Raw genomic sequence first — 72,089 nt, forward strand, 5'->3', positions numbered from 1 at the left:
AAAAAATTATATTTATTTAAACTAATAAAGCTTATATATTAACGTACAAATGATAATGTAATCAATTAAAATTTACATGGGAGGCAACACAAGTTCACGAAAAAAGCATGTCAACCTTTCATGGCCAGTATAAAGTCTATATATGTTGCAAAACAACTCCAATGCACGGTTCACCTTGTCTTTCACAAGAAGTGACTCTTTGAGAAAGCCAAGGCGAAACTTTGGTTGGAGTTTTTGAGGACTCCTTGTAAGTATAATTATTTCTACGATATGTTTACATTGACACCTGTTTATGTGGCACCCCAGGGGTCTGGTTACCACAGTAATAGAGATATTATGTCTGAGAGCAAGTGGGAGGTTTCTCTGGTCAGGAGCCCTAAACATGCAACACGGCCCGCCCAGACCTGGGAGGGGAGGAATCTGCCCTTATAAACTGGGTCTGGGGCGGGATTAGGGAGTGAAGTTCCAGACACAGGGAAAGATTCATCAGGAGCTCTGTAGGAGCAGCAGCTGAAGACCAGGGGCTGTGGGCAGAGATATAGCTCGCCCTGGCTGAAGTTACTAAAACCGGACACAGGAGTCCGAGGCTGTGGGGACTGATATATACCCAGCAGCAGAAACCAGCCGGCAGGGGATTCCAGGTCCTCTGGCCATAGAAGCCCGGAGGCTCAGTCACAAAGAAGGGACCAGCGCCGCCGTCCAGGAGCGGAGGCTAACAGAAGGCCCCAAGTCACCAGCCATACGGGTGAGCACCACACGGTATACTCAGGGACGTGGGCTACTTGTAACCGCTGACAGCAAGGTAGCCAGGAAGAGTGCAGATAAACGGGGAGGCCTACAACTCCACCTGGCCAGGGGAACTCCTGCTTGCTCGCAGACTGACCAGGCCCCTTATACTAGCCAGTACTCCCGGGAGGGTCTGCTTATACCATCAGTAAAGACCCTGAACTGCACCACACGTCTCTGTGATTCCTTGTCGCACCAGCACCATTAGCACTGGGACCCTCACACCATCACTCCCATCATCTTCCACATTAGCTGCCCTGAGGCAATACTTCTCCCGTGGGGAGTTATCCCATACTCGGCTGCGCAAACAACATCAGCCTCAGCGGTCTGCAGCGCAGCGGCGATCCCCACTGACCGCAATCCACAGGTGGCGTAGTCGGACATTGTTATTATCTAAGACTGCCACTGGTTTGACCACCCTGAGCCACGGACCGGGTCGCCGCCACACTGAGACTACAACCCCCAGCATCCCACCAGCGATCCGGTTCCGGGTATCCCCTGCACAGCACAGGCCCAGGGGGCGCGTCATTTATATTATATATTCAATAAAATTAAGTATTTTATATTTATTTTTGAGTGGTTATTCAATTTTTGGAGGTTATTAAAAGCCCATTAATATTCATTTTAAAGAGTAATATATAAAATAAAATTAACCCTGTAGAACACTGCATTACTAGGTCTGTCTTCCAGTTCAGGCTTGGGCACAATGCAAATACCACTACCAGATCGAGCAGGTGTCTGAAGTTATAGGATCTGGGCTTCCTATTGCTAACCTGGAGTGAGGTGACTATTATTCCCAGATCTATATCGGGGCTTGTGAGCAGGTTATTAATGAGTCACTGTGAGGCCCCTTTCTGAAATCCTGTTTATAAAGCACTGTCGAGAAACTTTTCCAAAAACCTTTTGTACCCGGCCAGGAATAACTTCCTGTGAAAGGTGTTGTACTCACTTAAAAAGCAGATAAACAGCACTTCTTGCACAAAGTGGATAATGTTTCCTGTGTAACTCTGGTCACTACTTAGGAAGAAGCTAAATGTTTTTCTTTTTCACAATGTCCACTCCTAATTATATTGCTTGATAGCTCTGAAATTGTTTCCCAATTTAGATAACTTAATTTCCACCAAAAATAGGGTTTGAGGAATCCCACAACTTTTTGCACACTTGGATACCTGCCGATCAGAACTTGATTCACTTGCCCATGTGTAGACTACTCAATACATCGCTCACATAGTCCCTTAAGTGTGGAAAAGTGAAACATATTGGCCCCATTTGTTCAATTATCCTTTATTACAAATGACCTGATAGAACAAGCCCCAAAACGTATGTATATTTGGGCATCTGCTACTAAGAAGGTGATGTTCATGTATGGACAACTGAAGGTCCTCACCTAGTGTAGGTTACCTCAAATGCGGACTTGCTACGAAGAAAGAGATGTCCATGTATGAACAATTAAAGGTTCCCACCTGTTGTAGAATACCTCAAATGGGGACCTGCTGTTGAGAAGGTGAATTCCATGTATGGACAACTGAAGTTCTCCTCATCAGTAGCAAGCCCCCATTTAAGAGAATTTCAGCTGTCCATACATGGACATCACCTAATTAGTGGCAAGTCCCCATCTGAGGGACGTACATGTATGGACAACTGAAGTTCCCTAAAGTAAGGACTTGTTAAGTAGGAGATGGGTACTAAACTCTGTGATGGGACGTTGATCCAGGGAACTAGTCTAATTGCCATATTTGAACTTGGGAAATAATTTTTTCCCTAATATGGGGCAACTCGCATCTGTCTCATGTGGATTTTTGCCTTTCTCCGGATCATCATGTTAGGGTATAGGTTGAATTTGATTTATTTCAACCTTAAAAACTAAGAAACTGATGTTCCCTCAAATTTAGACATGCTACTGAGAAGGTGCTGTCCATGTATGTTGCAACTTAAGGTGACTGTTGGTGTAAGTTCCCTCAAATATGAATTTGCTGCTAAGAATGTGATGTCCTTGTATGGAGAATAGTATGTCCCCACCTTGTGTAAGGTCCTTCAAATGGGGACACGCTGCAGAGAAAGAGATGTCCATGCATCTACTCATGTATTGACAAATTGTGGTTGGTCCCTCTTATGTCATTGATGTCACTAAGTAGAAAAGGCATTGACAAAGTCTGTTCCTCTGATGCCCAGGTTAAACTTTTAGCACAGAGAAAAGTAAAATTGGGCCACCAGGGTATAGAAAAGCCTCCACTATTATAAGAAGTTTCTCAATAACTTGCTTAGAAAATTGCAAGAAACCTCCTTAAATAATTTTTAATCTTGTAAAAAAAAAGAGAGATTATTATATATTGTATCTACCTCCCACCCTCGTAGATTTCACTAATATATTATTTTTGCAATGCTAGACTCGGCACTCATATTTTAGTCACATGCGTAAAGAAAAATAGTCTTGTATTTCAAGTTCAGAATTTGGAATTTTAAAACGAGTTTCAGAACTGGAATGTCCTCAAAGGAAATACTGGAGAGAATATTCTGTACTCTGACAGCTCTAACTTCTCGGGTTGCAGTCTGCCGGTGGAGTTGGGTATAAAGAGTAGGGGAGTTGTCCTGTCTGGGGCTTGAACTCACAGTTGGTTTCTGTTCTGCTGGCCTTGAGTGGGGGGAATGAGGGCCTAGCTGAGGTCAACCACTAAACCACCACAAAACCACACCAGTCGGATGTGTGCTGGCAGCTGGCACGTTAGTATTAACACTGCTGTCCTTCCTTATTCATACCATTGACGAATTTCCCAACCACGAAGTCCCATGCCAGGTCGATGTATTTATCCAAAATTAGCTCCGGATCCTTCTGTGAATGTGTGCTTGTGGAAACAGGGAGAGCTCGAAGTCTGACTTTACAGACTTGAGGATTTATAACCTATGCATACATATGTACATTTACACACACGCTCAATGTCAGGAAGCTGCCGGAGAGGAAAATGCATGTAACTTCAACAGTGTCGGAATACTGTCTGATCCAGAATTTTATATCTACATATATTCTTCTTTTAAATGTAGCTGTCCTGGATGTTCTTCTCAGAATTTCCAATCTTGCCGTAAACATACAGGGGGACCTCAAATTTGTTATCCAAGTTGCAAGAGTTGACTAAGTTTTTCTTGATGATCCCATGGAGAACCAATGGAGTCTTTCTCCTAGGCTCTTCCACTCGTGGCAAAAGTTAATTTTGCTGCCACAGCCTAATATCTAATCACTTTGGCTAAGGCAATAATGCTTATTGGCGCCATTTCCAACCCAGCAATCTGCACTCAGCACACAAACCCCGACTGCCTTCCACTTGCTAAGATAATAGTGCTGTTCTCCCACTATCCTGATCTGATTCACAGGATTCATTGATTTCCTCTAGAGCTGGCCTTTTAGTGTAACTGAGACCAAAACTTTCCAGATTTCAAGACATTATGTCCACCAAAAAAATCAGGAATTTTATGCCGACTGTTTTTTTTTTTGTGCTTTGGGCAGATGGGCCAAGCCATGTGTGTCCTGACTTTGCAGCTAGTTGTTACGATAAGTCAGAATTCCCAAATTTATAATGTAAAGTAGTTGAGATTGCAATCTTTTTGCTATGGTGGTCTTTTTTATATTCTTTTTGGGCATCTAAGGTGTGTTTGACGCGCCCCTGGGCCTGTGTCGCGCAGCGTTGCGCACGCGGGAGCTTACCCGGAGCCGGATCTGTTGAGGGTTGTAGTCTCGTGGCGGTGATCCGGTCCGTGCCCAGGGAGTCAGACTAAGTGGCGCTATATCAGCGGTAGATGTTGGACGACTACGCCACCCGTTGAGTACAGCTAAGGAGCTGCTGCTGCAGGGCAGACCGCTGAGGCCGGTGGTAGGATTGTGCAGCGTGATAGTATAACCCCCAACGGGAGGGGTATGGCCTCAGGGCAGCCGACGTGGATGATGGGGGTAGCAGGAACCACTCGGAGACGGTACGGTGTAGTTCAGGGTCTTTACTGGTGACAAAGATAGACCCTCCCGGAGTACTGGCTAGCGATTGGGGCCTGGTCAGTCCTTGAGCAGATGGGATCTCCCCTGGCCAGGCGGAGTTGTAGGCCTCCCAAACTAACGATACTCTTCTGGCTACCTTGCTAGAGGCGGGTATAAGTAGCCCACGTCCCTGAGTGTACCGTGTGGTGCTCACCCGTATGGCCGGTGACTCAGGGCCTTCTTAGTAGCTTCCGCTCCACGACGGCGGTGCTGGTCCCACGCGTGGGACCGTGCCTTCGGGTTTCTGGGCCAGAGGACCTGCAATCCCCTGCTGGTCGGTTTCTGCTGCTGGATAGGAGTTAGTCCCCACAGCCTCGGACTCCGGGTCCGGTGATAACTTCTCAGTCAGGGCGAGCTCTGCAGCTGCCAGCCCCTGACTCCTTGTAGCACTGCTCCCACAGAGCTCCTGTTGTTTCTTCCTATGCTGCTTCTCTTCTCTACTTCTTCTCTACTCACTAACCCTGCCTCAGCCCTAGGTTTATATAGGAGAAGTTCTTCCCCTCCCAGGACTGGGCAGGAGGTGTGGCATGCCTAGGATCCCTGACCAAGAGACCTCCCACCTGCTCTCAGACGTAATATCTCTATCACTGTGGCAACCAGACCCTTGGGGTGTCACATTCCCCCCTAGTGAAATTTAGTACTCCGGGACTAAACATATTTTTGGAAAAACATAACAAGGTATAAACCATAATAATATAATAAGAAAAACACATAAAGATGGTCACGGCGTGTCCGCAACCGGGTGCAGTTTTTGAAGAAAACAAGGTGTCCATTTCACCAAAACAGGGAGACGTAACCAGGTAGGGGTCTGTCCTGCCCCGAGTCCTTAACAGTCTTTAGTCCGTCCTGGGTTACGCTCCAACTATGTACACAGGATTCCCGGTAAATCCACCAAAGACTCCTATAAACAACTAGAAACACATAATTATACACAAGCAACAAGAAAAACAGGTAACCACAAATAAAACAATTTATACACTTCAAATCCTCCAACGTGCGGGTAACTGGCCTCTAGTGGCCCTAGTGGACCTACGGAGCTGACTGTCTAGCCCTGAACTACAGGGTGTAGGAGCTGTCAAGGGTAAACTGGGCAGCTGTCTACCGGCTCCTTGGCTCACTAGGGGTACGGCAGGCTCACTATAAGCAGAGGGTTGATCCTCCTGTTCTGCTTGTGTGGAGTCTTCTGCCTCCTGGACCGGCTGTTCTTCCAGCTCTACCTGTCGCTCCGTAGGTGCTTGGGATGCTGGTTGGAGGAAGGTGAGTACGGGTACCACAACTGCGCCATTGACTTGAGTCCAAGACCGAGGGAAGTCTCCGAGCACAGTACTAACCATGTCTTCCCTTTCCTCTACGGGTCGAGGGTCTTCTTGTTCCTCTTCAGGGTTCCGTAGCTGTTCGGGACACTTCTTCAGGTGATCCCGGGATACAATGGTCGTGGTTTCCCCTCCGTCTTTACTGATGGTACAGACCTTTGGGTTGTCGTGGCTTGAGGGCAGTACGGTGTACGGGTCCTTCTCCCACTGGTCGTCCAACTTGTGGAGCCGTCTTTTTCTCTTCAAGACCTGCTCTCCGGGTACCAGGGGAACAGCGGGAGCATACTGGTTGTAAGTTTTCTCTTGTCTTTCCCTAGCCTGACAGAGACTTCGCTCCACACTCTCCTGTACTCTCCGGTACTGCTGCTGCCTCTCTGTGTCCCAGTCTGCTTCTGGTGACGTGTCCTCGGGTGTCAGGACTCCCATTTCCAGGTCAACAGGTAACTTACCAGGTCTCGCCCTCATTAGGTAAGCCGGGGTACAGTTGGTGGAACCTACCGGGATGTGGTTGCATAGGTCCACCAGATCGGGCAGCTTCTCAGGCCACAGACTGCGTTCTTCCAGGGGCAACGTTTTCAGAAGATCCATTACCACCTGGTTCATTTTCTCACAAAGTCCATTAGTTTGCGGATGATAGGGTGTTGTCCTTATCTTCCGGCAGCCATACAGAGTGCAGAATTCTTGGAAGACCTCCGCTTCAAAGGCAGGTCCCTGGTCTGTCAACACTTGGTCCGGGTACCCGTGTGGACGGTAGAAATGCTGCTGGAAGGCTCTAGCTGCTGTTCGAGCTGTTAAGTCCTTGACGGGGACGACAACCAAGAACCGGGAGTAGTGATCCACGATGGTTAGTGCGTAGACGTAGCCACTTCTGCTTGGGGTCAGTTTTACATGATCCAAGGCTACCAGTTCCAACGGCTGCCGGGTGACGATGGACTGCAGGGGAGTCTTCTGGCTGGCACGGTCCTTCCTTCTTAGGTTGCACGGGCCACAGTCTCTGCACCACCTCTCGATGGTTCCCCTCATGCCTACCCAGTGGAACCGCTCGCGCAGCAGGAACTCCAGCTTCTTCCATCCGAAGTGTCCAGCCCCGTCGTGGTATGCCTCCATCACCATGGCTGCGTCTCTTCGTGGCACCACTACTTGCCAGATTAGTTCATGCGTCCGGGAGTTAACCATTCTGCGGCACAACTTCCCCTTGTAAAGGAACAGTCGACTCTTCTCAGCCCATAGTTGCTTGGCTTCCTCCGGAGCGTCTGGGTTAAGGCGAGCCTCTGGCCGAGTCAGCATCTCCTTCACCAGTCGGACGGCAGGGTCACTGTCTTGCGTTTCCTCCCAGTTGTAGTGAGGCAAGGGGTTAAACGTAGCGGCTTGCTTACTCCTTACCCGATGGGAATACTGGATAGTCCCATGACGGTGGAACGCGGGGAGTTCAACTTCTTCCAGTCCCTCTGGATCTTCTCCTACGTCCGGTAGGTTTGGCATCCTGGACAGGGCGTCCGCGTTGGTATTGGAGCGTCCTGCCCGGTATTTGATTGTGAACTCGTAGTTGGACAGACGGGCCATCCATCTCTGCTCTAGGGCACCGAGTCTTGCCGTGTCCAGGTGTGTCAACGGGTTGTTATCCGTGTACACGATGAACCGGGAAGAAGCGAGGTAGTGCTTAAAGCGTTCGGTGACTGCCCACACCACTGCCAGGAACTCTAGCTTAAATGAGCTGTAATTCTCAGGGTTTCTCTCGGTGGGTCGCAGTTTTCGGCTGGCGTAAGCGATTACTCGTTCTTTCCCTTGCTGGATCTGGGACAGCACGGCTCCTAGCCCGATGTTACTTGCGTCGGTGTAGAGGATAAAGGGCTGGCTGTAATCAGGGTACGCCAGGATTTCATCCCCCGTGAGGGCCATCTTCAGCTGGCGGAAGGACTCTTCTTCTAACTTCTCCCATCTGAAGGGTGGCTTCTGGTTCTTGGCCTTCCGGGACTGGCCTATCAGGAGGTCCTGCATAGGAGCTGCCTTTTTGGTGAAACCGGGGATGAATCTGCGGTAATAGCCTACCAACCCGAGGAACTGCCGCACTTCTTTTACACTGTAGGGACTTGGCCATTCCTTAATTGCGGTGATCTTATCAGGGTCGGGAGCCACTCCGTCAGCGCTCACCACGTGTCCCAGGTACTGCACCTTTGGTTTCAGGAGGTGACACTTGGAGGGTTTCACCTTTAGGCCGTAGCTTGCCAGAGCTTCGAACACTTCCGCCAGGTGTTTCAGGTGGTCCTCATACGTCTTGGAATATACGATGACATCGTCCAGGTACAACAAGACCGTCTCGAAGTTTCTGTGGCCCAGACAGCACTCCATTAATCGTTGGAAGGTTCCTGGTGCGTTGCAGAGTCCGAACGGCATGCAGGTAAACTCGCTAAGTCCCATCGGGGTGGTGAATGCGGTCTTCTCCCGGTCCGCCTCTGCTACAGGAACCTGCCAGTACCCACTAGTGAGATCCAAGGTAGAGAAGAAGTTAGCAGATCTTAAAGCAGCCAAAGACTCCTCTATCCTTGGTAAGGGGTACGCATCCTTGTGTGTGATACGGTTGATTTTCCGGTAATCTACACACATCCTCATGGTGTTGTCTTTCTTTTTGACTAAGACTAGTGGAGCTGCCCAGGGGCTACAGCTATCCCTGATCACCCCAGCCTCCTTCATGTCTCTAAGCATCCCCTTGGCGTGTTGGTAGTGTGCAGGGGGTACGGGTCGATACCTCTCTTTTATGGGAGGATGGTCTCCCGTGGGGATGTGGTGTTCTACCCCCTTGACTCGCCCGAAGTCTAACGGGTGTTTACTAAACACTCTCTCGTACTCTTGAACCACCCGATAGACTCCCTGTTTCTGGTGTGAGGGAGTGGAGTCAGTACCCAAATGTAGTTGCTGACACCTGTCCTCCATCGTTTTCTTAGAGCCATTACCTTCCTCCGGGGAAGATGGAGGCAAGGGTTCTACGGACTGTATGGAATCTTGATTGATGGTATACAATTTGGCTATCGTGGCATACCGGGGCAGGTACACTTCCCTCTTCCCGATATTTATTATGCGAACGGGCACCCTCCCATGGCGTACATTGACCACCCCCCGTGCTGTCAAAATGGTGGGCCTACTGTCTGAGTAAACTGGTTCTACCATTGCCTGGTAATCTCTACCTCTCAGACCAATAGCTGCCCGGCACCAAATCATCATTTCACTTTTCGGGGGCATGGCAATAGGGAAAGGGTCACACATTCGCACGCTACCAATCTCACCACCGGAGAGTTCTAGCTGTTGCCGTCGCATCAGTGCCCGGATCTCTTTCTGGAGCACTCGCTGCTGGCCGGAGCTGGCGTTCTTGGCAACCTGCTGTAAAAGGAAAATCACCTCTGCAAGACAATTTTCAATTACATTAGTTCCTAGAGTTATCTTTGGGTGACTCTCGTGTTTGTCAATGTCTACAATGATCAGTCCCTGTGCTGCCAATTCGACTCTACCGATTTTAATGGTCACCTCTTTAAATCCGATCTGTGGCACGGGCTGACCATTGCTGGCGATGATACTCAAGTCGTCGTCAGGGTAGCGGGTGATATCCGAGTCATTCCAGTACTGCTTGAAGAGCACGTACGGGATGGTGGTGACCTGTGACCCGGTGTCCAGCAGGGCACTCATAGGAATGCCATCCAGTACCACGGGTAAGACTGGACGTCCTCCCACATATTTGTCGCGCCAGTTCGATGGGCCTGGTGATCTTTTTCCTGGGGGTTGGCCCTCTACCCCAGGTTGTGCCAGTTTAAAGGACAGTACCTTGCCATATGTCCGGGTTGATTGCAGCGGCGGCAGATGGGTCGTCCGTCCTCGTTGTATCAGTCGCTGGGTCTTCCTCTGGCCGGTGGGGTCCTCCTTGGTCGACGCCACGGGATGTCCTCCGGTCCGGATGCCAGCTGGATCTTCCCTGGAGTGGAAACCTGTAAAGACTGCACAGTTCGGGTTAGCGCAGCAACGCTTTTAGCTAGCTCTTGGACCTGATGGTGCAGGTCTGGAGCCGGGTCATTGTTCAAAGCCTGCGCATCAGCTCCCACAGGCCCTGCCGACAAGGGCGCCGCCTCCTGGTGGTAAGTTGTAGTGGGGCGTCTGTGGGTCACAACGCCACCTGGTGCCGGTTCTCGAAGCACCCGGATGGCTCTGTCCTTGAACTGTGCAAATCCCAGATGAGGGTCCTGTAAGGCCATTGCCCGCAACTGGGTTCGGTGGGCATTGCAATATAAACCCTCTATAAATTGTTCAGTCAACAGCCTGTCCTCGTCTCCCACGCCGTCAGGGTCGGTCTGCTTAATGGCTCTCAGGGCCTCTTGTAGGTTTAGGGCATAGTCCCTTATACTCTCATGTGCCCGCTGTTTGCACCCGTAGAATCTAAGCTTGATCTCGGCTGAGGTGCGGGTATCAAAGGTGTCCCTCAGCCGGGTTAGTATCCCTGCGACAGTCCTCCCCCCAGGTGGCCAGGACTTTACCTCCCTTTGGGCTGCCCCGGTTAATTGGGCCACCAGGATGCTCACTTTTTGCTCCTCTGTGAGGGGGTACACCTGGAAGAGGCTATCCAGCTTTTCCCTAAAGTCATGCAGGGTATGTGACTCCCCCGAGTACTGGGGTAGCCAGGCTGCCCCCGGGATATAGGGCATGGTGAAAGGCATGACCGCCACAGCGGTGGCGCTGGCGGGGGTTGAAGCGGTGAAGCTCTCCTCCGTATCCGACATCCTTCTCCCCCCTAGTGGACCGTGGCCTACCTTGCGATGATCCTCTTCCGTAGGCCGCGGCTCCGCAGTGGATCGTCAGGGTTGAGGACCTTCCGTCGCGCTCCTGTGACGTCGGCGTCTGCTGGGCTCCTTCCAGGACCTTACGCAACGTCCGGACGTGAGGCGGGGCTTCAGTTCTCGCGCGCTTTCGGAGTCCACGCCCCTCTTCTTCCCGCGCGGCGTCCTCAAGATGGCGTCCAATGGCGGGAAAACTCCACGTATGGCGGGAAGAAGGCTGAAGATGGCGCCGGATGGCGGGAAAACTCCACCGATGGCGGGAAGGAAGCGGAAGATGGCGCCGGATGGCGGGAATCTTCACCACAGGTAAGTTTGAACAGTCTTTTTCCAGGCACGCAGTACCCGGTGGTTGCGGGCACGAGATCCTGCCGACTACGCCAAAAGTTGACGCGCCCCTGGGCCTGTGTCGCGCAGCGTTGCGCACGCGGGAGCTTACCCGGAGCCGGATCTGTTGAGGGTTGTAGTCTCGTGGCGGTGATCCGGTCCGTGCCCAGGGAGTCAGACTAAGTGGCGCTATATCAGCGGTAGATGTTGGACGACTACGCCACCCGTTGAGTACAGCTAAGGAGCTGCTGCTGCAGGGCAGACCGCTGAGGCCGGTGGTAGGATTGTGCAGCGTGATAGTATAACCCCCAACGGGAGGGGTATGGCCTCAGGGCAGCCGACGTGGATGATGGGGGTAGCAGGAACCACTCGGAGACGGTACGGTGTAGTTCAGGGTCTTTACTGGTGACAAAGATAGACCCTCCCGGAGTACTGGCTAGCGATTGGGGCCTGGTCAGTCCTTGAGCAGATGGGATCTCCCCTGGCCAGGCGGAGTTGTAGGCCTCCCAAACTAACGATACTCTTCTGGCTACCTTGCTAGAGGCGGGTATAAGTAGCCCACGTCCCTGAGTGTACCGTGTGGTGCTCACCCGTATGGCCGGTGACTCAGGGCCTTCTTAGTAGCTTCCGCTCCACGACGGCGGTGCTGGTCCCACGCGTGTGACCGTGCCTTCGGGTTTCTGGGCCAGAGGACCTGCAATCCCCTGCCAGTCGGTTTCTGCTGCTGGATAGGAGTTAGTCCCCACAGCCTCGGACTCCGGGTCCGGTGATAACTTCTCAGTCAGGGCGAGCTCTGCAGCTGCCAGCCCCTGACTCCTTGTAGCACTGCTCCCACAGAGCTCCTGTTGTTTCTTCCTATGCTGCTTCTCTTCTCTACTTCTTCTCTACTCACTAACCCTGCCTCAGCCCTAGGTTTATATAGGGGAAGTTCTTCCCCTCCCAGGACTGGGCAGGAGGTGTGGCATGCCTAGGATCCCTGACCAAGAGACCTCCCACCTGCTCTCAGACGTAATATCTCTATCACTGTGGCAACCAGACCCCTGGGGTGTCACATGTTCACACTGAGTTTTTTTGCTGAGTTTTCGGAGCAGAAACTCTCCAAATCTCCAATCAAAATTCATACTTCTGTGAACTTCTCATGGTTTGTGGAGAGCTTCTGCTACAAAAACTCAGCAAAAAAAAAACCACCATGCGAGTGCTGTCCGATTGCAATACGAGTTTAACATGAGCTGTTACACACAGGAATTCTCTATGTCATTTACACATAGTTTTCCAAGGAAATATTCTTCATTGTATATAGATAGATCAGATATATAATCAGTGCTTTGCGTGTGTAGCTTGCTGTACATGAAATTTAGTATTAAATAATTAGATTTGTAAAAAAAAATGGGATCCCCCTAAATTTTATTAACCAGCAGAGGGAAAGCAGACAGCTGGGGCTGATGTTTATAGCCTGTGAAGGGGTAAAACCCATGTTGCTTCCCACGCTATTAATATCAGCCCACAGCTGTATACTTAGCCTTTACCGGTTATTAAAATGTGGCACCCACCAAAAAAATGACGTGGCCCCCCCTATAATTAATAACTTGCAAAGGCTAGGCAGACAGCTGTGGGCTTATATTAATAGGCTAGGAAGGGGCTATGGATATTGGCCCCCTCCCAGACTAAAAACATCAGCTCTCAGCCGCCGCAGAAAAGGCGCATTCATAAGATGCGCCAATTCTGGCGCTTTGCCTCCACTCTTCCCACTTGCGTTGGTGCGGTGGCAAGTGGAGTAATAGGGTGGGGGTTTACGTCAGCTTTGTATTGGCAGCTGACATCAAGCCCAGGGGTTAATAATGGAGGGGCATCTATAAGACGCCCCCATTGCTAACCCCATAGTCAAATTGTTAAAGTACTTTAGTCTGTTTTTTTTTTATTTGAAAAAATGATACAGACTCCTTTATTGAATCTAAATTTACCAAAAACCCTTATACTCCACTTTACGCCCATTCCATTGAAGCCCATGTCACCTGTAAAAAAAAATAAAGCAACATAATCCTCACCTGTCCCCGATGTGAAGATAATAATCCATTTGTCCATAGACGACTTTAGCTCTGCTACATCTACTTGGCACGCTGAACATTGGCATGATGTGAGCGTTCAGCATGTCAGTCAGCCAAGACACTGAGCTGCGTGTGCTTGCGCAGCTCAGTGCCTCATGGTGACGAGGTGTGTGTGGGGGGGAGGGTGAGCAGAGTTCATACCCAATGAACTCCGCTCACTTCACTGACATCACGTGCACTCAACCTTGAGCTATTTAGAGGGCACACCAAATTTACACTGTTATATAAGCCGTACACTGACTACTTTACATTGTATCAAAGTGTTATATCCTCAGTGTTGTCTCATGAAAAGATTTATTAAAATGTTTACAAAGATGTGAGGGGTGTACTCGCTTTTGTGATATACTGTATCTATAAACTGGAAAACTATATGTAAATGACATAGAGAATTCCTCTATGTAACGGCCCATGTTAAAATCACATTGCAGTCAGATGGCATTCGCATGTCATACGGCTGCGAGGTGAGAAAAATCGCATTGTACTCGCAGGAAAATCGCATGACACTTGTGCCACTTTTCAGGAACGATATTGGACCTTTTTTTGATACGGTGATGGGTGTGTGCCCTTAAAAGGGGAGTTTCCTGAAGCCTTTTCTTCTTGAAACTTCTGTTTTTTGTACTCTTGAGAAAAAAAGCTCAATGTGATTCTTGCCATACACATGCCCGTCATATTCACTGTTTTCCTGTATCTGCCGTGCCTCAGGAAAAGTATCAAAACAGTCTGCATTTGCCTTTGTCATTCGTGCTTATAAATGTAGGGTCACTGCAGGTCAGTAGCTGCACTTTTCAGGTCAGTGGTCATCAGCTGTCGATTAGCCAGCGACTGCCGGCCTCCAGGTCACCTACAGACTAGCTGAGGATTGGGGTGCACAGCCATGCTCCCTTTCCCTCCACATACACAATTAGTTTGTATCAGGTCTTAAAACCAGTTATTTCCTGTGTCCTAATCCCACTGCCACTACAATGGGCTCACGTGTCACACCAAATAATACTCAGCACATGTACGGGCTTAGAGGGATGAGGCCGGAGGTCAGGCCTTGTTGATCCAGCCACAAAAGGAGCTGATTTAGAAGAAAAGGCAAAAAAATAACCCAGGCTGAACAACCGAAAAATAAAAAAAAGTTACAGCAATTTCTACAATGCATTTTGATTTCTAGAGAAGAAAACCCAGTCTGGTTTGGCTCCACTAGACATCCTAAAACCTTGGCGATCGGCTGATCTTGCTGAGGGAGTTACAGCCAACCACACGTTTTCCTTGCATCAGCCACTACTGGGGACATGTAGTATTAGGCCATGAACCCATGTAGTGTTTTTACGGCCGCGAAAATGCTTGTAAAACCGTCTGCCATACAAAGCAATGTGAATTCGGATGTGCTGTGCACATGATGTGCTAATTAGCGCGCCGAATTCGCATTGCGTTGCAAGACGCAGCATGACCATTTCTACCGCGATTATGCTGCAAATTCGCGGCCATTGAGGAACATTGAAACGCAGCAAACCCACAGGTATATGTGGATTTGCTGCGTTTCAATTAAATTCAATGGCTGTGAATTTGCAGCGTAATTGCCGTGCGTGTGGTACCCGGGATGCAGAGGAGACTACAACTCCTCTTCATCCCGGCTACCACGCGGTGAAAAAAAGAAATGAAAAAGTTAAAAATAAAAAAAACCTGTATATTCACCTATCCGGTCTTTTCCCGGCCGCGTCCTCTCTCCTCGGCGTTCCACGGTGTACTGGCAGGACCTTCGGTGACACCATTTAGTCAGCTGATGGTCAATGCTGACCGTGACATCTAAGAAGTTAAGCTGCTATGATTAAAGCTAGTTAGACTTGGGTGCAGCTGTATAGCACAGCCGGCACCCAGGCTGTATGGACTGTGCGCAGTTCTGAGCCCTTTCCATGCATGTGACGCGCCCCTGGGCCTGTGTCGGGCTGCGTTGCGCACGCGGGAGCTTACCCGGAGCCGGATCTCTTGAGGGTTGTAGTCTCGTGGCGGTGATCCGGTCCGTGCCCAGGGAGTCAGACTAAGTGGCGCTGTATCAGCGGTAGATGATGGACGACTACGCCACCCGTTGAATGCAGCTATGGAGCTGCCGCTGCAGGGCAGACCGCTGAGGCCGGTGGAAGGATGGTGCAGCGTGGATGGTATAACCCCCAACGGGAGGGGTATGGCCTCAGGGCAGCCGACGTGGATGATGGGGGTAGCAGGAACCACTCAGAGACGATGCGGTGTAGTTCAGGGTCTTTACTGGTGACAAAGATAGACCCTCCCGGAGTACTGGCTAGCGGTTGGGGCCTGGTCAGTCCTTGAGCAGATGGGATCTCCCCTGGCCAGGCGGAGTTGTAGGCCTCCCAAACTAACGATACTCTTCTGGCTACCTTGCTAGAAGCGAGTATAAGTAGCCCACGTCCCTGAGTGTACCGTGTGGTGCTCACCCGTATGGCCGGTGACTCGGGGCCTTCTAGTAGCTTCCGCTCCACGACGGCGGTGCTGGTCCCATGCGTGTGACCGTGCCTTCGGGTTTCTTGGCCAGAGGACCTGAAATCCCCTGCCTGACGGATTCTGCTGCTGGGTAGGAGTTAGTCCCCACAGCCTCGGACTCCGGGTCCGGTAAGAAATCTTCTCAGTCAGGGCGAGCTCTGCAGCTGCCAGCCCCTGACTCTTTGTAACACTGCTCCCACAGAGCTCCTGTTGTTTCTTCCTATGCTGCTTCTCTTCTCTGTCTCTACTTCTTCTCTACTCCTGGCATGGCCCAGGAGCTGGGCCCAGCCGGAGCCACAGCTCCCTGTCAGCCCTCCTGGCTGAACTCTCCCTCTCAACTCCCTAACCCTGCCTCAGCCCCAGGTTTATCTAGGGGAAGTTCTTCCCCTCCCAGGACTGGGCAGGAGGTGTGGCATGCATAGGATTCCTGACCAAGAGACCTCCCACCTGCTCTCAGACATAACATTGCCGTTACTGAGGAAACCAGACCCCTGGGGTGCCACATTCCCCCCTAGTGAAATTTAGTACTCCGGGACTAAACATATTTTTAGAAAAACATAACAAGGTATAAACAATAATAATACAATAAGAAAAACACATAAAGATGGTTACGGCGTGTCCGCAACCGGGTGCAGTCTTTGAAGAAAAGTAAGGTGTCCATTTCACCAAAACAGGGAGACGTAACCAGGTAGGGGTCTGTCCTGCCCCGAGTCCTTAACAGTCTTTAGTCCATTCCTAGGTTACGCTCCAACCATGTACAAGGATTCCCGGTAAATCCACCAAGGACTCCTATAAATAACTAGAAACACATAATTATTTACAGGATATGGCCGCTCTCAGTCCTCGGCCAGGTAGAGGCAAAGAACGACCGCTCTCAGTCCTCGGTCAGTGGGGATAAGGAATGGCTGCTCACAGTCCTCAGCCTGGTTTAAGATAGGGGCACATGGGGAACAATTCACTAATCCCAACGGGGACCATATTTTAATTAGCAGCAGTCCTTGTACCCTTACGGGTAACTATTTACAGCTCTTTATTCACGCTACTTCCCTTCAGTAGCTATGTTCTCTTTATGCTCCCTCCTGAGGGTAGTCCTCAGACCCGTCCGGGTCCTCTTGGCTTTCCTCGTATTGGTAGTACTGCAGCTCTTCCTCGGTTAGCTGGGTTAGTATCTCTGCGACAGTCCTCCTCCCAGGTGGCCAGGACTTTACCTCCCTTTGGGCTGCTCCGGTTAATTGGGCCACCAGGATGCTCACTTTTTGCTCCTCTGTGAGGGGGTACACCTGGAAGAGGCTATCCAGCTTTTCTCTAAAGTCATGCAGGGTATGTGACTCCCCTGAGTACTGGGGTAGCCAGGCTGCCCCCGGGATATAGGGCATGGTGAAAGGCATGACCGCAACAGCGGTGGCGCTGGCGGGGGTTGAAGCGGTGAAGCTCTCCTCCGTATCCGACATCCTTCTCCCCCCTAGTGGACCGTGGCCTACCTTGCGATGATCCTCTTCCGTAGGCCGCGGCTCCGCAGTGGATCGTCAGGGTTGAGGACCTTCCGTCGCGCTCCTGTGACGTCGGCGTCTGCTGGGCTCCTTCCAGGACCTTACGCAACGTCCGGACGTGAGGCGGGGCTTCAGTTCTCGCGCGCCTTCGGAGTCCACGCCCCTCTTCTTCCCGCGCGGCGTCCTCAAGATGGCGTCCAATGGCGGGAAACCTCCACGGATGGCGGGAAGAAGGCCGAAGATGGCGCCGGATGGCGGGAAAACTTCGCGGATGGCGGGAAGAATGTAGAAGATGGCGCCGGATGGCGGGAATCTTCACCACTGGTAAGTTTTAACAGTCTTTTTCAGGCACGCAGTACCCGGTGGTTGCGGGCACGAAATCCTGCCGACTACGCCAAAAGTTGACGCGCCCCTGGGCCTGTGTCGCGCTGCGTTGCGCACGCGGGAGCTTACCCGGAGCCGGATCTCTTGAGGGTTGTAGTCTCGTGGCGGTGATCCGGTCCGTGCCCAGGGAGTCAGACTAAGTGGCGCTGTATCAGCGGTAGATGATGGACGACTACGCCACCCGTTGAATGAAGCTATGGAGCTGCCGCTGCAGGGCAGACCGCTGAGGCCGGTGGAAGGATGGTGCAGCGTGGATGGTATAACCCCCAACGGGAGGGGTATGGCCTCAGGGCAGCCGACGTGGATGATGGGGGTAGCAGGAACCACTCAGAGACGATGCGGTGTAGTTCAGGGTCTTTACTGGTGACAAAGATAGACCCTCCCGGAGTACTGGCTAGCGGTTGGGGCCTGGTCAGTCCTTGAGCAGATGGGATCTCCCCTGGCCAGGCGGAGTTGTAGGCCTCCCAAACTAACGATACTCTTCTGGCTACCTTGCTAGAAGCGAGTATAAGTAGCCCACGTCCCTGAGTGTACCGTGTGGTGCTCACCCGTATGGCCGGTGACTCGGGGCCTTCTAGTAGCTTCCGCTCCACGACGGCGGTGCTGGTCCCATGCGTGTGACCGTGCCTTCGGGTTTCTTGGCCAGAGGACCTGAAATCCCCTGCCTGACAGATTCTGCTGCTGGGTAGGAGTTAGTCCCCACAGCCTCGGACTCCGGGTCCGGTAAGAAATCTTCTCAGTCAGGGCGAGCTCTGCAGCTGCCAGCCCCTGACTCTTTGTAACACTGCTCCCACAGAGCTCCTGTTGTTTCTTCCTATGGTGCTTCTCTTCTCTGTCTCTACTTCTTCTCTACTCCTGGCATGGCCCAGGAGCTGGGCCCAGCCGGAGCCACAGCTCCCTGTCAGCCCTCCTGGCTGAACTCTCCCTCTCAACTCCCTAACCCTGCCTCAGCCCCAGGTTTATCTAGGGGAAGTTCTTCCCCTCCCAGGACTGGGCAGGAGGTGTGGCATGCATAGCATTCCTGACCAAGAGACCTCCCACCTGCTCTCAGACATAACATTGCCGTTACTGAGGAAACCAGACCCCTGGGGTGCCACACATGCATTATGCACATCAGCCTCACACATATGACAGATGTTGCACATAGAAACCCGGCACAGAGTTGACCTCCCCAGGTGGTCGCAGTTGTACCAAAAATATTGATAAATATGGAGGGATGTTCAGATCACTCTGGGAGAACATACAACCACCAAGCATGTCCTGGTTATATTTAGGACAGAGTAGCCACCATCTAAGCCAATGACCCTTGCCATGGTAGAACCCTAGGTGACCAAGTTCTCGTGTAAACTTGTTTATCATTTTGCAGCGTCTTGGAAAAGTGAGCCACCAAAAACACTTAATAAGAGCAGATCATCCAGGCACACAAGGGTAAAAAAGAGACAAAAATGATATCTCTCTTAAACTCGGCAAACTCCCAGATCTGGAAGATCTCACTGCAAGTCATTGAAATGAAAAGTGGATATTTCCCTACAAATTTACTGTCCTCTAACCCTAACAATACCTGGTGTGCCTATCGTAGGTGTTACATCCAGACAGTCCCGGGAAGCAGATAATGGGCAGCAGATGTCCATTAATGTGTCGCATCTGTAGACACCCCCTGAGACCCTCGCTTTTTAAAATAAATTAAATTATATATAAGAATATTCCCCCTACCTTTTTTTGGGTGAATGAATGAAGAGCAAGTAGAAACTATTATTCCATTTTACAGAGGGGGAAGGGCGCATGAGGAATTTCACATAGATGAAGGTTTTCTCTATTACTTTTATACTCTCCGTATATATCTGGACTGCCGTCTTTAATATTCCAGGCAATACAGCGTACATATTACACAGCTGTGGATAAAGAGTGCAATCATATCCATCCCGGTCCCATGAGTGTACATAAAATAATTCCCAATCTCTATGTACAGCCCAGCGGTGATTTCATAAGAATCCCATCGACTTATTTATGCCATATCACCAAGCCAACCACTACTCATCTGCAGGCAGTTGTTTCAGGAGCTCCCAAAACAGATGCCTGCAGATGGGTGGTTTATTCTAGACTCTGGTTTGGACCTAGACAGCCCATGTTCTTTCTTCTGGAAGAGGGTCAATTTGTTCCCTTTTTCAGGAAGCATTGCCTGGCCTTTAAGACTTCCCATGCCAATTGGTGGTCTCCACAAGGAGTAGCAGTGTCCCCTAGACATACAGCTATGCCTAGTGCACTAAAGTTTAGGTGTCAAAAAAGGTGTGCTGCTCGGTTTTTCCATCATATTTCAATTTGCTGATATGTTAGAAGCCCCATGTAAACCTTATCTGTAGCCCCTGCCATTCGACAGTCTTGTGAATTATTTCATTCCTTTGAGGGTAAGACCTACCAGGTGGAAACTCACAAAATAAATTGACGCCTTCTAGATGAATAGACACAGTGCTGTCGCTGTTGGATGAAGACATTTTGGGAGTGAACTCTATTAAGAGTGAGGACATAAGTTATTTATACAAAGGAACCCAAATTTTTGTTATTTGATGACTCTTGGGTAGATCGGTGAGAGCCTAACTAGGATTACACATCAGACTGGTCATGAATGGGCACCAGCACAGGTCTTGAAAAAATGGTAGCTAATACATGTAGAAATATAGAACTGACGCCTTTTGTGGGTTCTTACAGATGGAGCAAATTTTTAACTTTCCATCTTGATAATTTGTCCCAGGAGATGAAGATTTCTGAACATTGGCTGATGTCAGGTTAGGTTTTGATATTACACAATTTTTGTGCAGTGATCTCCCAGTGTTGTGTTATGAGTCAGTTTTTACCCCTGATAGATCTGTAGCTTTGGATATTTTAGTTGGTCTTGCTGACCCACTGAATAAGTCAAATAGCCTTTAGGTAAAGTCTAAAGACCCCCACATTATGGTGGGTTCGGCCAATGGTCTGTTGTTTATTGGGTCTCCTGACTCTTCCAACGAAAGATGATGTAGGGGAAGAGAAGGGTCCTGTGTGTTTAATTTCAATTGCCGATAAATTTGTTTTCCCAAAAGATAAGCTGAGGGCGCAGGAGTCTTAGAGAACCCAGGAGCGCAATGCCGAGCCAAGCCTTTTTGTGTATGGGATAGTCAGCCGACAGCTATCTAAAGTGTGTTAACTGATCTCCGACCCAAAGTCTACAGAATGTTATCCACCCCTGGCCTGGAGATCCACTATCGAATCTGTGTTCAATATTTTTTTGTGAGTGTATAACATCAATAATGCTTAGCTCTTTACTTGACACCACCATGAGACTAGTGCAACCAGGGACTCAGGGGTCTTCTTCCAGTCTATGTGATGTCACTTTCTTCATCTAATTTCTAACTACCTCATGTAATATGGGTGGATATGTTTAGCCCTACTGACATCCTTTGGACTATCCACTTGTCCTTGCCCTCCTCCTCATATGCCGTCTTAAGCCCCCGTCTCACATAGCGAGATCGCTGTGTCACGGTTTTAGCGACGCAACAGCGACCTCACCAGCGATGTCGCTATGTGTGACGCTTTGCAACGATCAGGCCCCTGCTGTGAGGTCGCTGATCGCTGCAAAATGTCCTGGACCATTTTTTGGTCTTTGCCCTCCCGCTGGTCAGCACACATCGCTGTGTGTGACCAGCGATCAGGCTGGTAACCATGATAAACAGCGTGTTACTAGGGGCACACGCGCACCTAGTAACCCGCTGTTTATCATGGTTACCACTCTGCTACGGTGAGCGGTAACCTCCCGCTCACCGTAGCAGGCTCGTAGCCATGATAAACAACGGGTTACTAGGTGCGCGTGTGCCCCTAGTAACCTGCTGTTTATCATGGTTACCAGCCTGCTCCTGCTTCAGCAGGCTGGTAACCAGGAGCAGGACATCGTGGAAAGATTCTTTCCACGATGTCGCTGCTCCCCTGATCGTTGGTGAGCCTGCCTCTTTGACAGCTCACCAGCGACCACATAGCGACGCAGCAACGATCCCTGACAGGTCGTATCGTTGTCGGGATCGCTGTAGCGTCGCTAAGTGTGACGGGGCCTTAAGGCATGGATTATTTTGCTTTAAGATTTCTATTGGATAAATATATGGAAGTAAATGCTGAAAACCTGATGCTAGTGTCTCTTTAAAACTAAATAGTTAATTTGGAGATTTGAGACTTCTGTGCTTGTTAGGTTGCGTGGTTCATATATATATATATAATGGTCTCAGAATAGATGCCCAGCCTGGTGGCCACAGTAGTTGTAGCCATCACATCATCCGAAGCAACAAAGCATTGTTTCCACCTATCGTCATGATTTTCCTTCCTGATTTCTATTAATATACACTACGGCTCCGCATCGTGTCCTTATCTGCCAGGATCATGTGTACTTGGGCACCGTCACATTCTTGTGCACCTCAGCTCGGGACACTTTTAGCAATCAAAGAGCTAGTAAAAAGCCAGGGAATGGAAAGGAACATGCATACTTGGCCTGACGTTCATGTTCATCCAAGAGGTGTAACTAGGGTTTCAATATAGGGGGTGGAAAACAGCCGAGCTAGTGCCAACCTGGGTAATGTATGTTTACACTGTGCCCAAGACATCCATAGTGCTAATTCAATTGATACCTGTTTCTCTATAATATCTTCCATTAGAAGACCTAATCTGCTTCCTCTAAGCCTACACATCCTAGGTATGTTTTTTACATCATCAACGTTACTACCTTCACAATCATTTCTCTCTGTGATCCTATCCCCGGTGTATTATAGTACTGCTCCTATCGTCAAGTATTATTTCCCCTACCCCCTTATATTACAATACAGCTTTTATCCCCTGTGTTGTATAGTATTTATTATAGCACAGTCTATTCCACCTGTTTGTTCCTGAGGAAGCATTTGCGAAACATGCTTTGGAAAGTGAGGTGGAGGCTACATCTTTGTTGCATTATCTTTGATTGTCCAGCTGTATTTATGAATGAATAATACTACATTTTGTTACTTTATACATTTTTGGGTCTTTTTTAATGGACACCGGGCCTTTGAAAGCTTTGGTGTGGGGCCTGTCACAAGACTGGAGAAAAATGATTTGCAAGTATTCTGGTGTAGCAGTTACTTTGGTAGTCTATGGACACCAGACCAGAGCCTTGCGAACCTCCTCTTCTGATTAGAAGGTCCAATGCCATCACTGTTGTGGCACGACCGAAGCATGACATAATGCTGGACTGAATAATCAAAAGAGGAGTTTGGGATGCCAACAGGTGGATGGAGGTTCGCATGGCTCTAGTCCAGCAGCCGAGGAATTACTGATGGACCAGGCTTCTGCAAGTCTTTTTGCAAAACTCTTGTTCCTATGTCAGAGGGTTTAGGAACAGGAACCTTTCTAAGTGGGTCAACGATAGGTATCTTTTAGTAACAATTTTTGGGACCTTTTCAGGTTTTCCAAAGCTAACAAAACCTGTTCTCTCCATACCAACTACATGATTTCGCTCTATGGCATCGCATAAGGCCCCTAAGTACCCAAGTAGAGATTTTGCTTTTGTTGGGTGGGACCCGAATCTCAGCTTTGCATTAAAATAGCAGCAGATAAATATCCTCTACTTGGTTTCTGGTATTATTTTAGTCTCTGAACATGTCACGGGCCCAGGGTGATGGACATGAATGATGCATGCAGCTGGGTTATAGTTGGACACAACTTATCTGGCTTGTTCAAACCTTCCCATGGGGATGTTTTCATGTCGTGGAAAGTTTATAGAAGATATTTTGGGATCTTCCAGAAGAGAATGAGTTGGGGAAACAAAAGTGAAGAGTTTGCGTAGTAATAAAAGGGTTGTTGTGACAGCCAAACACATCAATAACCGTCTGGTTCCAAGCCACATGACGGGAAAGCGAGGCCCAGAAGATGACAATTATCCAAACACGATACACAGGACTTGTTTATTTATGGGGGGTGATAAGTACTATCCTCACGATTTCATGTGACCCTGTGTGTGCTAACTGGGATATTCTAAATCAGACACCGCCTTTAATCATCTCACGCACATCTCCTGTGAAGACCCATAACATCATATTGGGGAGATGTGGGAAGCCTCCATAAACATGAGGTGGTTGACTGGTCCAGCCAAAATTGGCATGTTCAGCACTGGACATAAATTTTAGATCATCCCTCCCCATTCACGTGAACGCTCAATTAGGCCAAACGTGCATGTATTCTGTATAGGGAATGAGGATAAAGGCTGCCGGACATGTAGGGATAACCTTTAAATATGTATTTTTAATACCATGTCCCCCTACATGTAACTCCAGAACTGTTGCTGAACTACAACAACCAGGGTCGAGACACATTGGACTAAGAAGTGAATGAAGCTTCTGATTGATCGGGTTATGTCTGCTGCAGTATCAATGAGGGAGAGCCTTCAGGACGTGGCGGTAACGTCTTCTGGGCTCCTCGGGGGCGGAGTCTTCAGTCACTGTATACACAATACATGGCTACAGACAAGGGTTTTCTTACATTTCTTTATTACAACTGTGTGTACAAAATATCAGCTTTGTGTTACTACAACATCTTTTAATTTTACATCAATCTTCACTGGAAAAACGTGAAGCCTTAAGTGCTGGATATAAGAGGTTATCAAAACAAAGAACCTTCTTGGTATCTGATACTTTTCCACCCTTTAAATCCAGTTGAGCATCAGTCCAAGACTTGCAAAGCATTATGGGATGTTACCGGCGCAGGTTACATCAATCCTTTCACACATTGCAGCTAGAATAAGCTTACAAAGGCCACGCCCATTGCGCCACTAATCGCCTAACCCCGCCCACTCATTCTCAGCTCCGCCCAGTAACTGCACTACAGCTGTAATCACACATCACCCTACAGTGTCTTAGAGAGAATATCAAAACTGAAGAGAAAAAGGCAAAAAAAAAAAAAGTTAATGTTCCGAGTCAGAATGGGGCTGGTTGGGCTATATAGATATCTGTCCAGTACGCTGTGTGTTGGGACTGTCCCCCTTGGTTCTGTGTGCCACAGCCATGGAGACGCTCTGCATGTAGTATGTGAAGCATTGCTCCCGCTCCGGCTCGTCCTTGCCACAGCAGTCCTGGGTGTCTTTCCATGAGCTCTTTTTGGCTCCGCACAAAGTCTTCATAAACTTCCCTATCTGTAAAAGGGAAATAAAAAAGTATGAATTAATGCTTAAAATTAAATTAAAATTCCATTGAATTGAATTTTTTTTTTTCCTTTTCTAGCCCTTCGAATGAGGTTAAAGGGGTTTTCCCACGAAGGAAAATTGATTTTAATCAATAGATCTTGGAATAATAATAACTTCCACAATTGGATGTGATTAAATATAATGTTCCTGTGCTGAGATAATCTTATACATGTGCCCCCGTTGTGTACTGAGTAATGGCTGTGTCTGACCGTACAGGAACATGGTCTGATCATACCACATCTCCTGGGCCAGGGAGAAAGCAAAAGAGTATACAGGCAGGACAACAGGGGATCACATGAGAGTATACAGACAAGACAGCATGGGATCACATGAGAGTATACAGACAGGACAGCACGGGATCACATGAGAGTATAAAGACATTACAGCAGGGGATCACATGAGAGTATACAGACATTACAGCTGGGGATCACATGAGAGTATACAGACATTACAGCAGGGGATCACATGAGAGTATACACACATTACAGGAGGGGATCACATGAGAGTATACAGACATTACAGGAGGGGATTACATGAGAGTATACAGACATTACAGCAGGGGATCACATGAGAGTATACAGACATTACAGCACGGGATCACATGAGAGTATAAAGACATTACAGCAGGGGATCACATGAGAGTATACAGACATTACAGCATGGGATCACATGAGAGTATACAGACATTACAGCAGGGGATCACATGAGAGTATACAGGCATTACAGCACGGGATCACATGAGAGTATACAGACATTACAGCACGGGATCACATGAGAGTATACAGATATTACAGCACGGGATCACATGAGAGTATACAGACATTAAAGCAGGGATCACATGAGAGTATACAGACATTACAGCAGGGATCACATGAGAGTATACAGATATTACAGCACGGGATCACATGAGAGTATACAGACATTACAGCCGGGATCACATGAGAGTATACAGACATTACAGCAGGGATCACATGAGAGTATACAGACATTACAGCAGGGGATCACATGAGAGTATACAGACATTACAGCACGGGATCACATGAGAGTATACAGACATTACAGCACGGGATCACATGAGAGTATACAGACATTACAGCCGGGATCACATGAGAGTATACAGACATTACAGCAGGGATCACATGAGAGTATACAGACATTACAGCAGGGGATCACATGAGAGTATACAGACATTACAGGAGGGGATCACATGAGAGTATACAGACATTACAGCCGGGATCACATGAGAGTATACAGACATTACAGCACGGGATCACATGAGAGTATACAGACATTACAGCACGGGATCACATGAGAGTATACAGACATTACAGCCGGGATCACATGAGAGTATACAGACATTACAGCAGGGATCACATGAGAGTATACAGACATTACAGCACAGGATCACATGAGAGTATACAGACATTACAGCAGAGGATCACATGAGAGTATACAGACATTACAGCACGGGATCACATGAGAGTATACAGACATTACAGCCGGGATCACATGAGAATATACAGACATTACAGCACGGGATCACATGAGAGTATACAGACATTACAGCACAGGATCACATGAGAGTATACAGACATTACAGCACAGGATCACATGAGAGTATACAGACATTACAGCCGGGATCACATGAGAGTATACAGACATTACAGCACGGGATCACATGAGAGTATACAGACATTACAGCACAGGATCACATGAGAGTATACAGACATTACAGCACAGGATCACATGAGAGTATACAGACATTACAGCCGGGATCACATGAGAGTATACAGACATTACAGCACGGGATCACATGAGAGTATACAGACATTACAGCTGGGATCACATGAGAGTATACAGACATTATGTAGCACCCTGAGGATTCGGCTGCTACAGGGGTATTGCACCTCAAGCCAGAGGTGTGGTATTCCACTCCCGGGTAAGGATGGAGTGTGGAACTGAGCTCAGTAGGCTGCATACACTGCAGGTACGATAGTGTCTGTCCCTGGCTGGAGTGGGAGGGGGGTGGAACATCCCAGTAGTGTAGGGGCAGATAGGGGGAGCAGTCTGGGTAATGCTAGAAGCTCATTGGGTGCTGGTCACCTGAGCTCACACATAGAGGGAGTATATAAGGTGGGAACCATCTTAGATCAGGGTCAGACAGGCAGACAGCTACTAGTCAGTCTGTTGTAGAGGGTCAAGCAGTCCTGGAAGAAGAGAGAGAGGAGTCAGAAGGACCCAGAGGGGAAGAAGAGGGAACCCCAAGAGCCCAAATACAAGCAACAGGGTGAAGGGTTGGCACAAGGGTACCGGATCCCAAGCTGGTGGAGGGCACTAATCCTCAGCCAGAGACCGGAGGTTGTGGGCAGGATCTGCCACGACCCCCCACTAAATCCACCAGGAAGGCAGACCAAGTATAGGGTCAGGGAACCCAGAAGAGGTGTACCCACCAAGAGACCCGAGGGAGCCGGACATAGGTGGATCCCTGGTGGGGAAGGCCAGAGAAAAGGAACGTCAGAAAGGGAGCTCAGGATCACGCTCCAGAATTACCTGGGGGTTGGCCGAGTCCAGGACCTGGTGGACGCAGCACGGCTCGGGCGGTCACTCAAGGCCGGAGTGACCAGAACAACAGCAGTAAGTAAACACCTTGAACTGCACAGCCCGACTCTGAGTCTTAATACCACCCTCACTGCACCACCACAACCACCACCCTCTACAACTGACCCCCTGAGGCTATACCCCTCCCGTTGGGGGTTATACTATCAGAAGCTGCACACACACCATCAGCCTCAGCGGACCCTGCTGCAGCGGCGGCCGTATTGACCGCAAATCAACGGGTGGCGTAGTCGACACTAAAGAACATCCAGCAACATCTGTAGGACTGCCACACACTGAGCTTGACACCCTGGGCACGGACCGGGTCACCGCCACTCGGAGACTACAACCCCCATCTGATCCGGCTCCGGGTATCCCCCAAACAACACTGGCCCAGGGGGCGCGTCAACTTTGGCGTAGTCGGCAGGATTACGTGCCCGCAACAACCGGGTACTGCGTGCCTGAAGAAAAGTTCACCGTTACCTTAAAAAGAAGTCTCCCGCCGGTTCCGGAGGGTCCCCGCAAACGGACCCCATCACAGGTCGTTTACCGCCGGTTGTCCGCCATTTGCAGCTTTTTCCCGCCATCCATGGAGTTTCCCGCCACTGGGAGACGATTCCCGCCATTTCCAAAGATTTCCCGCCTTGGAAGAGCGGACGCCATTATGGGCGTGCCAGAGGGTGGCAAGAGGCCACCTCCCATCGTGGGCCAGGTCGAAGAATGGCGCCAAAAGCGGAAACCGCGCCCACCAACAGAGACTGTGATGCTGGAGATGTCCATCAGCGTGAGAGAACTGCCCCTGGAACTGACAATCACAAAGTTGCCCCAGGACCACCTTCAATGTGGGCGGAGACAGAACAAAAGAGAGAAGATGGGTGCAGCCTGGAGGAGTCTGGAGAGAGCGCACCCGGAGACAAGAAGTCTGGAGAGGACTCCGGAGAAGTCGTACCCGGAGATGGAGGGAGAGACAGGCATCACCGACCCAGTGGTCAGGAGCCTGCTGCAAGCAACAACCCCACTAGGCTTAGTGGAGATCCTAGCACAGCTCCCCCGAGACCGGGAGGGTGCACAGACTGCGCTGGAGGGCCTCGCACGGAGGATGGCCCAGGTGCAGCAAGACATGCTGACGGAGTGGAGCCGTGAGATGGCCCAGCAGACCGGAACCCGTCAGCGGAGCACGCCACCCGAGACGAGGAGACAGACCGCCTCTGAGGATGGTGCAGGAGGAGTGAAGGCCGGAGACGGCGCCGAGAAGGGAGCTGGACAACTGGAGGCAGGTAAAGAGGACGTCACTACCCCGAGCCGAGAAACCGTGTACCTGTCCCAGCCCCCCGTCGCAGAGCCCGAAATTCCCCCTGCCGTGCCCGTCGCTGCATCGTCACCGTGCCAGACTAAGCCTCAAGTAGAAGCTGCGGCCGCGACCCCTGTGACGTCACACGCCTCGACGCTGAGCGCGACGAAACAGGAAATACCAACGGCCTGGTCGCAAGGTCTAGTACCTCCGGGCGCCGCAATTCCAACAGCGCCCCCTACCTCCGCGGAGCCACCGGCCTGGTCGCAGGGCCGAGTACCCCCGGGCGCCGCCGTCCTTATGGTGCCCTTTACCTTTAGGGTGCCCCAAGCCTGGTCGCAAGGCCTGGTCAACCCGGGCGCCGCTACCATCAACGCGCCCTCAACATCTCGAGTGCCGCACCTGGGCGAAGATCTATTTGCCCAGCACACGTGCCCGGATGGGCAGCCCTTTGTATGGCCCCAGGAGTACTACCAACTGGAACTCCAAAGAGCAAGGCCCCTGTGCGAGCCCCTGATTCCGGTTCCGAAGCCCGTCAGGAGAACCCCGCTCCCGCTAGAAGAAGCACAATTCGAGTGGGACCCCACCGGAGGAGACCTCATGGGGTTCACTCAAGAAACGCGGGCAGCCGCAGCAGAGCGAGTGGAGTGCTGCCGCCAGCAGTTGGCAGACTTCGAGCGAGAACGGAGAGAGAGGCGGATCCGAGAGCAGCGGCTGCAGGAACAGAGCGCAGGGCAGAAGAGCCGGACCAGGAGGAACCCCCGTGCAGCTCATGGTCCCCGTACCACCGGGACTGTGATTAAATTCAACCTGCAGCATGGGTGGGGCTTCATAAGAGACCATCATACCCCCGGCGACGTCTTTGTAACCCGCAGAGACGTAGAGAGCCATCTGCCGGAGGGACACAGAGGTCGTGACCTGTACGTAGGGGACGAGGTCACGTTCACCCGGCACAAATGTGCCAAAGGACCCTACGCCCTCCATGTGCATCGCCTGACGGAGGAGGAGCTGCGGTGTGAGGAGGAGCAAGAGGACCCGGACGGGTCTGAAGACAAAGAAGGAGCAGGAGGACGCCGTCGTTAAAGTACGGTAAAGAGACTGTAAATAGTTACCTGTCGGGGTACAGTGAACTGTTGCTGCTTTAAATATGTCCCCGTTGGGACAAGTGTAAACTGTTACCCGTATTCCCCTTAATCCCACTGACCGAGGACTGAGAGCGGTCATTCCTTCCTTATACCTGGCCGAGGACTGAGAGCGGCCATATTCCCTTGTATATAGTTGCGCTTTCTAAGGCGCCCCCTACCGGTTTTATAGGAAACTGTTGTTTTTCTTGAAGAGACTGTCGCACTTTACCCGGTCACAAGTTGCACCGTGGCCGGAGGAACAAGAATGTTATTTATGAAAAGTTTATGCTGATATATATATTGTTTTATATGTTTATGTTTTATGAAAAAAAATTTGTATGTTTTGGATGTTTATTCTCTTACAGCCCGAGGACGTGCTGTGATTTACCAGGAGGGAATGTAGCACCCTGAGGATTCGGCTGCTACAGGGGTATTGCACCTCAAGCCAGAGGTGTGGTATTCCACTCCCGGGTCAGGATGGAGTGTGGAACTGAGCTCAGTAGGCTGCATACACTACATACATCCCATTTCCGGGGGACAGACCGACGGTACTCCCACCAGTTTATGTGCAGGTACGATAGTGTCTGTCCCTGGCTGGAGTGGGAGGGGGGTGGAACATCCCAGTAGTGTAGGGGCAGATAGGGGGAGCAGTCTGGGTAATGCTAGAAGCTCATTGGGTGCTGGTCACCTGAGCTCACACATAGAGGGAGTATATAAGGTGGGAACCATCTTAGATCAGGGTCAGACAGGCAGACAGCTACTAGTCAGTCTGTTGTAGAGGGTCAAGCAGTCCTGGAAGAAGAGAGAGAGGAGTCAGAAGGACCCAGAGGGGAAGAAGAGGGAACCCCAAGAGCCCAAATACAAGCAACAGGGTGAAGGGTTGGCACAAGGGTACCGGATCCCAAGCTGGTGGAGGGCACTAATCCTCAGCCAGAGACCGGAGGTTGTGGGCAGGATCTGCCACGACCCCCCACTAAATCCACCAGGAAGGCAGACCAAGTATAGGGTCAGGGAACCCAGAAGAGGTGTACCCACCAAGAGACCCGAGGGAGCCGGACATAGGTGGATCCCTGGTGGGGAAGGCCAGAGAAAAGGAACGTCAGAAAGGGAGCTCAGGATCACGCTCCAGAATTACCTGGGGGTTGGCCGAGTCCAGGACCTGGTGGACGCAGCACGGCTCGGGCGGTCACTCAAGGCCGGAGCGACCAGAACAACAGCAGTAAGTAAACACCTTGAACTGCACAGCCCGACTCTGAGTCTTAATACCACCCTCACTGCACCACCACAACCACCACCCTCTACAACTGACCCCCTGAGGCTATACCCCTCCCGTTGGGGGTTATACTATCAGAAGCTGCACACACACCATCAGCCTCAGCGGACCCTGCTGCAGCGGCGGCCGTATTGACCGCAAATCAACGGGTGGCGTAGTCGACACTAAAGAACATCCAGCAACATCTGTAGGACTGCCACACACTGAGCTTGACACCCTGGGCACGGACCGGGTCACCGCCACTCGGAGACTACAACCCCCATCTGATCCGGCTCCGGGTATCCCCCAAACAACACTGGCCCAGGGGGCGCGTCAATTACAGCACGGGATCACATGAGAGTATATAGACATTACAGCCGGGATCACATGAGAGTATACAGACATTAAAGCACGGGATCACATGAGAGTATACAGACATTACAGCACGGGATCACATGAGGGTATACATACATTACAGGAGAGGATCACATGAGAGTATACAGACATTGCAGCACAGGATCACATGAGAGTATACAGACATTACAGCCGGGATCACATGAGAGTATACAGACATTACAGCAGGGGATCACATGAGAGTATACAGACATTACAGCAGGGGATCACATGAGAGTATACAGACATTACAGGGGGGATCACATCAGAGTATACAGAAATTACAGCGGGGGATCACATGAGAGTATACAGACATTACAGCAGGGGGTCACATGAGAGTATACAGACATTACAGCATGGGATCACATGAGAGTATACAGACATTACAGCCGGGATCACATGAGAGTATACAGACATTACAGCACGGGATCACATGAGAGAATACAGACATTACAGCACGGGATCACATGAGAGTATACAGACATTACAGCCGGGATCACATGAGAGTATACAGACATTACAGCACGGGATCACATGAGAGTATACAGACATTACAGCACAGGATCACATGAGAGTATACAGACATTACAGCAGAGGATCACATGAGAGTATACAGACATTACAGCACGGGATCACATGAGAGTATACAGACATTACAGTCGGGATCACATGAGAGTATACAGACATTACAGCACGGGATCACATGAGAGTATACAGACATTACAGCACAGGATCACATGAGAGTATACAGACATTACAGCACGGGATCACATGAGAGTATACAGACATTACAGCACGGGATCACATGAGAGTATACAGACATTACAGCCGGGATCACATGAGAGTATACAGACATTACAGCACGGGATCACATGAGAGTATACAGACATTACAGCTGGGATCACATGAGAGTATACAGACATTACAGCACGGGATCACATGAGAGTATACAGACATTACAGCAGGGATCACATGAGAGTATACAGACATTAAAGCACGGGATCACATGAGAGTATACAGACATTACAGCACGGGATCACATGAGAGTATACAGACATTACAGCACGGGATCACATGAGGGTATACAGACATTACAGGAGAGGATCACATGAGAGTATACAGACATTACAGCACAGGATCACATGAGAGTATACAGACATTACAGCTGGGATCACATTAGAAAATATAGACATTACAGCAGGGGATCACATGAGAGTATACAGACATTACAGCACGGGATCACATGAGAGTATACAGACATTACAGCCGGGATCACATGAGAGTATACAGACATTACAGCACGGGATCACATGAGAGTATACAGACATTACAGCACGGGATCACATGAGAGTATACAGACATTACAGCACGGGATCACATGAGAGTATACAGACATTACAGCACAGGATCACATGAGAGTATACAGACATTACAGCAGGGATCACATGAGAGTATACAGACATTACAGCAGGGGATCACATGAGAGTATACAGACATTACAGCATGGGATCACATGAGAGTATACAGACATTACAGGAGGGGATCACATGAGAGTATACAGACATTACAGCAGGGGATCACATGAGAGTATACAGACATTACAGCACGGGATCACATGAGAGTATACAGGCATTACAGCAGGGGATCACATGAGAGTATACAGACATTACAGCAGGGGATCACATGAGAGTATTCAGACATTACAGCAGGGGATCACATGAGAGTATACAGACATTACAGCACGGGATCACATGAGAGTATACAGACATTACAGCAGGGGATCACATGAGAGTATACAGACATTACAGCACGGGATCACATGAGAGTATACAGACATTACAGCACGGGATCACATGAGAGTATACAGACATTACAGCTGGGATCACATGAGAGTATACAGACATTACAGCACGGGATCACATGAGAGTATACAGACATTACAGCAGGGGATCACATGAGAGTATACAGGCATTACAGCACAGGATCACATGAGAGTATACAGACATTACAGCCGGGGATCACATGAGAGTATACAGACATTACAGCAAGGGATCACATGAGAGTATACAGACATTACAGCAGGGGATCACATGAGAGTATACAGACATTACAGCACGGGATCACATGAGAGTATACAGACATTACAGCAGGGGATCACATGAGAGTATACAGACATTACAGCACGGGGATCACATGAGTGTATACAGACATTACAGCAGGGGATCACATGAGAGTATACAGACATTACAGCACAGGATCACATGAGAGTATACAGACATTAGAGCAGGGGATCACATGAGAGTATACAGACATTACAGCAGGGATCACATGGGAGTATACAGACATTACAGCTCGGGATCACATGAGAGTATACAGACATTACAGCACGGGATCACATGAGAGTATACAGACATTACAGCTGGGGATCACATGAGAGTATACAGACATTACAGCAGGGGATCACATGAGAGTATACAGACATTACAGCAGGGGATCACATGAGAGTATACAGACATTACAGCTGGGGATCACATGAGAGTATACAGACATTACAGCACGGGATCACATGAGAGTATACAGACATTACAGCATGGGATTACATGAGAGTATACAGACATTACAGCAGGGATCACATGAGAGTATACAGACATTACAGCATGGGATTACATGAGAGTATACAGATATTACAGCACGGGATCACATGAGAGTATACAGACATTACAGCACGGGATCACATGAGAGTATACAGACATTACAGCTGGGAATCACATGAGAGTATACAGACATTACAGCAGGGGATCACATGAGAGTATACAGACATTACAGCACGGGATCACATGAGAGTATACAGACATTACAGCTGGGGATCACATGAGAGTATACAGATATTACAGCAGGGGATCACATGAGAGTATACAGACATTACAGCAGGGGATCACATGAGAGTATACAGACATTACAGCATGGGATTACATGAGAGTATACAGACATTACAGCACGGGATCACATGAGAGTATACAGACATTACAGCGGGGGATCACATGAGAGTATACAGACATTACAGCGGGGGATCACATGAGAGTATACAGACATTACAGCTGGGGATCACATGAGAGTATACAGACATTATAGCAGGGGATCACATGAGAGTATACAGACATTACAGCAGGGGATCACATGAGAGTATACAGACATTACAGCACGGGATCACATGAGAGTATACAGACATTACAGCAGGGATCACATGAGAGTATACAGACATTACAGCAGGGATCACACGAGAGTATACAGACATTACAGGAGGGGATCACATGAGAGTATACAGACATTACAGGAGGGGATCACATGAGAGTATACAGACATTACAGGAGGGGATCACATGAGAGTATACAGACATTACAGCTGGGATCACATGAGAGTATACAGACATTACAGCCGGGGATCACATGAGAGTATACAGACATTATAGCTGGGATCACATGAGAGTATACAGACATTACAGCACGGGATCACATGAGAGTATATAGACATTACAGCCGGGATCACATGAGAGTATACAGACATTAAAGCACGGGATCACATGAGAGTATACAGACATTACAGCACGGGATCACATGAGGGTATACAGACATTACAGGAGAGGATCACATGAGAGTATACAGACATTGCAGCACAGGATCACATGAGAGTATACAGACATTACAGCCGGGATCACATGAGAGTATACAGACATTACAGCAGGGGATCACATGAGAGTATACAGACATTACAGCAGGGGATCACATGAGAGTATACAGACATTACAGCGGGGGATCACATCAGAGTAAACAGACATTACAGCGGGGGATCACATGAGAGTATACAGACATTACAGCAGGGGGTCACATGAGAGTATACAGACATTACAGCATGGGATCACATGAGAGTATACAGACATTACAGCCGGGATCACATGAGAGTATACAGACATTACAGCACGGGATCACATGGGAGTATACAGACATTACAGCATGGGATCACATGAGAGTATACAGACATTACAGCCGGGATCACATGAGAGTATACAGACATTACAGCGCTGGATCACATGAGAGTATACAGACATTACAGCACGGGATCACATGAGAGTATACAGACATTACAGCACAGGATCACATGAGAGTATACAGACATTACAGCAGAGGATCACATGAGAGTATACAGACATTACAGCACGGGATCACATGAGAGTATACAGACATTACAGTCGGGATCACATGAGAGTATACAGACATTACAGCACGGGATCACATGAGAGTATACAGACATTACAGCACAGGATCACATGAGAGTATACAGACATTACAGCACGGGATCACATGAGAGTATACAGACATTACAGCACGGGATCACATGAGAGTATACAGACATTACAGCCGGGATCACATGAGAGTATACAGACATTACAGCACGGGATCACATGAGAGTATACAGACATTACAGCTGGGATCACATGAGAGTATACAGACATTACAGCACGGGATCACATGAGAGTATACAGACATTACAGCCGGGATCACATGAGAGTATACAGACATTAAAGCACGGGATCACATGAGAGTATACAGACATTACAGCACGGGATCACATGAGAGTATACAGACATTACAGCATGGGATCACATGAGGGTATACAGACATTACAGGAGAGGATCACATGAGAGTATACAGACATTACAGCACAGGATCACATGAGAATATACAGACATTACAGCTGGGATCACATTAGAATATATAGACATTACAGCAGGGGATCACATGAGAGTATACAGACATTACAGGAGGGGATCATATGAGTATACAGACATTACAGCAGGGGATCACATGAGAGTATACAGACATTACAGGAGGGGATCACATGAGAGTATACAGACATTACAGGAGGGGATCACATGAGAGTATACAGACATTACAGGAGGGGATCACATGAGAGTATACAGACATTACAGCACGGGATCACATGAGAGTATACAGACATTACAGCCGGGATCACATGAGAGTATACAGACATTACAGCACGGGATCACATGAGAGTATACAGACATTACAGCACGGGATCACATGAGAGTATACAGACATTACAGCACGGGATCACATGAGAGTATACAGACATTACAGCACGGGATCACATGAGAGTATACAGACATTACAGCAGGGATCACATGAGAGTATACAGACATTACAGGAGGGGATCACATGAGAGTATACAGGCATTACAGCACAGGATCACATGAGAGTATACAGACATTACAGCACAGGATCACATGAGAGTATACAGACATTAGAGCAGAGGATCACATGAGAGTATACAGACATTACAGCATGGGATCACATGAGAGTATACAGACATTACAGCATGGGATCACATGAGAGTATACAGACATTACAGGAGGGGATCACATGAGAGTATACAGACATTACAGCAGGGGATCACATGAGAGTATACAGACATTACAGCACGGGATCACATGAGAGTATACAGACATTACAGCAGGGGATCACATGAGAGTATTCAGACATTACAGCAGGGGATCACATGAGAGTATACAGACATTACAGCACGGGATCACATGAGAGTATACAGACATTACAGCAGGGGATCACATGAGAGTATACAGACATTACAGCAGGGGATCACATGAGAGTATACAGACATTACAGCAGGGGATCACATGAGAGTATACAGACATTACAGGAGGGGATCACATGAGAGTATACAGGCATTACAGCACAGGATCACATGAGAGTATACAGACATTACAGCCGGGGATCACATGAGAGTATACAGACATTACAGCAAGGGATCACATGAGAGTATACAGACATTACAGCAGGGGATCACATGAGAGTATACAGACATTACAGCATGGGATCACATGAGAGTATACAGACATTACAGCAGGGGATCACATGAGAGTATACAGACATTACAGCACGGGGATCACATGAGAGTATACAGACATTACAGCAGGGGATCACATGAGAGTATACAGACATTACAGCACAGGATCACATGAGAGTATACAGACATTAGAGCAGGGGATCACATGAGAGTATACAGACATTACAGCAGGGATCACATGGGAGTATACAGACATTACAGCTCGGGATCACATGAGAGTATACAGACATTACAGCACGGGATCACATGAGAGTATACAGACATTACAGCTGGGGATCACATGAGAGTATACAGACATTACAGCAGGGGATCACATGAGAGTATACAGACATTACAGCAGGGGATCACATGAGAGTATACAGACATTACAGCACGGGATCACATGAGAGTATACAGACATTACAGGAGGGGATCACATGAGAGTATACAGACATTACAGCAGGGATCACATGAGAGTATACAGACATTACAGCATGGGATTACATGAGAGTATACAGATATTACAGCACGGGATCACATGAGAGTATACAGACATTACAGCACGGGATCACATGAGAGTATACAGACATTACAGCTGGGAATCACATGAGAGTATACAGACATTACAGCAGGGGATCACATGAGAGTATACAGACATTACAGCACGGGATCACATGAGAGTATACAGACATTACAGCTGGGGATCACATGAGAGTATACAGACATTACAGCATGGGATTACATGAGAGTATACAGACATTACAGCACGGGATCACATGAGAGTATACAGACATTACAGCACAGGATCACATGAGAGTATACAGACATTACAGCGGGGGATCACATGAGAGTATACAGACATTACAGCTGGGGATCACATGAGAGTATACAGACATTACAGCAGGGGATCACATGAGAGTATACAGACATTACAGCACGGGATCACATGAGAGTATACAGATATTACAGCAGGGATCACATGAGAGTATACAGACATTACAGCAGGGGATCACATGAGAGTATACAGACATTACAGCACGGGATCACATGAGAGTATACAGACATTACAGCAGGGATCACATGAGAGTATACAGACATTACAGCAGGGATCACACGAGAGTATACAGACATTACAGCAGGGGATCACATGAGAGTATACAGACATTACAGGATGGGATCACATGAGAGTATACAGACATTACAGGAGGGGATCACATGAGAGTATACAGACATTACAGCTGGGATCACATGAGAGTATACAGACATTACAGGAGGGGATCACATGAGAGTATACAGACATTACAGCAGGGGATCACATGAGAGTATACAGACATTACAGCATGGGATTACATGAGAGTATACAGACATTACAGCACGGGATCACATGAGAGTATACAGACATTACAGCAGGGGATCACATGAGAGTATACAGACATTACAGCACGGGATCACATGAGAGTATACAGACATTACAGCACGGGATCACATGAGAGTATACAGACATTACAGCACGGGATCACATGAGAGTATACAGACATTACAGCCGGGGATCACATGAGAGTATACAGACATTACAGGAGGGGATCACATGAGAGTATACAGACATTACAGCAGGAGATCACATGAGAGTATACAGACCTTACAGCAGGGATCACATGAGAGTATACAGACATTACAGGAGGGGATCACATGAGAGTATACAGACATCACAGCACGGGATCACATGAGAGTATACAGACATTACAGCACGGGATCACATGAGAGTATACAGACATTACAGCACGGGGATCACATGAGAGTATACAGACATTACAGCAGGGGATCACATGAGAGTATACAGACATTACAGCAGGGGATCACATGAGAGTATACAGACATTACAGCAGGGATCACATGAGAGTATATTGACATTACAGCACGGGATCACATGAGAGTATACAGACATTACAGCACTGGATCACATGAGAGTATACAGACATTACAGCAGGGGATCACATGAGAGTATACAGACATTACAGCACGGGATCACATGAGAGTATACAGACATTACAGCACGGGATCACATGAGAGTATACAGACATTACAGCTGGGGATCACATGAGAGTATACAGACATTACAGCATGAGATTACATGAGAGTATACAGACATTACAGCACGGGATCACATGAGAGTATACAGACATTACAGCACAGGATCACATGAGAGTATACAGACATTACAGCGGGGGATCACATGAGAGTATACAGACATTACAGCTGGGGATCACATGAGAGTATACAGACATTACAGCAGGGGATCACATGAGAGTATACAGACATTACAGCACGGGATCACATGAGAGTATACAGACATTACAGCAGGGATCACATGAGAGTATACAGACATTACAGCAGGGGATCACATGAGAGTATACAGACATTACAGCACGGGATCACATGAGAGTATACAGACATTACAGGAGGGGATCACATGAGAGTATACAGACATTACAGGAGGGGATCACATGAGAGTATACAGACATTACAGCTGGGATCACATGAGAGTATACAGACATTACAGGAGGGGATCACATGAGAGTATACAGACATTACAGCAGGGGATCACATGAGAGTATACAGACATTACAGCATGGGATTACATGAGAGTATACAGACATTACAGCACGGGATCACATGAGAGTATACAGACATTACAGCAGGGGATCACATGAGAGTATACAGACATTACAGCACGGGATCACATGAGAGTATACAGACATTACAGCACGGGATCACATGAGAGTATACAGACATTACAGCAGGGGATCACATGAGAGTATACAGACATTACAGCAGGGGATCACATGAGAGTATATAGACCTTACAGCAGGGATCACATGAGAGTATACAGACATTACAGGAGGGGATCACATGAGAGTATACAGACATTACAGCACGGGATCACATGAGAGTATACAGACATTACAGCACGGGATCACATGAGAGTATACAGACATTACAGCACGGGGATCACATGAGAGTATACAGACATTACAGCAGGGGATCACATGAGAGTATACAGACATTACAGCAGGGGATCACATGAGAGTATACAGACATTACAGCAGGGATCAAATGAGAGTATACAGACATTACAGCACGGGATCACATGAGAGTATACAGACATTACAGGAGGGGATCACATGAGAGTATACAGACATTACAGCACAGGATCACATGAGAGTATACAGACATTACAGGAGGGGATCACATGAGAGTATACAGACATTACAGCACGGGATCACATGAGAGTATACAGACATTACAGCAGGGGATCACATGAGAGTATACAGACATTACAGCAGGGGATCACATGAGAGTATACAGACATTACAGCATTGGATCACATGAGAGTATACAGACATTACAGGAGGGGATCACATGAGAGTATACAGACATTACAGCACAGGATCACATGAGAGTATACAGACATTACAGGAGGGGATCACATGAGAGTATACAGACATTACAGCACTGGATCACATGAGAGTATACAGACATTACAGCAGGGGATCACATGAGAGTATACAGACATTACAGCACGGGATCACATGAGAGTATACAGACATTACAGCACGGGATCACATGAGAGTATACAGACATTACAGCACGGGGATCACATGAGAGTATACAGGCATTACAGCAGGGGATCACATGAGAGTATACAGACATTACAGCAGGGGATCACATGAGAGTATACAGACATTACAGCAGGGATCAAATGAGAGTATACAGACATTACAGCACGGGATCACATGAGAGTATACAGACATTACAGGAGGGGATCACATGAGAGTATACAGACATTACAGCACAGGATCACATGAGAGTATACAGACATTACAGGAGGGGATCACATGAGAGTATACAGACATTACAGCACGGGATCACATGAGAGTATACAGACATTACAGCAGGGGATCACATGAGAGTATACAGACATTACAGCAGGGGATCACATGAGAGTATACAGACATTACAGCAGGGGATCACATGAGAGTATACAGACATTACAGCAGGGATCAAATGAGAGTATACAGACATTACAGCACGGGATCACATGAGAGTATACAGACATTACAGGAGGGGATCACATGAGAGTATACAGACATTACAGCACAGGATCACATGAGAGTATACAGACATTACAGGAGGGGATCACATGAGAGTATACAGACATTACAGCAGGGGATCACATGAGAGTATACAGACATTACAGCACGGGATCACATGAGAGTATACAGACATTACAGGAGGGGATCACATGAGAGTATACAGACATTACAGTACGAGATCACATGTTTTTTAACCTCTTAGGTGTCACTGTCAATCGTGACCGCAGCATTTAGGGGGTTGAACTGCTGCGATCAGAGCTATGCTAACAAATGCAGTCACTCTCAGCTGCTGGCTGTATTGCACAGCTGGCACCTGCATCAGCTCAACCATATAGTGTGAATGTACGACGGATGTCGCAAGTTGAAATCCAGGCATAGTGAGCGAGTTTGACCGGTACTGATGCCAACTCGACCTGGACCCTCTCCTTGCCGAACTGTTCTGTCATACAGGGCACATGCCATAAGATCTGACTCCCACTGCAGCGGCTAGACGGGGGCTATCAACCAGCCTCCTCTTATCTGCAGCTGGGAACAGCGGAGGACTGAAGGAGCACTTGAAGGGTATGTTCACACACACATAAAATATATGTACATACATATCTCTCTCCCCTTTAAATAGTCCCCTACCTGTTGTAAATGTATATATAGATTGCTTCTCTCTCAAGTGGTGCAGTTGTGGTATAATGAGATTATAACTCCTAACATTGTTCTATTTACTATAGGTAAGGGACTACTCAAAGGGGAGGAAGATTTATTGTTCCACTATCCTGTAACAGGGACTCACATTTTTCTTTTTATATAGGGATATAAACTTTTCTATCTGTTATTGTTAGTTTCACTACAATGTCATAAGTGAATGCCGGCACCGCAACGCTACAGTCACCAGCAAACTAGCAGTGCCCTCTAGTGAAAGACTTAGGTTATTGCAGCTTGTCACAGCACTGGTCGTTGTTTTCTGACAGATCCTAAACTAATACAATATATTTGATTGACTGTAAGAACTAAAAGTCTGTACAATACACCTCAGAGCATGCTGGGACTTGCAGTTCTCTGTGGCTGGAGAGCTGCAGCGTGTAAGTGTTTGTGTGATTTTGTGGTTTTAGCCGGGCTCGTACCTGTTCTGCGGCGCACAGCAGCTGCTCTTCCACGGGGAGGGAGCAGCACATGTCTCTGAGGCTGGACACCAGGAATGGCAGCTGCTTTCTGAGAAAGAAAGGGGGAAAAATGTAAGTGATTGAGTGATTTCAAAAATACAAGGGTTAAAAGTTTATTTATCAATTAACAAAATGCAAACTGAATGAACAAAAGAGAAATGGAAATCCCATCAGTATCTGGTGACCGCACGTCTCCTCCATCATCAGTATCTGGTGACCACCCGTCGCCTCCATCATCAGTATCTGGTGACCGCCCGTCTCCTCCATCATCAGTATCTGGTGACCACCCGTCGCCTCCATCATCAGTATCTGGTGACCGCCCGTCTCCTCCATCATCAGTATCTGGTGACCGCCCGTCGCCTCCATCATCAGTATCTGGTGACCACCCGTCGCCTCCATCATCAGTATCTGGTGACCACCCGTCGCCTCCATCATCAGTATCTGGTGACCGCACGTCTCCTCCATCATCAGTATCTGGTGACCACCCGTCGCCTCCATCATCAGTATCTGGTGACCGCCCGTCGCCTCCATCGTCAATATCTGGTGACCGCCCGTCGCCTCCATTGTCAGTATCTGGTGACCGCCTGTCGCCTCCATCATCAGTATCTGGTGACTGCCCATCTCCTCCATCATCAGTATCTGGTGACTGCCCGTCTCCTCCATCATCAGTATCTGGTGACTGCCCGTCTCCTCCATCATCAGTATCTGGTGACCGCCCGTCGCCTCCATCATCAGTATCTGGTGACCGCCCGTCGCCTCCAACATCAGTATCTGGTGACCGCCCTTCGCCTCCATCATCAGTATCTGGCGACCGCCCATCTCCTCCATCATCAGTATCTGGCGACCGCCCGTCACTTCCATCATCAGTATCTGGCGACCACCCATCTCCTCCATCATCAGTATCTAGTGACCGCCCGTCACTTCCATCATCAGCATCTGGTGACCGCCCGTCACCTCCATCATCAGTATCTGGTGACCGCCCGTCGCCTCCATCATCAGTATGTGGTGACCGCCCGTCTCCTCCATCATCAGTATCTGGTGACCGCCCATCTCCTCCATCATCAGTATCTGGTGACTGCCCGTCGCCTCCATCATCAGTATCTGGCGACCGCCCGTCTCCTCCATCATCAGTATCTGGTGACCGCCGGTCGCCTCCATCATCAGTATCTGGCGACCACCTGTCTCCTCCATCATCAGTATCTGGTGACCGCCCGTCACCTCCATCATCAGTATGTGGTGATCGCCCGTCGCCTCCATCATCAGTATCTGGTGACCGCCCGTCTCCTCCATCATCAGTATCTGGTGACCGCCCGTCGCCTCCATCGTCAGTGTCTGGTGACCGCCCGTCGCCTCCATCGTCAGTATCTGGCGACCGCCTGTCTCCTCAATCATCAGTATCAGGTGACCGCCCGTCGCCTCCATCATCAGTATCTGGTGACCGCCCGTCGCCTCCATCATCAGTATCTGGTGACCGCCCGTCGCCTCCATCATCAGTATCTGGTGACCGCCCGTCTCCTCCATCGTCAGTATCTGGTGACTGCCCGTCTCCTCCATCATCAGTATCTGGTGACCGCCCGTCGCCTCCATCGGCAGTGTCTTGTGACCGCCTGTCGCCCCCATCTCTTATTCTCGTCACTTGTACACAGGTCATGAAGGATCTCGGCAGGAGATTGTGCCAATCATCTTGGAGCACTGACCCCAGATCTTCTGTGTATGAGGCTTGTGCGGATCCTTGTGTCTCTTCATGTGATCCCACAGACGGGATGATGTGAGATCAGGGCTCCGGATCGTCACCTCCAGGACTCCTTGTTATTAAGGACATTGGCTGGATGTTGGGGGTCGCTGTCCAGCTGCAGAATACATTTGGAGCCAGTCAGACGCCTCCGGATTGGAGAAATAGATGTACTTCCCTTAATACATGTCCATAATCAGGGTCACGACGCGTTTCCCCTCCAGGATGGGGGTCATCAGGTGGTGGGGAGAGATGGAGAAGCATAACTCCTTAACTTGATGCCTGTGTATCCCATGGGTGGCGGAGCTGGTTTATATGGCCAATCCAATCCTGTCCAAAAAGTATCAAAACGATGGAGGTGTAGAGCGTGTATAGAGGAGAAGAGGCCTGAATGTCTTCACAATGTCCCCTGCACATGTCCGTCCTGTGAGCACTAGAGGGCAGTCACGTGACATATAATCCCTCAAAACAGGTCACCGCCATATAGTGATCGCCGCCAGCAATTCTGTATATGCGTCCAAAGCCGGAGCGTCTGACCCGGCTGCAGCCATACATGTACGGTTCACACAGTTTATCCAGGTATACATTTGCGGGTGGCTATTTATCTGTTTGTGCACATATTGTAGCCATTATCAATGTAACATTTTTTATTTGTACCCATATGACGCTTCTATTGCCACTACTTCTTTTTTGTGTCTTATAGACCATCATGTCTGTGGTAGAATCTGTGCTATAAGGGTAAAGCCCCTATCTAGGGTCGTCATAGGGGTCTCAGGGCCAGACGACGAGGAGCGGCGGCGCCTTCACGTTGCCTATTGGAGTGTCAGCCTCCGCAGATAGGCAGGGCTCATGATTTAGGCCCTTACAGGCATATTGTAGGGGTTATTTTGCCACATCTCTCCCATTTTGTATGTACCCTTAATGGATTATTATTTTTTTATTATTGTATATATATTTTTTCTTTTTTTTCTCATTTTGCAGCTTTTAATCTATACCGATTAAAGTATTTGTCTTTTGTTAATAAGGGTTTCTTCACTTGTCACACCATTAATCCTGACTAAATCCCCAACTCCATTTTCTGAAATTCAACCACAAACGTACAGAGACCCTCCACCATCTTCACTGTTCCTGCAGACCCTCATTATTGTGCCGCTCTCCTGCCCTGGGGGCAAACTGCCTTCTGTTACATCCATAGATTTCACATTGTGATTCATCAGTCCAGAGCTCCTGCTGCCATTTTTCTGCACCCAATTCCCATGTTTTCATGGATCGTTGATACACAGGTCATTGTTTTCATGTGAAGGTTCCATTCTGGCCACAATTTCTTCCATGAACACCATTTCTGGCTAAACGTCTCCGAATAGTAGATGTATATAGCTGGTCCCACTGGTCGCTGACAGTTCTGAGCTGATGGCACTGCTGGACAATTTCCAATTTTGAAGTGAAGTAACATGATGTGTCTTTCATCTGCTGCACTAAGTTTCCTTGACTTGACAATTCCTTGACCAAGCTGAGAAATACAGGCAAATACTTGCCTGTATTTCACCATGGTGGTGGTGGGAGACTCACTACTGAGAGGAACAGAAGCAGCTATCTACAGACCGGACATAACCGCAAGAGAAGTATGCTGCCTCCCAGGGGTGAAGATCAAGGATGTTACCGATAGGATACCGAAGCTCATCAGTTCCAAGGATGTCCACCCATTTCTTCTGATACATGTTGGCACCAATGACACGGCAAAGAAGGACCTACCGACAATCTGCAAGGACTTTGAAGCATTGGGGAAGAAAGTAAAAGAACTGGATGCGCAGGTAGTTTTTTCTTCTATCCTTCCAGTAGACGGGCATGGCGTCAGGAGATGGAACAGGATCCTTGATGTGAACAACTGGCTGAGACGATGGTGCAGACAACAAGGATTTGGATTCCTGGACCACGGTGTGAATTACCTCTATGACGGACTCCTTGCCAGAGACGGACTACACCTCAACAAACCCGGGAAACACACATTCGCCAGGAGACTCGCAACACTCATCAGGAGGGCGTTAAACTAGAAGAAGAGGGGATGGGAAGAAAAACGCCGGACACGAACATGCAACCAGAGAACATACTAATGAAAGATATGAAGTGCCACAAAGAAGGTCCAAGACAAGATACTTGGAAGGGAGGTAAGAAAATTTCTAATACAATCCACAGGGAGAAGATTGGAACAAAACAAAATCGTGTAAACTGCGTGCTAGCAAATGCCAGAAGCCTGACAAACAAGATGGATGAACTGGAAGCAGAAATATCTACAGGTGACTATGACATAGTGGGAATAACCGAGACATGGTTAGATGAAAGCTATGACTGGGCAGTTAACTTACAGGGTTACAGTCTGTTTAGAAGGGATCGAAGAAGTCGGAAAGGGGCTGGAGTCTGTCTATATGTAAAGACGTGTCTAAAGCCTACAATACGGGAGGATGTATGGGAGGGAAATGAGGAGGTCGAGTCCTTATGGGTGGAGATACATGGGGCAAAAAACAATAATAAAATTATCATAGGAGTCTGTTATAAACCACCAAATATAGCAGAAGCCACGGAAAGTCTATTAATGAGACAAATAGACGAAGTAGCAAAAAATAACGAGGTGATTATTATGGGGGACTTCAACTACCCCGATATAGACTGGGAAACCGAAAGCTGTAGATCTCAGAAAGGAAACAGGTTTCTGTCAATTATCAAAGACAATTATTTGTCACAACTTGTGCAGGAACCAACTAGGCGGATGGCCCTTTTAGACTTAATATTAACTAACAGGCCAGACAGAATAACTGAGGTGCAGGTCGGGGGGCACCTGGGAAATAGTGACCACAACATTATACAATTCCACATGTGCTTCAGTAGGTGGAGTCACAAAAACACTGAACTTCAGCTAAGAGATGCCCTTCACCTTATAGACTGGGATAGGATCTTCAGTAATAGGAGCACGGATAGAAAATGGGAAATTTTCAAAACAGTCCTACATAGTCACTGTAGAAGGTACATACCTTATGGGAATAAAAGGGCCAGGAATAGGAGGAAGCCAATGTGGCTAAATAAGGAAGTCAAGAGGGCAATGAAAAACAAAAAAAGGGCTTTCGGTAAACTTAAACAAGAAGGCAGCGAGGAAGCGCTAATATCTTATAGGGAAAAAAACAAAATCTAAGAAACTAATAAGAATAACAAAAGAGGAGACAGAGAGACTAATTGCCAAGGAAAGTAAAACGAATCCCAAACTGTTCTTTATATAAACAGTAAAAGGATTAAAACTGATGGCGTTGGCCCATTGAAAAATAACCTGGGTAAAATCCTAGAGGGCGATGAGGGTAAAGCAAACCTACTCAATAGCTTCTTCTCCACTGTTTTCACAAAAGAAAACAATTTATCGGAGGAAATGCAGAGTGATAAAGTAAACCCTCCGCTAAATATCACCCACCTAACCCAGGAGGAAGCTCAGAAACGCCTAAATAATATCAAAATAGACAAGTCACCAGGCCCAGATGACATACACCCCCGGGTACTAAAAGAATTAAGTAATGTGATAGACAGGCCGCTGTATCTTATATTCAAGCACTCTTTATTGACAGGGACTGTCCCACTAGACTGGCGCCAAGCAAATGTGGTACCAATATTCAAAAAGGGGTCTAAAAGTGACCCTGGGAACTATAGAGCAGTCAGCTTAACATCTGTTGTGGGTAAATTGTTTGAAGGATTTCTTAGAGATGCTATTGTGGAATATCTTAATGATAATAACTGTCTAACTCCATATCAACATGGATTCATGAGGGATCGCTCCTGCCAAACAAACCTGATGGCCTTCTACGAGGAGGTGAGCTCACAGCTGGACCGGGGAGAGTCAGTGGATGTTGTATACCTTGACTTCTCCAAAGCGTTTGATACCGTGCCACACAAAAGGTTGGTATATAAAATGAGAATGCTTGGTCTGGGGGATAATGTGTGCAAGTGGGTCAATAGCTGGCTGAGTGATAGAAAGCAGAGGGTGGTTATCAATGGAGTAAGCTCAGGGGGTGTCAGGGTTACTAGCGGGGTGCCTCAAGGGTCTGTCTTGGGCCCTATATTATTTAATATATTTATTAATGATCTAGTGGAAGGGTTGCATAGTAAAATAGCAATATTTGCAGATGATACTAAACTTTGTAAAGTAGTTAATACATATGAGGATAGGGCACAGCTACAGGAGGATTTAGATAAATTGGGGAGTTGGGCCAAAAAATGGCAAATGGGGTTCAATGCCGATAAATGTAAGGTCATGCACATGGGAAAGAAAAACAGCAGTCACCCATACATATTAAATGGGAAACCGTTGGGGAAATCTGACATGGAGAAGGACCTGGGCGTCTTGGTTAACAGCAAATTAAATTGGAGTGCCCAGTGTCAGGCAGCAGCTGCGAAGGCAAATAGAGTCATGGCATGCATCAGAATAGAGGCATATGATGAGAACATTGTTCTTCCTCTGTATAAAGCGCTGGTAAGGCCGCACTTAGAATATTGTGCACAGTTCTGGGCTCCAGTGCTCAGGAAAGACATTGGAGCTAGAGAGGGTACAAAGGAGGGCGACTAAGGTAATAAAGGGAATGGAGGGACTAGAATACCCAGAGAGGTTGGCAAAATTAGGCCTATTTATGTTGGAAAAGAGAAGGCTTAGGGGAGACCTCATAAACATGTATAAATACATCAGGGGGCAGTACAGAGATCTCTCCCATGACCTGTTTATACCAAGGATGGTGACAAAGACGAGGGGGCACACTATGCGTCTGGAGGAAAGGAGGTTCCTGCACCAGCATAGAAGGGGATTCTTTACGGTCAGAGCCGTGAGACTCTGGAACTCTCTGGGAGAGGAAGTGGTGATGTCCAACTCACTTAATGAGTTCAAGAGAGGCCTGGACGCCTTTCTTGAGAACAATAAAATTACATCTTATGCTTAGTGATAGTTAATTAATCCAGGGATTTAATCTGACTGCCAGATTGGAGTCGGGAAGAGAATTTTTCCTGAATGATGTAAATTGGCCTATATCGCATGGTTTTTTTTTGCCTTCCCCTGGATCAACGCTGCGGAATAGCTGCAGTGCACAAGAAATAGGCTGAACTGGATGGACGCTTGTCTTTTTTTGGCCTTATAAACTATGTAACTATGTAATACTTGCCCATCATGTAATACCATCTGGGAGGCGTCTGATTGGCTACAATTTCTTTCTACAGCCAGACAACGACCCCCAAACATCCAGCCAATGAGAAGCCCTGGAAGTGATGATCCGGCCCCGGAGCCCCGATCTCCTATTATCCCGTCTGTGGGATCACATGGAGAGAGAGAAGGATCCACACAAGCCTCATACTGTAGCATCGGCGTCCCTGCCTCTTGCTAGGCAGGGGCGCCGTTCCCCTCACCTCTCCGCTCCGTGCCCGGCGTCTTCCTCCCGCTCTGCTGGCAGCGCGCGCTGCTTCCCGGCCTCTGTGCTTAGGGCGCGCGCGCTCCCCCTCTCTTAAAGGGGCCGCGCGCGTCGTCCTAAGGAGTCCCCGGCCAATGGCCGGAGGACCTCACCATATATAAGGCACCTCCTCCAAAATGGAGGTGCCCGAGCAATGTTGTTGCAAAGCCTTTCAACTCTGCTTCAGCCCTCAGGTCCCGTTACCAGTTACCTGCCAGTCACCTGCCAGATTCCTGCCTGATACCTGCCTGATATCTGCTTACCTGCCTGCTATCCTGTGGTCCGACAGTCTGCTTACCAGTACCTGCCAGTCTGTGTATGGATCAGTCCGCCTGCGGACCAGGAAGTACCTGCCAGATACCTGCCTGCCTGTCCAGAGACTCTTACTCGCTCACCTGGGAGCGTTCACCTGCTACCTGCCTGCTAGCCTACCTGGAGGCTCTGCTGTCACTTGCCGTGACCACCTGCCTGTCCAGAGACTCTTGCCCGCTCACCTGGGAGCACTCACCTGCTACCTGCCTGCTAGCCTACCTGGAGGCTCTGCCATCACTTGCCGTGACCACCTGCCTGTCCAGAGACTCTTGCCCGCTCACCTGGGAGTGCTCACCTGCTACCTGCCTGCTAGCCTATCTAGAGACTTTCCCTGCTGTCACTTGCCGTAACCACCTGCCCGTCTAGAGACTCTTACCCTGCTGTCACTTGCCGTGACCATCCGCCAGTCAAGAGACTGTCCCCGTCACTTGCCGTGACCTCCTGCCCTTCTACCCAGAGACTGTCCCTGTCACTTGCCGTGACCTCTTGCCCTTCTACCCAGAGACTGTCCCTGTCACTTGCCGTGACTACCTGCCCGCCTTCCCTGGGAGCCACCCGCTTCCTTACAAGGACTGCCCCTTTGTATAGTTGCTCAGAGGTTCCACCTCCCAGACCCGTTACAGTTTGCTCGGGCCCTGGAACCCGGTGGCACCCAAGCTCCCTCGCTCTCGGACCTATGCCATGAACTGTCCCGTCAGAGGTCCCAACAGGAGTCCATCCTGAGCCACCTGCGTAGTGTTAACTCCCGCCTGGACACACTGACTACATCTTCGGGACCAGCTTCCAGTCGCACGACTCCTACCCCGTCAGCGCCGCTGCCCATCAATTCCATGGCATCTCTTCCCGGTCCCCGCCTCACCGCCCTGCCTCGTTTTGGCGGAGATCCCGGCCAGGCACGGGGCTTCATTAACCTGTGCACTCTGCACTTCGAACTGTTGGCACACCAGTTTTCCACCGACCGAGCCAAAGTAGCCTTCATCATGTCCCATCTCACGGGGGAGGCGCTGGCTTGGCTAAATGCTCTATGGGAGAGAGGAGACCCCCTGGTGTCCAATCTGCCAGCCTTTCTCTCGGCCTTCCGGAAGGTCTTCAACAAACCAGGACGGAGGACCTCATCCGCCTCATCTCTGCTACGCCTCCGCCAAGGAAGTCTCACCGTGGGCCAATATGCCATATGGTTCCGTACCCTTGCTTCGGAGCTTGCCTGGGATAACGATGCCCTGGTATCCGTCTTCTGGGAGGGTCTGTCCGGCCGTATTAAAGATGAACTCGCCGGTCGGGACATTCCTACCACTCTTGACGACTTGATTACACTTGCCACCCGGATTGACATCCGGTTCCAGGAGCACACCAAAGAGGTCACCCGTGAGAGGAGGTTTCCACGCCTTGCCCCTACCTTCCAGAGATCCGTCACTTCCTCCGTTACTCCTCCGGCGCACTCACCCGAGCCTATCTAGGTCGACCAGACCAAGATGGTCAAGACCCGTCAGGAAATACGCCGTGCCGAGGGGAGCTGCTTCTACTGTGGCAGTAAAGAGCACAAGATCCGTTCCTGCCCAGAGAGGTCGGGAAACGCCTGTGTCTAGGATCGCTCAGAGAGGTCACCCTAGACAGAAATAAACCCTCTCCATCTCTAATGCTGTCGGTCTCTATCATTTGCGGGGAGAACCGTTATTTTGAACTGGCTCAACTTGACTGTGGAGCTGCCGGAAATCTCATTTCTCAGTCCCTGGTAGAGAAATACCGCATTCCCACCAAACCTCTGGCTGTACCCTTATCTGTCGCCGCCGTGGATGGGGGCCTCTTACCACATCCCATCCAACTCATCACCGAATCCATAACTCTGCAGGTGGGAATGCTGCACTCTGAGAGCATCTGCTTCCATGTTCTGCCTGGACTCTCTCACACCCTCTTGCTAGGCCTACCCTGGCTCCAGAAACACGCACCCGTGCTTGATTGGCAGACCGGAGAAGTTCTTCGCTGGGGACAGGACTGCCATAAGACTTGTTTAGTTCCCGTTCATCCTGCTCGTCCTTCTCCTACCCCAGCCAATCTACCCGGCCTGCCGGCTCCCTATTGGTCTTTTGCGGATGTCTTTAATAAAAGAGAAGCAGAGACATTACCCCCTCATAGACCATACGACTGCCCTATTGACCTGATGCCCGGCACTACTCCTCCCCATGGGCGTATTTACCCTTTGTCCGCTGCTGAGACCCGGTCCATGTCTGAATATATTGAGGAGAATCTGGCCGGGGATTTATCCGGAAATCTACCTCCCCGGCGGGAGCAGGCTTCTTCTTCGTCAAAAAGAAGGACGGCTCACTCCGTCCCTGTATAGACTATAGAGGCCTTAACCAGATCACAGTGAAGAATAAATACCCCTTCCGCTCATTCCTGAATTATTTGACCGTCTGAGGGGGGCTAGAATCTTCACCAAGCTGGACCTCCGTGGGGCGTATAATCTAGTCCGTATCCGTCAGGGGGATGAATGGAAGACGGCATTCAACACCCGGGATGGCCACTATGAATATCTTGTAATGCCCTTCGGTCTCTGTAATGCTCCCGCCGTCTTTCAAGAGTTGGTCAATGACATCTTCCGTGACCTTCTCTACTCCTGCGTGGTGGTGTACCTGGACGACATCTTGGTTTTCTCTCCGGATCTTCTCACTCACCGGAGGGACGTTCGTCGGGTCCTGCTCAGGCTCAGGCAGAACCACCTCTACGCTAAATATGAGAAGTGCCTCTTTGAGCAGACCTCGCTTCCGTTTCTGGGCTACATAATCTCCCAGACCGGCCTACAAATGGACCCTGAGAAACTGTCTGCCATCGAGAAGTGGCCCCGACCAGAGGGGTTGAAGGCTATTCAGCGGTTCCTGGGCTTCGCCAACTACTACCGCCTCTTCATTCCGCACTTCTCTTCCCGGACTGCTCCTATCTCGGCGCTCACCCGTAAGGGCGCTAATCCTAGAGAATGGTCGCTCGAAGCAGAGGAGGCCTTCCTTTCCTTAAAACGAGCTTTTTCCTCCGCCCCTGTGCTGCATCGTCCGGACGGCAACAAACAATTCTTTCTAGAAGTCGACGCTTCCTCCCCCGGAGCCGGAGCAGTACTTACCCAAAAGTCGTCTTCTGGAAGAATGGTAACCTGCGGCTTCTTCTCCAAACTCTTCTCCTCTTCTGAGCGCAATTATTCTATAGGAGACCGAGAATTGTTGGCCATTAAGCTGGCACTGGAGGAGTGGCGTTACCTGCTCGAGGGGGCTCTTCACCCGGTAATAATTTACACGGACCACAAGAACTTGACTTACCTCCAGAGTGCCCAGAGACTTAACCCGCGCCAAGCCCGGTGGTCCTTGTACTTCGCCCGCTTTAATTTCATTCTTCATTGTCGCCCGGCTGACAAAAACATCAAAGCTGATGCCTTATCCCGATCCTTTTTGGTCTCTGATCTTGAGGAGGAGCCTAAACACATCATCGACCCCGCCAAAGCAATGCAGGTGGCCCCCGTGAATCTAAATCGTCTTCCACCCGGTAAGACGTTCGTAACTGTTCCTGATCGTGAGAAGGTTCTACACTGGGGACACTCATCCAAGCTAGCTGGCCACGCTGGTCAGAAAAAGACCCTCCAGCTTATTTCCCGGCATTACTGGTGGCCTACCCTGCACAAGGACGTAATAAACTTTGTTTCAGCCTGTGTGTCCTGCGCCTGCAACAAGGTTCCAAGACATCTGCCAGCCGGCCGTCTCCTTCCTCTTCCTGTACCTGCTGCCCCGTGGCAGCATATAGCTATGGACTTTATAACGGACCTCCCTGTCTCTGCCGGTTGTACGGTCATATGGGTGGTCGCTGACCGCTTTTCCAAAATGGCTCACTTTATTCTCCTGCCGGGTCTCCCATCTGCATCAGAGTTAGCTAAAGACTTTATCCATCATGTCTTCCGTCTTCATGGTCTTCCTCTCCACATCGTATCCGACCGAGGGGTTCAGTTCACCTCTCGTTTTTGGCGAGCCATGTGTAAACTGCTGGGGGTCACCTTGGACTTTTCTTCTGCTTATCACCCACAGTCCAATGGCCAAGTAGAACGGATCAACCAAATTTTAACCAGTTACCTCCGGCACTTTGTTAATGCTCACCATTCCGACTGGGTGGACCTTTTACCGTGGGCCGAATTTTCTTACAATAATCACGAGAGCGAATCTTCCTCCAAATCCCCGTTTTTTGTAGTCTTCGGTCAGCATCCTCGGATCCCGTTTCCCGTCTCCGCCTCGGTGGACAATCCGGCTGCGGAATCTCTCGTTAACGAATTTTCCTCCATTTGGGAAAGTACCAGATCCGCACTTCTTCAGTCATCCGAGCGGATGAAAAAACAGGCTGACAAGAGACGTCTGGATCCACCACAATTCCGTCCTGGAGATAAGGTCTGGCTCTCGTCCAAATATGTCCGGCTCAAGATTCCTTCCTACAAGTTAGGGCCTCGGTTCATCGTCCCACTGGAAGTTATCAAACAAATCAACCCGGTGGCCTATAAATTGAAACTCCCGGCCAATTTGCGGATTCCTAACTCCTCCCATGTATCTCTACTCAAACCCGTGATACTTAACTCTTTTTCCAAGTCTACAGGTACGCCTCCTGCTCCGGTTTCCGCTGAAAACGAGTTTGAGGTAGAGAACATTCTGGCCACAAAAAGGGTAAGAGGAGGAACCTTTTTTCTAGTGGATTGGAAGGGGTTTGGTCCTGAGGAGAGAACATGGGAGCCCCGGGAAAACATCCATGCCCCTCTCATCCTTGATAAATTTCTGTCTGGCCTAAAAAAGGGGGGGCCTAAAGGGGGGGGGGTACTGTAGCATCGGCGTCCCTGCCTCCTGCTAGGCAGGGACGCCGTTCCCCTCACCTCTCCACTCCGTGCCCGGCGTCTTCCTCCCGCTCTGCTGGCCGTCCTAAGGAGTCCCCGGCCAATGGCCGGAGGACCTCACCATATATAAGGCACCTCCTCCAAAATGGAGGTGCCCGAGCAATGTTGTTGCAAAGCCTTTCAACTCTGCTTCAGCCCTCAGGTCCCGTTACCAGTTACCTGCCAGTCACCTGCCAGATTCCTGCTTGATACCTGCCTGATACCTGCCTGATATCTGCTTACCTGCTTGCTATCCTGTGGTCCGACAGTCTGCCTACCAGCACCTGCCAGTCTGTCTATGGATCAGTCCGCCTGCGGCCCAGGAAGTACCTGCCAGATACCTGCCTGATACCTGCCTGCCTGTCCAGAGACTCTTACTCGCTCACCTGGGAGCGCTCACCTGCTACCTGCCTGCTAGCCTACCTGGAGGCTCTGCCGTCACTTGCCGTGACCACCTGCCAGTCCAGAGACTCTTGCCCGCTCACCTGGGAGCGCTCACCTGCTACCTGCCTGCTAGCCTATCTAGAGACTCTTTCCCTGCTGTCACTTGCCGTGACCACCTGCCCATCTAGAGACTCTTACCCTGCTGTCACTTGCCGTGACCATCCGCCTGTCAAGAGACTGTCCCCGTCACTTGCCGTGACCTCCTGCCCTTCTACCCAGAGACTGTCCCTGTCAGTTGCCGTGACTACCTGCCCGCCTTCCCTGGGAGCCACCCGCTTCCTTACAAGGACTGCCCCTTTGTATAGTTGCTCATAGGTTCCACCGCCCAAACCCGTTACACATACACAGAAGATCTGGGGTCTGTGCTCCAAGATGTTTGGCCTCCTGCCGAGATCCTTCATAACCTGTGTACAAGTGACGAGAAGAAGATATGGAGGCGACGGGCGATCACCAAATATTGGTCTGTTGTAGTTTTCTCTTTTGATCTTTCTTTGTATTTTGTTAATTAATAAAAAATAAATTATTAACACTTCTGTTTGTTTTTAAATCATTCTTACTTTGCAGCATTTTTTCCACACATGCCTAAAAATTTTTTACAGCACTATACATGCGTGTATGTAAATATATAATTTATTCTTTGACCGATCACTGTAGTACCTGACTGTTCCACCGGATGGAGCTAGTTACCTAGCTCATTTTTTAAGCGAAAAGTGTTGCATTTCCCTGCACAGGGGGAGGTGGGAGAGAGTAATGGTGCATGAAAAGAAGATATATGAAGGAGCACTTTTTTGCCATACATGCATCCACATGCATTGAGACCATGGGCAGGATACGGTAGATGTGTATATGGAAGCAGGGCTAGCGCCAGCACTGAGCGGTTGTCAAGGTCCTTCGTGACTTTGGGAGAGTCACCATGCCAAGGTTACATTAGCCATACTTGTACGATGAATGTGTGCACTACATGTATGGAGTGGGCTCAGGAGCTGAAACTCCTCCATACAGCATCGGAGACAGCTGTGTTGTACCGATTGCACCCGAGTAACTGCTGCAAATGGAGCTAGCTCCTATCGCATCAGTTTATACATTTAGATGCCGCTACCAATTTTGACAGCCAGACAATTAAAATGGAGGAAGGTGTTCCATCTGCCTCGGCAATATGATTGTGAGGTTCCAATATCACCCTCATGGCAGCGAGGCGTTCTGAAGGCCCCCCATATTTGCCATGTTTGTAGACCTGTGACTAAGCTTCACAGGAGATCATTAATGTCTCAGTACACTGCAATATTACAGTATTGCAGGTTCACATCCCCGATTGGGGTCAATAAACAAAAAATGTAAAAGAAAATAAAGTGAAAAGAAAAAAAAGATTTGATGCTAAAGTTAAATATAATCTAAATTAAAAAAAAAAAAAAAACATTTGGTATTGTTACCGCATGAGGAATTATTCTAACAAAATTAGTAAGTGGACCAATAATGACACGTAAAACAAAAAAATAGACTAAAAAATGAATAAAAATGTAAAACAAAAAGTATGTTATGTCTACAATTGTGTGAATTAATAAAATATAATATTTATATAATTCGGTGATCACCTAAAGCAAAACAAGAATTAAAATGGCAAAATCACATTTTTTTGGTCACGTCTTCACCTCCCAAAAAGAAAAAAAAAATCATAAAGTCGTAAGGACACTACAATGGTGGTAAAAATCACAAGTCATTAAAAAAAAGCTCTATCGACTGAAAAATACAAAAATGTTATCTCTTGGAAAGCGAAGAGAAAACATCTGGTATTGGGACTCTTGCACCTGAGAGTACTTGATAGGACTTACTGCTTAGTGAGTAGCTTGGACTCTGCACACAGCTTCTGCAGCACATCCTCTGTTATGTTCCCGAGGTTCAGGACCTCTACCTCTCTGTCATATTCTGGGAACGGAGCCTCGCTGGCGAAGCAGCTGAACACACTGCTCTGATCCCTCTTCTTGCAGCATTCGTGGCGTTTGGTTTTTGTCATCTGCTCTTCGGCACAAAACTCTCCAACAACTTTTTTCCACTGTGTAATAAAGATGAAACAACGTCGGAGTGAAATCAAGTATTCCCAATATTAAAGGATGTAGCAAAGCCAGGCAGGCTACAGTTAAATCCTAGCACTACAGGTTCTGATTAGATGCACCTGTATAGCTATGACTAGAACCAGGCCATGTGTTGTGTTGTGTTGGGGCAGCAGAGAGACCAGCCGGAGAGGAGACTGCACAAGCCGTGTACACCATACTGCAAGTATAACTGGTTCCTATGGACGATAGCTGTGTGACTGGACTGGACTAGCTCAGCCATGTCCGAGTAGCCAGGGTCTATATTGTTTAGTTAACACCTGGACAAGGCCAGCATTTCTGTTTATGGTTTTGTTTTTGGTAATTTACAACCAATGGAAATAAGCACTATTTGGTGTGATATAAAAAACAAATGTGTGGCTACCCCCAGAGGGTGAACCCCTACAATGGGTATTGCAATGCAGCTCAGTTGAATTGAGTGGAGCTGACCTGCAGTGCCTAACACAAGCTATAGTTAGGGGTGGCGCTGTTTCTCAAAGAAAGCAGCCATGTTTTTCAAATTTTTGTCATCACCTTTCACCATTTTTGGATAGTATTACAAATATTCTATAACTGTTATCAATATCAGATGGGGGGATGTGTATGTGGCACGGATCTTACTGACCCCAGTATGAGCGCAGGCCACGTCCTTAGTCTTGCAGCATTTCTTGAACTCTCCCTCCATGCGTTGGATGGCTTTGGCGCGGCGCACATAATGATTGTAGCCGCTGTCCGGCAGCATGTTGTCGGTGTACAGCGGGCGGTATTTCCTCAGCTTGCAGATATTCTGGATGTTGCCAGATTTGGGTTCTCCGGGAGGGAAGGCCAGCTCCGACAGCCGGTACCTGCTGTCCTCGTTCTCCTGGCACTTAGGAGAGTTAGGAGGGCAGACCTTCATGCTCTGACGACCCCCCACAGTGGCAACGTCCTCATCTCGGATTTCCTGCAGGGCGGCCGGCATGACATAGTTTGGGTTGGGGGCCCCATCACGGAAGCAGGTTTCCCTCTGAGACACAGGCTTACTACAGCAAAGGAAAGGTCACTTTTTTATCAAGAACTCTGCGTTACAGAAATCCACTAATGTCTTCTTCCACTAGAAGAAAACATAAACTTATTAAAGGATTATAAAAGGATTATAAATGATCTTCTATGGCATCCGAAATACCTATATTCAGCTTTAGAATCAGAATGTTAAAAGAAAAAAACCCTCTTGCCATTTTTTGTATGCAGCGCCTATGCAGATTCATGTGTATCTACAGTTACAGACTACACACAAACCCTTTCAGCTGTCTAATCTGCAGTCAGATGGAAGGGACTTAGACATGAAGAGGGGACCTAGCTATATTGGGTGAAGGGGTTGCAGTCGCATCGGGCTCTGGAGCCTAGCCGGGCCCAAAGGTTCCTTTTGTTCCATAAGAGAAATCCAATACCGTTAAAGTCCTGTGATAATTGGGGTCACTGGAGAGTTTGCAGGGCCCACAAACTTTAGGTTACTGAACTTCACATGACTGCATTAGCTACACATGTTGAACCATAGGTCTACGCAGGAGCTGGATACACAAAATAGTTTAAGAAGATTTAAAAAAAAAAGTTGACCTGTTTTATATTTTAGATGCACTGGATCTATAATTATTTTACTTGCAAAAGTGTACATACCCTGTAGGGTTAGCAGCCCTCTTTTTACATGTTGAAAGGATATGGTTATGTTTCACTGTATGTCTTTGTCTTTTCGGCAGCTGTATACTAAGGGGAGGTTTTTTTTTACCATAGACTCATACATTACATTCAGCTGTCTTCTGTTTCCTTGAAGCAAGTCCAAAGAATCAGTTTAGTTGGCAAAATAAAAAGGTCTCACTATGTGCCTGGCACAAGCTCCTGAGCTATCGCTGCAAGCCAGGCGCAAGGTCCTCAGCTTTCACTACGGGCCGAACGCAAGCACCTTAAACACCTGAGCTCTTGCTACAGGCCGATCGCAATCTCCTGAACTCTCACTACGGCCGATCGCAATCTCCTGAACTCTCACTACGGCCGATCGCAATCTCCTGAACTCTCACTACGGGTCGATCGCAATCTCCTGAACTCTCACTATGGGCCGATCGCAATCTCCTGAACTCTCACTACGGGCCGATCGCAATCTCCTGAACTCTCACTACGGGCCGATTGCAATCTCCTGAATTCTCACTACGGGCCATTCGCAATCTCCTGAATTCTCACTACGGGCCGATCGCAATTTCCTGAATTCTCACTACGGGCCAAGCGCAATCTCCTGAGCTCTCACTACGGGCTGAGCGCAATCTCCTCAACTCTCACTACGGGCCGAGCGCAATCTCCTGAGCTCTCACTACGGGCTGAGCGCAATCTCCTCAACTCTCACTATAGGCCGAGTGCAATCTCCTGAGCTCTCACTATGGGGCGAGCGCAATCTCCTGAGCTCTCACTATGGGGCGAGTGCAATCTCCTGAGCTCTCACTACGGGCTGAGCGCAATCTCCTGAACTGTCACTACGGGCCGAGCGCAATCTCCTCAACTCTCACTATAGGCCGAGCGCAATCTCCTGAGCTCTCACTACGGGGCGAGCGCAATCTCCTCAACTCTCACTACGGGACAAGCGCAATCTCCTCAACTCTCACTACGGGACAAGCGCAATCTCCTGAACTCTCACTACGGGCCGAACGTAATCTAGTGAGCTCTTATCACAGACTGAATGAGTATGAAAATAAATTGCTACATCTGATTTTAGCACTGGGTTTGTAGAAAAGACAATACAGCGGGTGAATTAATTATTTAATACATCACCAACTTGAAATTCTCACCAGATGTCGGTAACAACCTATCAAATCCACAAAGGCAAAGAAATCATCTATAGATGTCTATAAATTAAGTTATGTGTAGTAATGAGAAATGATATAGGGAAAAAGTATTGAACACTCTTATTGAAATATATTTGATACTTCATACAAAAGCCTTTGTGGGTGATGACAGCTTCAAGACAACTCCGGTATGGAGAAACTAGTCGCAGGCATTGCTCAGGTGTGATTTTGGCCAATTCTTCCACACAAATGCTCTTCACATTCTGAAGGTCCAGTCGGCTTCTTTTATGAACTGTGAGATTTAGAGCTTTAGTTCCTTCCATACATTTTCTCTTGAATTCAGGTCTGGTTATTGGCTGGGCCATTCTAGCAGCTTTATTTTCTTTCTCTGAAACCTATTGAGAGTTTCCTTGTCTGTTAATTTTGGGATCATTGTCTTGCTGAAATGTCCTCCCTTGTTTCATCTTCATCATCCTTGTAGAAGGCAGCAGTATTTTTCAAGAATGTCTCAGTACATTTGACAATTCATCAATTCCTTCATTTATATGAAGTTTGCCAGTGCCGTATGCTGAAAAACAGCCCCACACCATGATGTTTGACCTCCAAAATTCACTGTTGGTATGGTGTTTTTGGGGTGATAAACAGTGCCTCCAAACATGGTGTGTATTGTGACATCCAAAGAGTTCAAGTTTGGTCTCATCTGACCAGACTACAGATGCTTCTCACAAAATTAGAATATCATCAAAAAGTTAATTTATTTCAGTTCTTCAAAACAAAAAGTGAAACTCATATTATATAGAGTCATTACACACAGAGTGATCTATTTCACGTGTTTATTTCTGTTAATGTTGATGATTATGGCTTACAGCCAATGAAAACACAAAGTCATTATCTCAGTAAATGAGAATAATTAACAAAAAACACCTGCAAAGGCTTCCTAATCGTTTAAAAAGGTCCCTTAGTCTATTTCAGTAGACTCCACAATCATGAGGAAGACTGCTAACTTTACAGATGTCCAGAAGGCAGTCATTGACACACTCCACAAGGTCCTAGAGTCTGGAGGAAGAGTGGGGAGGCCACAATCCAAGCTGCTGGAGGTCTAGTGTGAAGTCTCCACAATCAGTGATGGTTTGGGGAGCCATGTCATCTGCTGGTGTAGGTCCACTGTGTTTTATCAAGACCAAAGTCAACGCAGCCATCTACCAGGAAATTTTAGAGCACTTCATGCTTCCCTCTGCCGACAAGCTTTTTGGAGATGGAAATGTCATTCTCCAGCAGGACTTGGTCCCTGTCCACACTGCCAAAAGTACCAATACCTGGAGTAAAAACAACAGTATCACTGTGCTTGATTGGCAGCAAACTCGCCTGACCTTAACCGAATCTATGGGGTATTGTCAAGAGGAAGACAAGAGACACCAGACCCAACAATGCAGACGAGCTGAAAGCTGCTATCAAAGCAATCTGGGCTTTTTGTATTGAAGAACTGAAATAAATTATTTTTTTGATGATATTCTAATTTCGTGAGATGCACTTGTATATTCTACCAGTATTTCACAAGCTTGTCTAAATGTTGTTGAGTAAACTTTAAACACACTTGAACATGCTTTTTGTTCAACAATGGAGTCTTGCATGGTGAGTGTGCATATAGGCCATGGAGATTGCGTGGTGAGCATGCATACAGGCCATGGAGGTTGAGTGCATTACTTATAGTTTTCTGTGAAACAATTGTACCTGCTGATTCCAGGTCTTTCTGTAGCTCTCCACAGGTGATCCTTGGCTCCTGGACAACTCTTCTGATATTTCTTTTCACTCCTCTGTCGTGGACGGTTTATGGTGAAATCTTGCAGGGAGCACCTGGTTGTGGTTTATAGTGAAATGATGTTCTTTTCACCTTTGGATTATGGTCTCAACAGTACTCACTGAAACTTTCAGTAGTTTAGAAATTATCTTGTAACCAATGCCATCAGTAAGTTTTGCTGCAATAAGGTTGTGAAGGTCTTGAGACAGCTCAGTGGTTTTACCCATCATGAGATGTTTCTTATGTGGCACCTTGATAATGAGACACCTTTTTATAGGTCATCAGTTGAACCAGGTGATATTATTTTTCACTAAGTGGCAGGATTGCTTTCCAATTACTGATAGATTTCAGCTGGTATCATCACTTGCCGTGGCTTTTTGCACCTCTCTTTCTTCATGTGTTCAATATTTTTTCCCTGTGTCATTTCTCATTATTGATTTATGGACATCTATGGCGTGATTACTTTGCCTGTGTGGATTCGATGGGTTTTTACCGACATCTGGAGAGAATTTCATATCAATAGCATCTTTAGAAATAGATTTACTTAGAAAATAGCTGATGTATTCAATACTTATTTCACCCACTGTATGTGATCTTTGTTGTCCTCTAGCCCTGCTCAAGAAAGTCATCTGTAGGTACATAATTTTTACAATAGAAAAAGGACAAGTGTTCATCAATTTCATCTGAGGGATGAGAAAGGACAAAGAGAAGGGGAAAGATTAAAAGGCAGTCTCACTCTAAAGTAGCCACCCTGTAAGTCTGTGTCCGAATGTTAACCCCTTCTTGCTCCATGATTTATATATCCGTCATGGAGCAGGCTCAGGAGCTGGGCCTGCTCCACACAGGGCATGTGCTCACTGTATTATACAGATGGCACCTGCCTCTAATAGCAGTGATCAAAGCTAGATAGACTTCATAGGTGATCATTTTTACTATATACAGTACAGACCAAAAGTTTGGACACACCTTCTCATTTAAAGATTTTTCTGTATTTTCATGACTATGAAAATTGTACATTCACACTGAAGGCATCAAAACTATGAATTAACACATGTGGAATTATATACTTAACAAAAAAGTGTGAAACAACTGAAAATATGTCTTATATTCTAGGTTCTTCAAAGTAGCCACCTTTTGCTTTGATGACTGCTTTGCACACTCTTAGCATTCTCTTGAAATGAAAGAAAAAATATTTGGTATTAATACCTCCATAAAAAAAATGTTCAATCGATAAAAATATACAAATATTTAACACAAAGCAAACTCGTAATGATAAATTCGAAACACTAAAATTGCCTATTTATTTTTATCGAACACCAAACCCATCCAAATAAAATGCAACACAATGTGATCAAAATGTCATGTAGCTTGCCATGCAAAAAAAAGCCAGCCCTCCTACAACTCCATTAATGGAAAAATAAAAAAGTTATGGGCCTCAGAAAATGATGATCCAAATCATTTTTTTTACAATGCTGAAACTAAAATAATACAAAAAAACTGTATACAAGTTTAATATCTCTGTAATCATACTGACCTAAAAAAAATCAATTTTTCTTGTACAATTAAAACTGTAAGCACAAAATCCAAAAACAGTGGCGGAATTGCATATTTTTTTCATTATTTCACCTCACTTGGAATTTTTTTCCCCATTTTACCTATATTATTTGGTAAATTGAACGGTGTCACTAAAAACTAAAACACGTTTTGCAAAAAATAAGCCATCCTACCGCTATGTGACAGAAAAATAAAAGTTATGGCTCTTGGAAGAAGGGGAGTAAAAAACAAAAGTGCAAATACGAAAATTGGCTGCAGAGGGAAGGGGTTCAGCCTCATTTGTGTGGGTGAAGGCCCTAGTGGGCAGTGACTTCTAGGATCGCTATCTGTAAGAGGCACTAGAGGGACAGTTTTCTTCTGCCGCCATCATTTTTGGACAATACAATGATATACATGCTTACCAGGTCCTCTGCACACTGGAGTTTATCTGGTTTCCCACAACATGCGCTGAACCCTTTTTCGAGCGCATTAATAGCATGTCCTTGTTGCCTGATGTCAGTGAACCCCGGACTAGGAAGGTTGTGGTCCCCGTATGTGGTTTTAGGACGATTCTTCCTGCAGATATTTCCAATGTTGTCACCATTTGGTCGTCCTGGTGGGAAAGTGTACAAGTTGCCAGTGGATGAATCCATCACCTCATCCACAGGACACGGATCGCGTCCACCGCAAAGTAAGACGTAAGAACGCCTGAGTGAAATAAACGCAGATTCTTGTGGGATCCCAGAAGGCAGCTCAACTATAAAGAGAAAATACCGCATTAATTATGATCTTCATCCTATGAACCATTCTTCAAATTTTTAGCGTATTTTATGATCCAATTTAAACGGATTTTTCCTTTTTTGTAAAACCTCTGTCCTCCTGCACAGTTTGTTTAAAAAAACAAAACAAAAAATGTGCCTTGATCACCCTCCCCAGATCCAGTGCTGAGTCTTCACTGCTGCTATTATCTACAGGGCTGACAAACCATCAACAGCGCTGCTTCCACTTGGTGAGCTCGGCAGCGCTGCTTCCACTCGGTGAGCTCGGCAGCGCTGCTTCAACTCGGTGAGCTCGGCAGCCCTGCTTCCACTCGGTGAGCTCGGCAGCCCTGCTTCCACTCGGTAAGCTCGGCAGCGCTGCTTCCATTCGGTGAGCTCGGCAGCGCTGCTTCCACTCGGTGAGCTCGGCTGCCCTGCTTCCACTCGGTGAGCTCAGCAGCACTGCTTCCACTCGGTGAGCTCGGCAGCGCTGCCTATTTACACGACAATAGCCAATCTTAGCCAATAAGCTCACCGACTGACGGCAAGTCAATGTGAAGTCAGCGCTGCAGACAGTAAGGCACTGTGAGAAGCTATGGAGATTCATAGCTGGACCCAGGAAGGGTGAGTAAAGCTAAGTTGTTTTTTTTCAGTTATAGAGTAGTGATCGAGCATGTGCACTACCACTTTAATTACATAGAGGACTTTCTCGAGACCTCTGGGTGGGATTGGACCACCGGTGATAATACATTTCTGACAATTGTACTTAAAGGGAATCTGTCAATCCTGGGAGTATATAACCTATTAACATGGGCATACAGGTGATAGAAATGTAAATCTATTCATACCTGTATGCCTCATATTAATGGTTTTGATGTTGTGAAATCTTACAATCCATGAAGGTATAATATATCAGCAATCAGAGCTATGAAAGTGAAAGATCCATAGAGGGACTAAGTAAAAAAAATTCTAAAAATATTTAAAAAAAAAAAAAAATCACAAAATAAAAAAAATATTGTACCCATAAATAAGTATTTTTATGTAAAAAATAAAAAAGTATACATATTTGGAATCGCTGCATCTGGAACAACCTGACCACCTATAAAACTGTCACACTAGTTAACCCCTTAAGTGGACACCGTTAAAAAAAGGCAAAAAATGCTTTTTCAGCATACCGCCGAACAAAAAATTGAATAAAACTCAATCAAAAAGACGAATGTAAGTAAAAATGGCACCGCTGAAAACATCATCTTGTCCTGCAAAGAAACAAGCCGCCATACAGCTCCATCAGCCAAAAAATAAAAAAGTTATAGCTCTCAGAATAAAGCGATACAAAATAATTATTTTTTTCTATAAAATAGTTTTTATTGTGTAAAAGCTCCAAAACATAAAAAAAGATCTAAATCGGGTATTGCTGTAATCGCACCGACCCAAAGAATAAAGTTGTCTAATCACTTATTCCGCACTAGGAACGGCATAAAAAATAAATAAAACCAATTCTTTACCTGCTGCTTATTTTGTCCATTCTGTCTCCCAAAGATCGCAGTAAGGCTTGACTCACATTTATCCTGCGCCCTACGCTGAGCGCTTACACCAGGGTTTCCATGTAAATCTCTGAAATACATGATTCAGACAGAAACCCCGGCGGAAGATTCCCTGTAATGAGGCAGATGGAGGCACTGCGGACGCCATCTGGCCTGTGATCCCGCGGTGTCAGTCTTTGCATAAAAGCGCAGTCTGTCCCAGTTTTGTGCAGTTGTGAAAAGAAGAACACCGCTGAACAGAGGCCAGATGGAGTCCAGAGTAACTCTGCTGCGCCATTATAGTGAATGGATCCCTCGGGGGTTTCATCAGAATTACGCATTTGTAGATTTATGGTAGATGGAAACCCCGAAGTAAGTGCTCAGCGTAGAGCGTCGGATAAATGTGATCCCAAATGTAATGTAAAATGGTCCTAGTAAAAGCTTCAGTGGACTACCAAAATTGCTCCACTTATTTTGGTATCGTACCAAAATTCCTTTGAGAATTCCTCCACTCATTTTGGTGGTGTACCAAAATTCCTCCAAGGTTTCCTCCACTCATTTCGGTCGAGTATCAAAATTCCTCCAAGGTTTCCTCCACTCATTTCGGTCGAGTATCAAAATTCCTACAAGGTTTCCTCCACTCATTTCGGTCAAGTATCAAAATTCCTCCAAGGTTTCCTCGACTCATTTCGGTGGCGTATCAAAATTCCTCAGAGGATTCCTCCACTCATCAGTCTTCTCTTCGGTTCAGATCTTCAACGTTGAAAGATCCAGGCTGAAGAAAAAAAATCGTTAAATTCATTAGTCATGGATACATATGATCCTTCAGATTAAAGAAAAAAAAACACAGGTTGAAACACCAGGTTCCAAGTAGTGTTGAGCGAACATGCTCGACACTGCTCGGTACTCGCCCGAGCATCACGCTACTCGGGATGTTCGGCGAGCACCGAGCATTTCCGGGTTACTCGGGCGGGAGCTCGGGTCTCCGCCCTGCATGTTTGGCGCTCTTTACAGAGTCAATGAACATGCAGGGATTGCCAGCCAGTCACTGTAATGCCGCAGCCATGTTGGTTGTGGGCATTACATTGATTGGCTGGCCGCACAGCGTCACCTCGAGTATTTAAAATGTTGGTTGTGGGCATTACATTGATTGGCTGGCCGCACAGCGTTACCTCGAGTATTTAAAACCGGGAGCCGCCATCTTGGACACAGACGCCTGGGATCAGACAGTGTAGGGACAGCGCTGCTGATTTAGGGAGAGATATATACTGCGAAATAGTTAGTGTAGGGTCTGAAAAGGCTGCCAGAACAAACAAACAGGCCTTCTCAGGACTAATATCCATCCCAGATATCAGGCAGGCAGGCTGTATAGGAGACGCAGTGGTTATACCAGCAAACGCTGCATTACAGTCCTGTGTGCTCCTGTTGCTGAAATTGCTGGACTTAGCTCCAGGTCTCGGGGGCCAGGAAAAATCTTTTTTTTTTCATCTAAATCCTCTTCTTTTTTCTTTTCCTTCTTCACACTGTACAAATACCCATCTTATTAACCTTTTGGTGTTCCCCCTCCCCGCCCCCCTCCCCCCCAAAAAAAAGTGTGTCTGTGACAGTTCAGACACAAATATATTTTTTTAAAAGAGTCTGGTGTAGGCCAGAGAAATAGAAGTGTGGTTTTGCAGTTCTACGGTTCAAACCTCTGTATTATCCACTTTTTACCTAAAAAAAACCAGGTTGAGTGTGTCGCTCAAAGTTCAGCGGCAAATATGTCTATTTAAAAGAGTCTGGTATACACCAGTAAATTATAACTGTGGTTTTGCCATTCCACTGTGAAAAATCTCTATTATCCTGCTTTTGGCATTTTTTGCCGTAAAGAAAAACAGTAATAGTGTCTCCTGATTGTTCAGACACAAATATATCTGTTGAAAATAGTCTGGTGTAGGCCCGAGAAATAGAACTGTGGTTTTGCAGTTCCACGGGTCAAATCTCTGTATTATCCTGCTTTTGGCATTTTTTGGCATAAAGAAAAACAGAAATAGTGTCTCCTGATTGTTCAGACACCAATATATCTGTTTAAAATAGTCTGGTGTAGGCCCAAGAAATAGATCTGTGGTTTTGCAGTTCCACGGGTCAAATCTCTGTATTATCCTGCTTTTGGCATTTTTTGCCGTAAAGAAAAACAGTAATAGTGTCTCCTGATTGTTCAGACACCAATATATCTGTTTAAAATAGTCTGGTGTAGGCCCGAGAAATAGAACTGTGGTTTTGCAGTTCCACGGGTCAAATCTCTGTATTATCCTGCTTTTGGCATTTTTTACCATAAAGAAAAACAGTAATAGTTAGTGTTGAGCGAGCACTAAAATGCTCGGGTGCTCGAAGCTCGGGCCGAGCTCGCCGTGATACTCGGGTGCTCGACCCGAGCAACGAGCCCAATGTTAGTCTATGGGAGATTGGAGCATTTTTGCGGTGGCACCCCCGGCAGTCTTTTAAAAGCCTAACAAGTGCCCAAAACGATAGTGACAGTGCTCAAATGACATGGGGACAGCATGGGGATCGACCCAGGAAGCAGTTCTGACCCCCAGGTCACTGCTGTCAACAACATGGTCAGAGGTATTAAGCCACTTTTACAGGCTCACAATAAAACGAAAGTGAAACTTTTTTCCTGTGAAATATGTTAAGGAACATCCTTTCCAGGGAAAAGACTTGTGTATAAGTTAAAATAAATGACCAAAAACAAAAATACTCCTCCACACCTTCGGCTATGTTCACAAGTAGCATTTTTTATGCATTTTTGCACTTTTGTATTGCTTTCAACTATGACAAATGCATTCACCGGGAAATGTCATTTTAACATTTTACAACCTTATCTGGCCATGTGCTGTGTGACACATGCATAAAGTGCTGAAAAGACATGGGAACAGCATGGGGAAGACCCCTGGAAGCATCTCTGACTCCCAGGTCACTGTCTAAAAGTGTGCCCATCATAAGTGATCCTTGCCGCATCAGAAGATGCAGACTTGCAACTATCCCCATGCAAGTTCTAGTCCCAGGGCAGTGTTCAATTGTACCTCCCCCATTCCTTGCAATACAAGCGCAAGTATGCAGCCTGCCACCCACCCACCCCCAGGCTGCAATACCATACTGCTTGCTTGAACTTGAAATTGGGCCTTTTAGGCATGTGGAGGCGGAATCTGGCCACCACGTCATGGCTGTGTTGGCGGCCTGGAATTCATACTCAGTCACCAGCCGCCCGGCGGCCGGGTGTCCATACTCAGTCCCCAGCCGCCAGGGGGCGGCCGAGTGTCCACACGGTCCCCAGCCGCCTGGGGGCAGTCGGGTGTCCATAAACGGTCCCCAGCCGCCCCCATTTCTCCTTGGAACATCCCCCCACACACTTTTCTTAGCCCGGCCTGCTTTAGACAGCATTGGACGAGCCCACCAGAGAACCAGACTCCTTCGGTGGGCCCTGACTTCTCCATCGGTGGAGTTGAGAGTGCCAAGGTGAGGAGCATGATGATGATGACAGAAGTTAGCATCTGCTATGTTTTCTTTTAATGCAAGTGTAAGTGTGCAGCCTGCCACCCACCCACCCCCAGACTGCAATTCCATACTGCTAGCTTGCACTTGAAATGGGGCCCTTTAGTTTAGAGGAGGCCGAAGCTGGCCACTACCTCATGGCTGCTTCGGCAGCGAGGTATCCATACTCAGTCCCCAGCCGCCCCTATTTGTCCTGGTGTGCCTTATACATAAGATTAAGCGCGTATACCAAAACATTACCTGTGCCCTCCCCAGTGCATTTAGTGGGAAGGAGAGCCTATTCCGCTGTAGTGTGTGCATGCCAAACCCCTGTTCATGGTACATGCGAAGATGCCTCCCACCTTGCACCTGTCATTGCAGACTTGCAACTATCCCCATTCAAGTCCTTGTCCCAGGGCAGTGTTCAATTGTACCTCTCCCATTCCTTGCAATGCAAGCGCAAGTATGCAGCCTGCCACCCACCCACCCCCAGGCTGCAATACCATACTGCTTGCTTGCTTGCACTTTAAATTGGGCCTTTTAGGCATGTGGAGGCGGAATCTGGCCACCACGCCATGGCTGTGTCGGCGGCCTGGTATCCATACTCAGTCCCCAGCTGCCTGGTGGCCGGGTGTCCCCGCTTGCTCCCCAGCCTCCAGGGGGTGGCCGGGTGTCCATACTCGGTCCCCAGCCACCCCTATTTGTACCGGTAACCTTTCCCACACTTTTCTTAGCCTGGCCTGCTTTAGGGCAGCATTGGCCGAGCCCACCGGACTATCAGACTCCTCCGGTGGGCCCTGGCTTCTCCATCAGGGGAGTTGAGAGTGCCAAGGTGAGGAGCATGATGAGGATGATAGAAGTTAGCATCTGCTTTGTTTTGCTGTAATGCAAGCGCATGTATGTAGTAGCGGCTAGGCCTGAGGAGGTCAGCGTTTTGGCGCATATCCTACCTCCTCCGAGGATTGCTGGATGTTTTCCTGCTACTATCTAAGTTCTATGACTCCCGTTAAAACAAAGCTTCAGGTGATAAATGATGGATGAGGTAATGGCAAAGGAGAAAGAGCAGGAGGAACCATTCACATCAATATCAGGCCAGTCAACCAGATATGTCTTGTAGGATATGTTTCTGTAACAAAAGGAGCGGTTCGGCTACACAGTTATAGGGCATACAGTGAGTGCAATGCCTACCAAAAATTTCGAGGCACTCCAAGACTACAGACTCCAGAGACCCGGCACCGGGTATCCCAGGGGGCGCGTCACATGCAGTACAGCATATTACAAACATAAGTCCCATTATTGGGGAGTGGGTGTCCCATAGTATTTGCTTATGCCTTGCAAGCAAAAGCTGCCAAAAATTAGGACGGAGCAACTTGCAATGCCCCTTACAAGAGCCATGCAGTACAGCATATTACAAACATAAGTCCCATTATTGGGGAGTGGGTGTCCCATGGTATTTGCTTATGCTTTCCCAGCAAAAGCTGCCAAAAATTAGGACGGAGGAACTTGCAATGTTGGCATCCTGGTGGTATAGTGGTGGTGGAGGCTGAGGATAAGGAGAAGAAGATTAAACAGCCGAAACGAGGAAGCGTATACCCATGTGTGGGTGTGAAGCGGTGCATGTGAATACAGCTCCTGAAATAACACAGTGGATTTGACTTTATGTTACTCTGCTGTCATTTGGTGGTGATGAGAAGTCTGGCCCAATCCAGCCCTTGTTCATTTTGATAAGGGTCAGCTTGTCAGCATTGTCAGTTGACAGGCGAGTGCGCTTATCAGTTATAATTTCCCCAGCGGCACTAAAAACACGCTCCGATAACACGCTAGCGGCAGGGCAGGTCAGGACCTCCAAGGCGTACAGAGCGAGTTCATTCCAAGTGTCCAGCTTGGATACCCAATAATTAAAAGGCACAGAGGAATCACGGAGGACGCTGGTACGATCGGCAAGGTACTCCCTCACCATCTTTTGAAACTTTCCACTCCTTGTGAGAGTACCCCGCGCCTCAGGGCCTGTAAGCTGGGCGGGTGTCAGAAAACTGTCCCAGAACGTTGACAGTGTTCCCCTGCCTCTGCTGAATTGGAGTTGCATCTCTCTCGCCTGTACGCCTTGGTTGGGCAACGAACTGTGACCTCTGCCGCTAGCGTGTTCAGATGGGAATTTTTTTAAGAGTTCTGCAGCAAGGGCCTTCTGGTATTGCCCCATTTTTGTAGACCTCTCCACCTCAGGAATAAGAGAGTGAAAGTTCTCCTTGTAGCGGGGGTCTACAAGTGTCACCAACCAGTAATGACTGTCACCCAACATTTTGACAACGCGAGGGTCACGGTTAAGGCAGCGTAACATAAAGTCAGCCATGCGTGCCAGACTGGTAACGGGCAAGATTTCCGTGTCCTCACCAAGATGACG

General features: G+C 47.9%; 1 protein-coding gene across 1 annotated transcript; it reads right to left on the minus strand.

The window, feature by feature from the left end:
• Positions 1 to 24,237: 24,237 nt before the first annotated feature.
• LOC141153048 (extracellular matrix protein 1-like) lies at positions 24,238 to 58,738 on the minus strand. The gene is made up of 4 exons (XM_073637726.1): positions 58,382 to 58,738; positions 57,499 to 57,719; positions 42,790 to 42,877; positions 24,238 to 24,895 (listed from the first exon to the last, which is right to left on the minus strand). Exons 1-4 carry the CDS (start codon positions 58,715 to 58,717, stop codon positions 24,701 to 24,703), a joined length of 840 nt encoding a protein of 279 aa, XP_073493827.1. The 5' UTR covers positions 58,718 to 58,738; the 3' UTR covers positions 24,238 to 24,700.
• Between the last annotated feature and the right edge of the window lie 13,351 nt (positions 58,739 to 72,089).

This window comes from Phyllobates terribilis, unplaced genomic scaffold (genome assembly GCF_046119375.1).
Source record: "Phyllobates terribilis strain yellow unplaced genomic scaffold, ASM4611937v1 Scaffold_7__3_contigs__length_470593459, whole genome shotgun sequence".
Classification (NCBI taxonomy): domain Eukaryota; kingdom Metazoa; phylum Chordata; class Amphibia; order Anura; family Dendrobatidae; genus Phyllobates; species Phyllobates terribilis.

Coding starts and splice junctions, on each gene's coding strand:
- LOC141153048 (XM_073637726.1), bottom strand. CDS start 58,717: ATGCCGGCCGCCCTGCAGGAAATCCGAGATGAGGACGTTGCCACTGTG. Junction 57,720..58,381: donor TGGCCTGCGCTCATACTGGG/GTCAGTAAGATC, acceptor TTTATTACACAG/TGGAAAAAAGTTGTTGGAGA. Junction 42,878..57,498: donor TCCAAGCTACTCACTAAGCA/GTAAGTCCTATC, acceptor TTTCTTTCTCAG/AAAGCAGCTGCCATTCCTGG.